At 41.7% G+C, this 66803-nt stretch overlaps 1 protein-coding gene across 1 annotated transcript; it reads right to left on the reverse strand.

The window, feature by feature from the left end:
* Positions 1–43082: 43082 nt before the first annotated feature.
* Positions 43083–55400, reverse strand: Stc1 (stanniocalcin 1). The gene is made up of 4 exons (XM_046447892.2): positions 55029–55400; positions 52949–53091; positions 52040–52251; positions 43083–46228 (listed from the first exon to the last, which is right to left on the reverse strand). The coding sequence occupies exons 1-4, from the start codon at positions 55144–55146 to the stop codon at positions 45958–45960; spliced, it is 744 nt and encodes a 247-aa protein (XP_046303848.1). The 5' UTR covers positions 55147–55400; the 3' UTR covers positions 43083–45957.
* Positions 55401–66803: the final 11403 nt, after the last annotated feature.

The following is a 66803-nucleotide window of genomic DNA, read 5'->3' on the forward strand; positions in this document are numbered from 1 at the left end:
TAACTTATTGTTCCACCAACTTCCTTTTCCATTGGACAGTGTCTCAAGGGTGGACCTGTCTCAGGGCAGGGCTTCCAGAAGCATCCTAGACAGTGCTCCAACACGTGCGCTGGGATTTTCCCAGAGCTCCTTAACTTCTGACTGATGGGCTGCCTGTGAGCCAAACCAACCCAGCCAAAGTGCAAGCTCCTTTCCACTGGGCTCTGTCCCGATTGAAGTGACCGGAGCACATCTCTTCATCCATCACCCGGAACTCAGCACTCCAAAAATGTCTTTCTCCTGGTTTCCAAGGCACGGCTGGATAGACTATATACTTCTTTAGACATCTTGACTTTGGGGGCCAATTTGTTATTTTTATATAATTTCAAGGGTCCAACAAAATTGGAACAATAGTGCATGAAATTTTAAATGCCCTTCTTTATGAGATTCTCCAACCATTGACCATTTTTTTCCATTTGTTTTTTTTTTCTGCCCTATTATTTTTTTTGGAGGTTCCAGGGGATTGAACTTAGGGATATTTCACCACTGAGCCACATCCCCAGCCCTACTTTGTATTTTATTTAGACACAGGGTCTCACTGAGTTGCTTAGAGCCTCGCTTTTGCTGAGGCTGGCTTTGAACTTGCCATCCTCCTGCCTTAGCCTCCTGAGCTGCTGGGATGACAGGTGTGCGCCCTACTTAAAAATTGTGGTAAATTGCACATAGTGTAAAATTAGCCATCTGAACCACTGAGTGAACGATTTGGTGGTATTGAATACATTCACAGTGTTGTGGGCCGTCACCACCATCCAGCTCCAGAAATCTTCATTTTGCATAAGTGAAACTTGTACCCACGGAACTCAGTATCTCCTTCTCCCTTGAGTCCCTGGTCACCACCTTCTACTTTCTGTCTCTACGACTGTGACTACTCTCTCACTCTGTCTCCCTCTCTCTGTGTCTCTCTATATACAAACACACTTTAACTCTGAACCTTTGAGAGTAAATTGGAGATATTATACCTTTTTGTTTCTAAATTCTGGAATGTGTATTTTCTGAGGACAAGAATATTCTTTTACCTACTTATAGTGCAGTTATGGGAGACTGATTTTTATATGGGGGTCTCAACAATCAGACTATATGAGGTTTAAAAAAACCAAATATGTTCTCTATGTCTTTCCTGAAGAATGTTTTACTGAAAAAAAAAACACAAAAAGAAACAAACAGAAATCCCAATATATATTAAGGGCATACTGTGTATCTAGCATGATGTTTGAATTGTGCCCACTGAAGAAAGTGTAAGAAACAGCTTTTTCCCCACTCCTGGCTGTAGAAATACAGTATAACCACATGAAAAGTTAAAAATCAGTGAAAGACATCAATGTTTATAGCAGCTCAATTCACAATAGCTAAACTATGGAACCAACCTAGGCGCCCTTCAACAGATAAATGGTAAAGAAAATGTGGTATATGGAATATTTCTCAGCCTTCAAAAAGAAAGAAATTATGGCATTTGCCAGTAAATGGATGGAGCTATGGAATATTATGCTAAATAAAATAAGCCAATCCCAGAGAACCAAAGGCTGAATGTTTTCTCTGATATGTGGATGCTAGTTCACAATGGGGGGTTCACGAGAACAATAGAGGTACTTTGGATTAGACAGAGGGGAGTGAAGGGAGGGGAGAGAGTATAGGATGGGGAAGGACGATGGAATGAATCAGACATTATTACCTTATGTACATACGTGATCACGTGACCTGATTAACTCTACATTGTGTATAACCAGGAAAATGAGAAGTTACACTCCATTTATGTATGATATGTCAAAATGCATTTTACAGTCATGTATAACTAAATAGAGCAAATTTAAAAAATCATGAAAAACTTTCAAATAATAAACTTGCAAGGACATGAAGAAAAATCAGTGAAAGATTAAAAAAAGCATTTTAATTGGTTACATATAGTTCCTTTGGGCAAAGTAATTTTAAATACCCTTGAAATAACCATCAGAAAAAACATATAAATCCAGTATTAAAATAATTGCTCAAATTTTATTTTTGGCTGAATCAATTCCCTAGATCATTGTAAAAATTTTTGCAAGATTTTGAGCAGCAAACTTGATCGGATAAACTTTTTCATTACTTTGATCAAATCAGCATATGGAGCAAAAGATTATTCTTTGTTTTAGAAGGCAATGCCTTGAGTTATGAAAGCATAGGAAGTTTGTGCTAAAAGTCATGTGTAGTCTTTAAGTGTCTCAGGAGTGAATTGAAAACTAGCCTGTGTCCTGCTTAGTTTCGTGACTCATCCCTTTCCGGCAAAGCGCCAGGCACATGCTAGATGTTAGATATTCACTGCATGATGAAAAGCAATGCACTGTCTTCTGGCTAGAAACATGGAACATGAGTACATATGTGGGGAAGGCAAGAGTTTGGGACCCTTCACTTTCATCTTTATCTCTGTCTCTATCTTCATCTCTATCTCCACCTCCATCTTTGTCTCCACCTTCATCTCCATCATCTCCACCTCCAGCTCCATCTCCGTCTCTACCTCCGTCTTCATCTCCATGTCCATGCCCATCTTTTTTCCCATCATCTCCATCTCTATCTCCATCTCCATCTCCATAACCATCATCTCCATCTTCATCTTTATCCCCAGGAGGAAAAAGTGCAGTGGACTTCTACATACCCCTGAACTGTCATTTCTAGACATTTCTCCCTAATTTGGGGAGAACGTTAAGAGACCCATATCTGGATAAGGGTGGACACTCACTCTAACTGTGACCTGTGTGCTGAGTGGCCTGACTTTCCTAAAGAACTGGGTTGGACTTTAATTTTAAGTGGTATAGATTCCTCAATATTATTTGAAGCTGAGGATGATCTAAAATAAGGGGTGGTCATAGAACACATCCCGAAAGAAGAGAACCGGCTGAAGGATGCTGAGGGATCACAGGATGGTTGCCTAGAGAGGGAGGTGAAATGGCAATAGGGTCTCAACTGTGGAGTCTGAGGACTGGAAAGCAGAGGTTGTGGAGTGAAAGAAGCCGCAATTCTAAACAAGTGTGGAGGCAGGGCACGGTACCTGGCTTGTGCGTACTCCCAGCGGGTAGCCACGGTGGATACAGGATGGCATGGACACACAGTGGAACTCCATAAGTGTCTCTCCAAAGGAACAAACACAGCAAACCAGTTTGTTTATATTTAGTCATTAAACACCACCAAAGAACTTCCCAACTGAAGGTGTTGATGTCATCACCTGCCAAGATTCCTAAGGTGTGCTCCATCCCTACTCCAGGATGTGCATAGCACTTACTGTAGACTGGGTGAGACAGCAGTTTCCATCCTGAACTGATAAACTCAGGAGCCTCAAGATTACAGACTTGAAATGTAAGGCTGGCATCCCACATCAAGGGTGTCAACAAGTGACCCATCAGGTATTTCCTCCTTATTGCTTGGGGTCACTTGATCCCTCAAATGATCCTGTCCTCACACTGCCTTGAGCTCTTCTCATTCTCCTAACTGCCACTGGTTCTCACCACTCACTCCCCTGGTTTGCACTTACCTGGGTGTCACCTGTGACCACAACACTACCAGAGCCTTAATTGCATGCCTCCCTAGTCTAGTGACACACTGTTATGGTGTGGATGTGAGGTGTCCCCAAAAGCTCACGTGTGAAAAAATGCAAGAAAGTTTAGAGGAGAACTTATTGGGTTATGAGACCTTAACCTAATCAGTGCATTAATTCTGGTAGGGTTCAACAAAAACCCTTCCCCCAACGCTCATGAGTGAGATAATGCAAGAATGTTCAGAGGTGAAATGATTAGATCATGAGAGCTGAAGCCCAGCCAGTGGATTAATCCACCTGAATGAATTAACTGGATGGTGACTGTAGGCAGGTAGTGTGTGGCTGGAGTGTTAGAGTCTGTAAACAAGTCAAAATAACACCTGGCATTTTGCCAGGGGAATGTTAGAGTTCGTAAACAAGTCTGGATGGTGCCTGGCAAAATGCCAGAGGGAGTGGTTTGAGAAGTAACAAAAGCAAGCCATTAAGTGTGGAGATTCCTGATTGGTTGACTGATGTATCTAGTTTATGCTAATTAGATAAGCTGTGTGGAATGTATAAATACTGCTCCTGTCCTGCAATAAACGGCTCCCACTCCTGCTGTACCAACGTACACAAGTTCTTCGTCACCCCCCTGATTATTCTGCTGCAGCCGGACTGCGGCACTGGAGGAGGTGGATCATTGGGGGGTGTGCCTTTGGGGTTTAAATTTTGACTCTCTGCTTCCTGATTATCGAGTCCTGAGCTGCTTTCTTCCTCCACACCATTCCACCATGATGTTCTGCTTCACCTTGGGCCCAGAACGATGGAGTAGGCTGTCTATAAACAGACATCTGAAACCATGAGGCCCAACTAAACTTTTCCTCCTTAAAATTGTACTTGCAAGGTGTTTTGGTCACAGCAGTAAAAAAGCTGACTGAAACAGCTGCCATCTTTTCATCCCATCAAGACTTCCCATCAACCGATTCAGCCCTTCCTTTCCTTATTGTCTTGATTCCTCCCTCTTCACCTATTTTAAACTTCAGGTTCGGTCATTACTGGACTTGCTCATGCCTTTGGTTATTTTATTTATTTATTTAAATTTGTTTTAATTGGTTATATATGACAGTAGAATGCATTTATGTACTTTGATATGTTATACATAGATGGGGTACAATTTCTCATTTTTCTGATTGTGTGTGTTCTAGAGTCACATTGGTCATGTAGTCATATGTATACATAAAGTAATAATGTTGGTTTCATCCTACTATCTTTTCTGTCCCCACATCCCCTTCCCTCCCCTCACTCCCCTCTACCTAAGCTAAGGTAACTCTATTCTTCCCCTAGTGCCCCCCATCCCTTGTAAGTCTTTGATGTGAAATAGCATTCATATTAAAATCTCAATGACATTCTTCATAGAAATACAAAAAGCAATTATGATATTTATTTGGAAAAATAAGAGACCCAGAATAGCCAAGGCAATCCTTAGCAAGAAAAGTGAAGCAGGAGGCATTATAATACCAGACCTTAAACTATACTACAGAGCTAAGAAACAAAAAATGGCATGTCATTGGCACCAAAACAGACATGTAGACCAAAGGTACAGAATAGAAGACACAGAGACAAACCCACATAAGTATGGTTATCTCATACTAGACAAAGGTGCCAAAAATATTCACTGGAGAAAAGAAAGCCCATTCAACAGATGGTGCTGGCAGAACTGGAAATCCATATGTAGCAAAATGAAATTAAACCCCTATCTCTCACCCTGCACAAAAATCAACTGAAAGTGGATCAAAGACTTAGGCACTGGAACAGAGACCCTGTGCCTAATAGAAGAAAACATAGGCCCAAATCTTCACCATGTCAGCCTAGGTTCTGACTTCCTTAACAAGACCCCTAAAGTGCAAGAAGTAAAATCAAGAATCAATAAATGGGATGGATTCAAACTAAAATGCCTTTGATTCTTTTTCCATTCTCTCCTTTACCATATTCACTTGGCCAGACCTTGATGACGACCAATCCTGTTTGCCTCACTCCTGTACTTATGCTTGAAGAGGTACTGGTGGGAGAAAGACCTGTGGTTATACCGGCCAATCTTTAAAATCCTGACCCAGCCTAAAGTGGACTTTTTAATTCTGAGAAGCAGTTTCAGTCTCTGTCCTTGTCAGTGCATACTCTCACTCTTCTAGAATTGCTCTACAATCTGTTGCAGTCTCATCCCACACACCCCAGACCTTGCAACTTATTTTTTAATTGAATTTTATCAAAGTCAAATATATACATGGTTTAAAAAGTCAACAAATAATATTAGGTATGTGATGAGAAAACAGTGGTTCTTTGCCAATTTCCACATTCTTGAGGTAAGACTTTCCTTTTGTTTGTTTCTTTTGTCCCCCCAACAAAGACTATGGTTATACAACTATTTACTTGTCAGTGATATGTTGCCTACACACACACACACACACACACACAACCACACTAGTCCTCCATTTTTTCAACATGGTTTTCTCCAAGCTTTGGGCAAGTCCTTCCTCAGCATTTATTACATCATTGCTATATAACCAATAATCACAGCTGAACTACATGCAGAGTATGCTAAGCCAACCTTTCTTCTTTTTTTAATTAATTTTTTTATTTGTAAAATTACAGTGGAATACATTACAATTCTTATTCCACATATAGAGCACAATTTTTCAAATCTCTGGTTGTATACAAAGTATATTCACACTAGTTTGTGTCTTCATATATGTACTTTGGATAATAACATTCATCACGTTCCACCATCATTTCTAACCCCATTCCCCCTTTCTTTCCCTCCCACCCCTCTTCCCTATCTAGAGTTCATCTATTCCTCCAATGTTCCCCCTCCCTACCCTACCATGAATCAGCCTCCTTATATCAGAGAAAATATTCAGCATTTGTTTTTTGGGGATTGGCTAACTTCACTTAGCATTATCTTCTCCAATTACATCTGTTTATCTGCAAATGCCATCATTTATTATATTTTATTGCTGAGTAATATTTCATTGTGTATATATGCTACATTTTTTTAATCCGTTCATCTACTGAAGGGCATCTAGGTTGGTTCCACAGTTTAGCTATTGTGAATTGTGCTGCTATAAACATTGATGTGGCTGTGTCCCTGTAGTATGCTGTTTTTAAGTCCTTTGGGTGTAGACTGAGGAGAGGGATAGCTGGGTCAAATGATGGTTCCGATCCCAATTTTCCAAGAAATCTCCGTATTTCTTTCCATATTGGCTGCACCAATTTGCAGTCCCACCAGCAGTGTATGAGTGCACTTTTTCCCCCACATCCTTGCCAACAATTATTGTTGTTTGTATTCATAATTTTCTTGAAATTAGATCTTGCTACTTTTTTATTTGCTAAGTTACCTTTTGCACCTATCACTAAATTTCCTGAACATTCCCCTGGAACAGATGGGAAATAGCCCTGTACATTTATACATGTCTGGTGTCCTGCCCCTTTCTTTTTCTCTTGATGAGCATCTTCAGAAGCATGTTTCATTGGTTACAGTCAAGGTGCTTTCTCTCTAAAAAGATCACCACCTCTAGAGAGAGTCCAGTCGCTCTACCTGGAGCTGCTATCCCGGGGCTTCAGTCTCACTTGTTAAATTCCACAAGTCTTCCATGTTGGAGTCTTGTGATCTAAATCTCATGTCATCCTCCTTATTGCTTAATTTGTGGTGGAGTGGGGCATCTTGGGGCTTCCTGGGAAAGGTAACCAAGAAGGTAATTTTGTAGGCATAGTGAAGGTATCAAATATCTATTTTACCCATGTACTTTGCTGATAGTTGGGTTACTACAGAATCTAAGTCTGGCATCAATTTTCTCTAATATTTTTGTGGTTTTGCTATATTGTTTTGTGGGTACCACTGTTGTTAATAAGATTTTTAAAGACGATGATAATTCTTTTGTAACTGAACATTATTATTATTTTTCTTACTTTGTTGCTTGAAATATCTATATATTGTAGAAAGGCTAAATCAAGATAATTAATGTGTACTCTATCTCACATACATATTTTTAAAGATGAGAATACTTAAATCTACTATCTGAGCAATTTTAAAAAATGTAATACATGGTTATTAATTGTATTTACCATGTTGTATCAAAAATGTTCTTATATACTAAATCTTTTCCTTGTATAGTAACTTACTCTTCCATTTCTTTTTAATTTTAGAGGATATCAAGCATAAAATATTGCTCATAAAATATGCTTCTGGGCATATCACACAAACATATAAGAAATAAACTTGTCAAAGAACACAGGGTAATCTCTGTCCCTTGAGATTTTTGTGCTCCGTGTTGGGCATGAGATGTGACCTAAACATTCCCCCAAGGAATGATTTCTCCATACCTCCTGTCTTTGGTCTCAGAATGAAAGGAATTGTTTTTAAATGCTCTTGTGGTTTCATGGGTAGTGTCACCAAGGACATTTGAGGATACTGCTTAAGTGAGTGGGAGGATATGAGTGGTAGTGGCATGTACCTAAATGTCAAAAGTTCTTTTACTTCCCTTTTCAAATCCTTAGCGTGTGGGCCATCAAGGCTTGCATCATGAAGTATTATTTTCCAATACGACTCAATATCCATTTCTTGCTTCTCTTCAGGTTTAAATTGTGGTTTTGGAGTTACTCACGGATTAGCGTAGTATTTGCAACAATTGCTCATAATGGCTGAAGAGCGTTTTGCAATTTTAAACAAAAATACTCTTGAATTTGTGCATGTGTGGGTCTAGACATAACATTGTGAAATGTGATACCAATTATTCATTGGCAACTAGATGGACATTGAATTGAGGATAGGTTTATTTTTATGCTCTATGTAGTAAAATATAATTAAATAAAATCCAGCTTTTTCTAAATAATTTTGATTTTAAGTGTTGGGCATGGTGATGCACACCTGTGAGCCCAGCTACTCGGGAGTCTGAGGAAGGAAGATGGCAAGTTTGAGACCAGCTTCGACCACTTAGTGAGACCCTGAATTCAATCCCCAGTATCAAAAAATATATATATTTTTAAAAAATTTTAAACTGTGATATGATGATTTGAATCTTTCTTTTTATTTGAATAGATCATTTTGAATACTTTGGAAGAAATAAATTTTGAAACACTTTATAAAAATAAAGTCTCTTTTTAAATTTAAAACTTTTTGTTGGAATTTTATACTTTGATAGAATTACTTTTTATTTTTAAATCTCATCACTGTCAATAGAGTCCGAAGCATATGGAAATATCCATTACTACCACTGTGATTTTGCTACAATAAAGGCAAAGAATATAAAGTTTGTGGAATAGTAATGATTATGAATCATGTATGACTTTATTACTGAAATAAAAATTGCTAGCCCAACCACAGAACACAGGATTACGGGAATAATAATCATATCCAATCATTTGACTTTCAGTTATTTAAACCCCTAGCTTTACATATGTTTTTCAAATTTGTTGTTGTGAGAGTATATTCATCAAGATAAGAGGAGAGTAAGAATAGTGTTGAAGGATATTTTGGTGAATGGTGTTTTTCTTATGGTGTCTTAGCTTGATTTATAACTTGCAAGTATTTAAACCTATTGGTTCATGGGTAGTGTCACCAAGGACATTTGAGGATCCATTTACAGTCCCACCCTAGGAGACTCCAGGTCCTGGTCAGGTTTAAGCCCAGGATGGAAATCTGCTGAGCGTCTTACCCAGACCCCTAGCTGCTTTCCCACCTTCTTCTGCTACCACTCACCCCTCCTCTAAGCTGGCATGGGAAACAAAGATTGTACAGGTGTAATGTCAAATTTGTGTTCTATAATCCACAGTTGAGGCAGAGAATAACAAGATGCTCTCTGCATGTTCTACTACTGGTGGGGAGGTGCATTGTCCCATCTTTGAGAAGGGACTAATGAAAATCACTCCTTGAGGGTAGAGCTGACATAGAATTAATTGTTCTCTTTAACAGAATGCCTTCCCATAGGGAGTGTTTTTGGAAAAAGTGAAACTTTTGCAAGACCTGAGGGATAAACAGGATTTGCCCAGAAAAAAGGGCAGGAAGAATCTGTTCTGAGAATGCTCCTGGGGTTCAGGTAGGAAGGTGCACATGTGTACCTGTGTGCATTTGTGCATGTGTGTGAGAGAGGGAGAGGAGGCGGGGGAGGGGGCGGGGGAGACTTGAGCTTGAACGAACTGGAGAGTGTGCTGGAGAAGAACGAGGAAGAAGATGGATAAAAAAGGCCCCAACTGGTGCAAGACCTTGGGAAAAAAAAACATTATTTTCAGGTTTCATTATGAGTCTGTGGAAAGGAGAGGATAGGATGCCGTTAGAAAAAAAGGTGATTTAATGTGTAATTGTGAATTTTTGTAATTACTTCCAATCAAGCAAAACAAAGAGGATGATTAAGACAGCGCCCATTTGTAAGAAATTGGAGTTTTAAGGTCTGGAAGGCTCCAGGGTAAGCAGGAAGCAGAGCACATTACCCGCCCCACAACCAGGCTCTTTTCCTAAAGACATTTTTAAGAGCCAATTTTTTGAGTGTCTTTGCTTAACTATAAAGAAAGCAAAGAGAGGCAGGAAGGGTGAGGGCCAGGAAAATTTGAGATGATTTTTCCCTTGTTATATAATGAAACTTAAAAAAAAAAAGGAGATAAGAGCATCAGTCAATCAGCTTCTTTGACTCTGGGCCAAGTCGAAACGTCCTCTGTTCTGTTTGTTCGTTTTTAAAGAGCTTAATGTTAACCAACTCTAATCCATTTAGTTCTCCTTTTGGAAGGACATTTATGCTCATAAGAAAATGCAACACCTGTCAAAGAAAATCTTGTGAAATCGAGAAGATAAGCAGTTTTTATGGAAATGAATACAAAACAGAACCCAGCAAGTTTATCTCCAGTCCTCTCTCCCAGCCCTAAGAATAGTGCTGAAGAATGTTTTGGAGAAAAGAACTGGTCCAAAGCCCACCCTCTTTTGTAAAATACAATAAACACACACCCTGGGGATCGCCCTGTAAGTGTAAAGCGTTGGAATAACAGCAAGGGGCTCCAGAGCTGGCCCTGTTATCAATTAGCTATGTGACTTTGGAAAACCCAGCACATTTTCGTGCTTCCATTTTCATGTGTGAGGACTGAAAGAGTGGAAACAGATGATCTCCCAGGTGCACTTCTGGAGTAAGAAATGGAGGGCCAGAGGGAGGTCGGGAGGATTTGTCAAGAGAAGGCTCAGGTGTTAGGTGGGTTCACTGCTGCTGGCAGATCATGGCTTCTAAGCCTCACCAGCTGATGGAGCAAGAAAATATATGTGTATAAACTAACCCACTCTATACTCATGTCCACAAATACTTCCCAATATAAATAGTTTGCAGTGGCAATTTGGGTGTCCGTCTGATTGGATTGAGTAGTACCTAGAGGGCTAGTGGAGCATGACTTCTGGGATGTCTGTGAAGGGATTTCCAGAGAAGATTGACGTGAGGGTCAGTGAACTGAGTGGGCAAGACCTGCTTTCAGTATGGGCTGCCCCATCCCATTGGGTGGGGGCCTGGGTGGAAGAAGGAAGCATCAGAAGGGAAAAGCCCCCAGCTTTTCTTTCTGGGGTGAGTGCATTTCCCCTGCTGATGTCCTTGGACATCAGACTCCAGCTTCTTCAGCCTTCAGACCCAGGGACTTGCAGCAACGGGCCTTCAGAGGCTATTGGGTCTTTGACCTCAAACGGGATGTCACAATTGGCCTCCATAATTCTAAGGCTCCCAGCTTTTTAGACTGAGGTAGGAGGTATGCTACCCGTCTGGCTTTCCAGTTTGCAGACAGCCTATTGTGTCACTTTGTAGCCTCGGCGGTCCTGTGAGCCCCTGCTGTATACGAATATTCTATTGGTCCTGCTTCTCTGCGGAACTCCGACTCACACACATCTGTATCTATAGTAAGCTAAATCTGACTTCAGACTCCTGCTCTTTTCATTTCCAGGTGGATTATTCCAGCTCACTCCTCTTGCTTATCTGTCATCTCCCACCCAGCAGTGAAAACCTACCTCCCACAATCTGAGATCTGTTTCTTTTTTCTTTTTCGGGTACTGGGGATTGAACTCAGAGGCACTCAGCCACTGAGCCACATCCCCAGCCCTATTTGGTATTTTATTTAGAGACAGGGTCTCACTGAGTTGCTTAGTGCCTCACTTGTGCTGAGGCTGACTTTGAACTCAAGATCCCCCTGCCTCAGGCTTTCAAGCTGTTGGGATTACAGGCAGGTGTGAGCCATCATACCTGGCCTGAGATCTGTTTCTTGAGTTGTTCGAGTCTAGTGTACATGCATAGTGGAGTCACAATTGCTAACCCACACCTCATGGGAAACAATTCTATCAGCTAGAGTGCAGTGCTTATGTACAATTGTTTTTACCTTTGATCTTTCAGACTCCTATTCCCGTGTTATTTTGGTTAGCATGTTCTTCTTTACGCCCTTCATTGACATTGTTTCATACTTTTATCACATTCTGTATTCCATCTTGGGGGTCCCCCAATCTCCTAAATGATTTCAAATTTTTTTTCGTGGATTGGATTTCATTCTTTGTGCTATGAAGTTCTGTGTGTTTTGACAAATAGTATAATGTACTTACCACTGTAGTAGTCTCATACAGAATAATTTTGTGACCCTAAAAAGTCACCTGTGCTTAACCATTAAGCCTCGTTTCTTCCTCTGACCCCTGCAAACACAGACATTTTTACCATCTTTATTATCTTTTGCAGGGTCATATAGATTTTGGGGGGAGGGGGGTATACTGGGTATCAAATTCAGGGGCACTCAGCCACTGAGCCACTCCTGAGCCCTATTTTGTATTTTATTTAGAAACAGGGTCTGAGTTGCTTAGCACCTTGCTTTTGCTGAGACTGGCTTGGAACTCGTGATCCTCCTGCCTCAGGCTCCCGAGATGCTGGGATTATAGGTGTGTACCACTGCACCCTGCTAGTTTTAATCACCTAGTAATATAGTGTCTTCAGACAGGCTTCTTCACTTAGAAGAATGTGTTTGAGAGTTCCATGTATTTCTTGATGGTTCTACTTCCAAAAAAAAAATATAACTAAATAATATTCCATTGTATGGATGTATCAGTTTGTGAATTCATTCAGCTATGAACCATATCTTATTTGCTTCCAATTTGGGATGCTTATGAATAAATCTACTATAAACAGTCATTTGCAGTCTTTTTGTCTGAGCGTAAGTTTTCAGATCACTTGGGTAAATACCTGGGAGTACAATTGCTCTATCTTTTTAGGGGGGAGGGGGTAATGAGGACTGAACTCAGGGGCACTCAACCACTGAGCCACATCCCCAGCCTTATTTTGTATTTTATTTAGAGACAGGGTCTCACTGAGTTGTTTAGTGTCTTGCCATTGCTGAGGCTAGCTTTGAACTCACAATTCTCCTGTCTCAGTCTCCGGAGCCATTAGGATTATAGGCATGTGCCACCATGCCTGGCTAATTGCTCTATCCTATGGTAAGAAAATGACAAAGTGTCTTCCCAACTAGTTATGTTATTTTGCATTTCCATAAAAGTAAATGAAAATATTATTTTTTTTTAATTGACTGAGAAGTTTAAAAATGAAAATCTTTGATTTTGCAGGAAAGTTGGTAGCTTCCTCTGGTGAAGGGAAGAAGGAAGAAGTATTTGGTGTAGCCATCTAACACCTGAGCGTTGGCGGAAACCACGGAGCTCTACGGGAAGGAAATGGCCTGCATGTGCAGAGAGTGATGGGGCCAGCGGCTGACCAAAGCACGTATCTGGAGGCCTCCATAATTGTGGCTGATGGTTGTCATACAGCATCTTGAGATTTGTGCTTCTCAATTTTCTAATTCTTTGCAGGAGAAGCCAGAAGTACGAATCTGTATATAAATTGCTCTGCTTTTCTGAAAAATGATGAGTGGCACCTATTAGAAGCACATAACTGATAAAGTTGAACCTATGCTTATGTCTCCCAAGCCACCAGCACAATCAAGATAGCAAGCGTAACATCACCCCAACAGCCTCCTTCTTTATTTTGGTGACCCTTGAACCCCTCTGTACCCCATGTCCCCAGGAAACCATTGATCTCCTTTTTGTCACTAGACATTAGTTTGCATTTTATAAAGTTTAATATAGATGGAATCATACACTATGGACTCCTTTTTATCTGCTTCCTTTCCTTGGCATAAATACTCTGAACTTATCTGTGTTGTGCAAACAATAGTCTATTCCTTTTTATAGCTGCAGAGTATTACATCACATGGATAGACTATCATTTATTTATCCATCTACTGCTCCCCAGTTGCTTCTAGTGTTAGGCCATGACAAAGAAAGCTAATTTGAATATTTATATACATGTTTTTGCACATTTATTTCTTTTGTGGTAATAATCTTAACAATGGCTAAGTCATGTGGTGGATGTATATTTAACTTTTTAAGAAGCTACCACATTTTTTCCCCCCAAAGTAACTGTAGCATTTTATATTCCCATCAGCAGTGAAGGAGAATTTCAGTTCTTCTAAATTCTTGCAACGCTTGGTATGGCTAGACTAATTTTAACAATTCTAATGGTTGTGGTTTTCATTTGCATTTTCCTAATTACTAGTGATATTGAGCATCTTTTCCTTTTTTCTTTTTCATATCTTCATTGGTGAAGTGTCTGTTCAAATATTTTACCCATATTCTGTTCAGCTTTTTTTTCTGGTTATTATTGATTATGGAGTTTAAAAATGAATATATTCTAAATGGATCATTTGTCAATACATGCTTTGCGAATATTCTATTCCCCTCTGTGATTATACTTTTCATTTTTTTATCAGGGTCTTTGGAAAACTGATTTGTGCCTGAATCTCACTTGATGGAGGTGACTGAATGACAGCACTGGGAGGTCATGCCGTGGAGACAAAAGTTGAGTGTTGCAGTTTCCCTGTGGATGATAAACAGCACATCCTGCAGGGACTCAGGGGCAAGAAGGCACCAGTGTCACTTCACTCTGGAAGCAGAAAGGAGTGACGGAAGGCATAGGCCAGAGCCTTTATTGGATTTTCCACGAGAAAGGCAAAGACACTGCAGGGTAAACAGCTCAGGATTGGTACCAGCAGGCTTTGGGGTATATAGGTTGTCCCTGATGACCTGGAACCTGGCCTTGGGTTGATTTAGGGTAGGGGAAAGAGTGACTGCTGGGGGAGAATGAGGACGTGCTTGGGGATCAGTTTACATGTGAAAGGGGGACTCACTCACTGACTGGCTGTTTTTTTTTTTTTCTGGGAATAGCTTTCCCTGAAAGAGCAGTCTCTCTCCCAAACCACCAAGGCCCTTTCAAAGATGTCAAAATATAGAAAATAAAAATTATGATTAACATGCAAGTTTAAACAATTTAGATGAAGTCCAATTTATCGATTTTATGTAGTTTTTTTTTTTTTACTTTTATATATTAATTTGAATGCTTGCAACTTCTGGGGGACATCCTGGGTGGCAAACTGTAGCTGGCTTTGGTCAGGTTTAGCTATCAGGGCAGTGTGGCTATCTGTTTCCCCCAACCATGTGGCAGGCGGCTGGGTCAATGGCAGCCTGTGTTTTTAATGCTGCTTGCTGTAGCCAGGGTGGGCAACGAGGACCTTGAACCCCAGCTTTGGGGTTCTGCATCCTGGCTGTGGGTTGCTGCTCTAAATGGTGAGGCAAGTGTGTGAAGCTGGATGCTGTTGTTGCCACCCCTGAGGCATGATGTGGTTTCCATAGATGACAGTCTTCAGTCTGCACTGAATGTTCCTTAACAGCTGTCTATAGGAGAACCTTCACAAAGCCACTACTGTGTCCAGGAAAAGACACAGGCTCAGAGCAGACCTGAGAAAAACTTGAACTTTCATTTCAAGCTGATCCTGGCATAGAAACATCAAAAATTAAAATAAAAAAACCCAAAAAGTTAAAAAAACCCCGAAAAACTGGTAGAGGAGGAGAATCTTATTTCCACAGTGATCCCATTATAGATTCCATCAACAATAAAAATTCACAAAGCATACAGAGTAGCAGGAACGTACTGTCCATTCAAAGGAACAAACAAGTTGACATAAAATATACTTGAGGAAGTCCAGATATAAGCCCATGGTGGACAAAGACTTTAACACAACTGTCTTAAATATGCTTATTTATTTATTTTTTCTTTTTTTAAAAAATTTTAATTAATTTTTTTAAAATAAATGACAGTGGAATGCATTACAATTCTTATTCCACATATACAGTACGATTTTTCATATCTCTGGTTGTATATAAAGTATGTTCACACCAATTCATGTCTTCATACATGTACTTTGGATAATGATGTCCATCACATTCCACAGTCCTTGCTAAATGAGAGTTAAAAGAGATTGTGGACAAAAAAAGGGAAGGAATTTATGAACAAAACGAGAGTATCAATGTCGAGTTAGAGATATACAAAGTATCCACAAAAATGAAATAAAAAGTACCCCACAAGAACTCAAAAGCTGATGTGAACAAGCAAAAGAAAGGGTATATGAACTTAAAGATAGGAAAATTGAAATGATAAAATCTGAAGAACAAAAAGAATAAATGAAAATAAGTAAATGGAGTCTAAGGAAGTGTAGGAGGCCATCAAGTGACCTAAGCATTCATTTTGGGAATTCCAGGAAAAAAGGAGAAACTGGTAGAGAGAATATTTGAAGAAATAATGTCTGAATATCCCCCGTCCACTAATTTGATACAAGACATAAATCAATAAATTAAAAAAAAATCAATGAACTCCAAGTAGAATAAACATAAAGAGATGCATACCAAGACATATTATAATTAAACTGTCAAAAGACAAAGCCAAAGAAAGAATCTTGAAACCAGCAAGAGGGAGAAATGATTCCTCAAATACAAGAATCTTCAATAAGATCATCAGGTGAATTCTCAATAGATATCTTGGCAGTTAGAGGCAGTGGGTTTATACAGTCAAAGGGCTGAGAGAAAAACTCAACCAAGAACTCTACATTTGGAAAAACTGTTCAACAAAAGTGAAGAAGAAATTCCCAGGTGAAGATATTATCAATAAACAAATTTGTTATTACTGGACTTGTCTTGCAAGAAATGCTAAATGGAATTCTTAAGATTGGCATTGAGAGAAAAACCAGACAGTAACTTCAAAGTATGGGTATCTCCAATAGAAGTAAATTCATGGCCAATTATAAAAACTAATATTGTTGTAATTTTGTTATGTAAATTAACTTTCCATTTTCCACATGATTTCAAAGACAACTGCATAAAATATTTTTGATCTATGTAATTGGGCACACAATGTATAAAAATATAACCTGTGACATCAATGACAGAAAGGGAGGGGTGAATAAGGTTGTATAGGAGCAGAGTTTGTATGTTATTAAAGTTAAATTGTTACAAATTTCAATTATATTGTTATAACTTTAGAATATTGAATATATTCCTCATGATAAACACAAAATATCAGGAACTGAAATATCTTACTACCAAAAATCAAAACAAGGCAGTAATGGAGGAAATAAGGGACAAAAAGCTAAAAGCTGAATAGCAAACACATAGAAAAATGACAGAAGTCTCTCCTTATCAGTAATTACTCTAAATGTAAATGGTTTAACTTTTCAATCAATAGACAGAGAATGTAGAATGGATTTTGAAAAACCATGACCCAACTATATGCTGTCTACAAAAACCTCACTTTAGATCCAAATGCAGAAATAAATTGAAAATGGAAGGACAAAGAAAGATAATCTATGCAAGGAATAACAAGAAGAGAGCTGGAGTGGCTCTACTAGTATCAGACAAATAGGTCTAAATTCAAAATTCAAAATTTGTGTCTTTTATATCTAAAAGGACAAAGAAAGATACTACATATTATTAAGAGATTCAATATAGCAATCTGATATACTGTTTATATACCTAATAATAGAATTTCAGATGATATGAAAACAAAACAAAACAAAACACTGTTGCCTATGCTTTTGGTAAAATATCCATCGCTGTTGCCAAACTCAAAGTCAGGAAGTTTTTCTTGTGTGTTTTTTTTTTCCCTGAGAATCTTATAGTTTTAGCTCCTATGTTTAAATCTTTCATTTACTCTGGGTTAATTTTTGTATATAATGTAAGATAAGCGTCCACTTTTATTCCTTTACCCATGAATATTTTGTTGCTCAGCACAATTTGTTTTGAAAAGATCATCCTTTCCCCAATTAAGAGTCATGGTGTCCTTGCCAAAAATCAATTGCCTACATATGTGAGGGTTTATTTTTAGACCCTCTATTCTACTACATTAGTCTATGGGTCTATTTTTATGCTAGTACTATACAATTTCATTATAGTTTTGTTGGTAATGTCACTCAAATTTCCTATATACCATCTGGTTTGTATACCTGTTTTCCATCAGTCATTGATAGAGGGATACTCAAATCTGTACTTTATGTCTTCTATCAGTTTTTGCCTCATGATTTTTGAAGCTGTGCATAAATTTGAAGATGTGCATACATGTTTAGGATTTTTCATTCTCTTGATGAATTGACTACTTTACCCTTGTGAAACAACTTTCTTTATTCTGGTAATATTTTTTTTTGCCCTGAAATCTACTTTGATATTAATATAGTCCTCCCTCTTTCTTTTAATTGATGTTCATAGAATATGACATTTTCCATTTTAAAATTTTAATCTATTTGTGTCTTTTATATCTAAATTACAGTTCTTGTAGGCAGCATATGGTTAATCAGTTTAAAACAATTCAACCAGACTCTTATTTGCTTCTAACTGTTCTTTGTTCTCTGTTCCTTTTTCTTCAGCCTTTTTCTTGGGTTGAGTATGTTTTGTGATTCATTTTTATTTCTTTTGTTAATTTTTGGCCACATTTTATTGTTGTTAAAATTTTATTGTTTACTATTGGATTTACAGTAAGCATCTTTAGTGTATCAGTGTACCTTCAAGTCATATTATATCACTTCAAGTTTTGAACAAGAACCTCACATAGTATCATTTAATTCTCTTCTTTTAACCATTATGCTATTGCCATACATTTCAATTATGCTTGTTCCTTTTAATTTTGTTTAAATTTTTTTAAATTGACAAATAAAAATTATATATATTTATGGTGTACATTGTGAAGATTAATTATGTGTTTACTTTAAGCTCACAGTCCATTGGCATAGTTTAAAAGTCATAGATATATTTAGATAGTTATCTTCAAATTTATTTAAGTGACAGAAAAAATTACATATTTACATATACAATTGACATATCTGATGCTCTTTGTTCTGTGTAGGTCCATATTTCTACCTGCTTTAATTTTCTTCTGCTTGAAAATTAAAGCATGGGTCTCCTAGTGATGAATTATCTTGGAGTGTTTGATGAGGACAATTCACAAAAGTGAATTTATTTTTGTTTTTGAGAGATATTTTTGCTGGGTGTTGAATTTTTGATGAGTGATATTTTCATGCCAGTTTTTTAATAAAGTTACCAGTCTGAAATTTTGCCTGTATTTTTTTCCCAAAGTGAAATATACTGTAATCTTTTCATTTTAGGATAGTTATAGATTTACAAAAAATTACAAAGTAGTACAGTGAGTTAAAATACCCCACACTTAGTTTTTCCTATTATTTAAATTTTTTTTAAAAAATGAATTTGTTCTAATTTGTTATACATGAGAGCAGAATGTATTTCGATTCATAGTACACAAAAGGAGCACAATTTTTCATTTCTCTGGTTGTACATAGAGTAGAATCACACCATTTGTGACTTCATACATGTACCATCTCATTCTATCTTTCCTACTCTCATGACCCCTCCCCTTTGCCCTAACCAAATTTCCTCCATTCATCCTGTGCCCCCCCCCCCATTATGGATCAGCATCCACATATCAGAGAAAACATTCGGCCTTTGGATTTTTGGGTTTGGCTTGTTTCACTTAGCATTATATTCTCTAATTCCATCCATCTACCTGCAAATGCCATTATTTTATTCTCTTTTAATGCTGAGTAATATACCATTGTGGATATATACCACAGTTTCTTTATCCATTCATCTACTGAAGGGCATCTAGGTTGGTTCCACAATTTAGCTATTGTGAATTGTGTTGCTATAAACATTGATATGGCTGTGTCCCTGTAGTAGGCTGTTTTTAAGTCCTTTGGGTATAAACTGAGGAGTGGGATAGCTGGGTCAAATGGTGGTTCCATTCCAAGTTTTCTAAGGAATCTCCACACTGCTTTCCAGAGTGGTTGCACCGATTTGCAGTCCCACCAGCAATGTAAGAGTGCCTTTCCCCCCACATCCTCAAGTTTTTCCTATTATTTTGTTTGTTTATTTTTATGTGGTGCTGAGGATCGAACCCAGTGCCTCACACATGCTAGCGAGTGCTCTACCACTGAGCTACAGTCCCAGCCCCAGCCCCAATTTTTCCTATTATTAATATCTAATGTTGACATAGTACATTTGATACCATTAATGATTGATATTGATATTTATGAACTGAAACCAATATTTTAGTCATGTTTTCTTGGTTTTTACCTAATGTTGTTTTTATGTTCTAGGATTTTATCATATTATGTCATATTGTTCTATTTTTTATGTTTATTTAGGCTCCTTTTGAATTTAATAATTTTTCATATTTTGCTTGTTTTTGATGACCTTCTTAGCTTTGAGAAGTACTCCCCCCAAATTTGTAGAATGCTCCTCAATAGGATCAATACGTTTTCCCCATAGTTAGACTGGAGTTATGTGTTTTTAGGAGGAAGACTGTAAGGTCAAAGTGCCTTTTTGTCACATCAGGTCAAAAACACATACAGGCTACATATTCCTCACCTACAGTGCTTGTGACCAGAAGTATTTCATATCCCAGACTTTTTCAGATTTTGAAGTATTTGCATATACATAATGAGATACCTTGGTGATGGGACTCAAGTCTAAACAAGAAATTCACTTGTGTTTCATATGTACCTAATACACATAGTCTGAAGATAATCTTATACAATATTTTAAATAATTTTGTGCATGAAACAGTTTCATGGTGTTTTCTGCTTGCGGTATCATATTGACACTCAAAAAGGTTTGGATTTGAGTCTATGAGATGTGTGGATAAAGAAAATGTGATGCGCGTGCAGGCTCGCGCTTGCGCACACATACGTTTTACTCAGTCACAAAGAATGAGATTATGTCATTTGCTGGTAAACAGATGGAATTGTAGAACCTCATTCTAACTGAAATAAGCCAGATCCAGAAAGTCAGTGGTTGAATTTTTTTCTCATATCTGGAAGCTGGGAGTTGTGGGGAAGGAATAAAAAAATGGGGAATTTATGAAAATAGAAGGAAGAACAATAGTGTAAAGGAAGGGGATTGAAAGGAGGGAGAAAGGGAGGACCTGGGAAAGTGAGAGGAACAAAATCTACCAAATTATGCTATGCCCATGTAAGATTATACCTCAAGGAATCACACTTACACATACAACTACACTGCACCAATTGAAACAATAATTATACTGATAGAAGGGATATCAGTAGAATAGAGCAAGTGGTTTGGGGGAGGAAGGAGGGGAAAAGGAAGTTACTGGGGAATGAGGTTGATCAAATTATGTGCAAGTACGGATACGACATTAATGAATCCCACTACTATGTGTAATTATGATGCACCAATAAAAAGATGAAGCTCTGAAAGCATTAAAAAAGTTTGGATTTTGTGACACTTTGGATTTCATACTTTTGGATGCTCAGCCTGAGCTATCAATATGACTTCTCATTATTCTTGTTAACCTTCATCACTTGGTTGAGGAAGCCTTTGCCAGGTCTCTCTTCTGTGGAGGTAGGCTTTCTCCTAACAACTTTTACAGTATCTTTTAAAATTCTACATACGTTTACAGAATGGGGATTTATGTTCCATCCCCTGTAGAGCAGAGTAACTCCCAAATTTGGTTTTTATTTGATTTTTTTATTTGTCTGCTATCTTTGTTTATTTATTTGATTATTTATGAGTATAGATTCTTGAATTTTTATTTTATAATGTAGGTTATTATTAATGATATTAAATTTAAAAAACAGCTTTGCTGGCCAAGATTTGAAAACAAGTTTGTCTCCCTCCTTTATTTAGGAGACTTCTGTAATATCCATATTAATTCAATTTAAATGTATTCAACTGATGCTCTTTCCTTTCTGGGTTTATTTTGTGTATATTTTCTATTGTTATGCCTTCAAGTTCTCTTCTCTATTCTTCTGCAATGTCTGATATAACGTCTTTAATCCCATACTAACTTACAAACCCTGACATTGTAGCTTTAATCTTAGATCGTTGCACATATGTCTCTTTTAGCTTCCGCATCTCTACAAACTTTAAAATTTTTCTGTTTATTAATAAATTTTAACTCATATTAATTGTACAAGTTAATGGGCTTCAACGTGACATTTCCATACATGCATGGTCATGTTTTGATTGTTTTGACACTTCCTACTACCCTCTCCCGCCCTTCTGCTCTCCCCATGGCCCTGGGTCCTCTTTCCTAGTTTTTTTTTTAACTTTTTGAACATTCATGCTGGTGAACAGATAATACTGTTATATATTTTTTTGTTTATTTTAACATCCCTGTATGCTAGTATTAACATCTCTGTCAGTTCTTTTTTAGGGTTTTATTGATTGGATTTTCTGCTCATAGGTCATCGGATTTTGGCTTTTTTGCGTGCCTGGTGATTTTTTATTGGATTCCAGGAATTATAAAATGTACCTTTTTGAATACTAGATATTTTTGTATTTTTTTTGATTTTGGTATTTACACTTTATTTTTCATTTTTTTATTGATGCATTATAGCTGTACATAATGGGGTGTGATTCATTGTTATATATTTGTACAGGCACATAACACAATATGTATTCTTATAAATATTCCTAACTTTTGCTCAGGGACACAGCTGAAATACTTGAAAATATTTTGATTCTTTGGGGTCCTGCTTTTAAGATTTGTTAGGTGGTAGAAGTGTGGTGTCTGGTTTAGGGCTAATCATTTCCCATTACCGAGGCAACATTTCTGAGTACCCTACCCAATTCTCTGTGATTTATGAGGTTTTTCTAGTCTGGCTGTTGGAAATAGGCAATATTCCTGGCTTTAGTGAATGCTGGGCCCTTTTCCATAATTCCTTGGATGGTTCTTTCTCTGGCCTTGTGTTCTGATCCACATCCTGCTGAATACTCCAAAGGGCCGGCTGCAGATATCAGAGCGTCTCTCCCTGTGTGACTCTCTTCATTCTGATATTCTGTCCTGTGAATTCTAACCTCCTTGGGCTTTCAACTCCTTTTCCCCCATCCAGGGACTCCTTTGTCCTTCTCTGAGGTCCTTCTTCCTGCTGTGCCATGGCCTGGATAGTCTCGCAAGGCAATATATGGGGACAATGGTAAGGCCGACCTCCTCTGTTCACCATCTTTCAGGGATCACTCTTCTTCATTACCTGTTTTCCAGTTTCTTGAAAACTTTTGCTGCGTAAGTTTCTTGTTTTTGTTTTATTTTGTTTTTGTTTCATCCAGGAGGGTGTATCTGGTCCCTGTTACTATTATTTCTTTGTTACTATAGCTTGGCAAAAATTGAACACCGTTTAGTGAATGTTGGCAGATAACACAGGATTTTAAAACGTAGGCTGCCAGCAAACAAAACCCATCTGGAGATGTGTTCAGCCCTGAGGTCATCAGTTTGTGATCTGTGAGGGAGTAGATCACGTGGACAGGATATTTCTTACACAGGTTAGTAGGATCCATGATAGAAGTTGCTATGAGAGCTCCGAAGTGAGGCTTTTAGTCCACACTGGGTTTTGAGGCTTTTTGGACACTTGAGTAAGCCCTGAGGATTGGGTAGATGTTATCTAAAGAGGATGTGGTGAGAGGAGAGAATAGTCAGGGCAGAGGTCCACCAGGAGTAGAGATGGTTAGTGTGGAACCTCAGGGAACAAGGTGGTAACAATAAGTAGTTTGATTTTACCCAGGCATGACTGGCAAGGTAGAGGGGTAGGTGGTGTGGGCAAAGTAGGCAGCCAGCTCATGGAAACTTCGTGGGTCATGCTCAAACAGCCTTCATCTTGCAAGTGAAGGAGAAGTAACAGAGAACTTGTTGAGGTTTGCTTCTGAAACGTGGGCGTGATATCAGAGAGACCATTCTGGTGGTAATGTGGAGAAGCCGGTGAGGAGCAAAGGCTGACTTTAGGGAGACAAGTTGGGAGGTCATTATGTTAGCCCACAGAACTGGGGCTGAGCCATGGTGGGGGGAAAAGTGGACAACCGGGAAGCATCCTGGTGGTTTAAGATGGAAAATGTCAGGCTGTTGTGACTTACTGTGTGTGAGGGAGTGAAGGAGAGGGTGTGGATACTGAATAAGTCCCAGGCCTTTGGCTACAACTGCTACGTGAAAAATGCTGGAATGAACTGTTATGAGCTGTTATGGGGGAGGAACAGTTCTGGAGCAGGGAGAGGTCAGGAAACGCCGAACTTGAGGTCGACATGAGAGGGTACTTTTCGGGGTCCCATTTTTTGACTCTTACTCTATCCCAATCATGCTTTTTGCAGTTAAGCCTGTCCTAGTTGGTTTGGGTTTGGGAGCAAGAAACATGAGAATTTACTGAGTTAGGGAGACTTTGTATCAAAATCAAGACTCCTTTTCACAGAACTCTGCTCGTTGACATTTTATTAATGATGTCTGATAATTTGGGAGAGCTGTTTAGGTCTGTGTCTTAGATTGTGCAGATTGTCTATGGCTCTGCTCTCAAGTCACCACATATACAGTGGGGGATGCTCCCTGGGACTGGACAGCACATGTCCTAAGCAGCTGAATGTGGTTGTGCATTGTCATCTGAGAAGCAGCTGATGTTGACTTGGATGGACTACTTTCACATTGGGTGACCTTGGCCAAATCACTTAAATGTTATGACCCTCATTTTTCTAGTTTGCCCAAAGTTGCTTGTAAGGATAAAACATGTTACAGATTCTAAAACGTGAGTCAGTTATTATTTTTATCCCATTTAAAATGGATTTCCTAATATTGAGGAAGTTTCATGATAAGCTTTGGATAATATATTTGCATATGTGGCAAAGGTGGCTATGACTGAAATATAACTGAAAAAAATCCCACCAAATCCAAATTCAGAACTTGAGCACAGCAAAGGTCCTGCCATATCTCATTGCTTTCCATTGTTTTCCTCCCTTTCCTCAGCCCTGTGGGTCCTGTATCTTCCTAAACTTCTTAAGGGGATTGGGCTGGGTATAAAAATGAGATGAAAAAGCTACAGCTATGGTTTTCAACCTTGGATGCACAGCAGAATCACAGCAAGGAGCTTTTAAAAAGTACTGATGTCTGAGCAACACCCCAAGTGATTAAGATATAGTTGGCCTGGGGTGTCACCTGAGCCTTTGAAGTCTGAATGCTCTGGGGATTCAAATGTGCATCTGGGATTGAAGAAACACTACTTGACCTCTGCATGTTGCTGATTTAAGAGGTTTAAAGTTGGAGGTTGGTCAGAGGCAAGAGAGGATTCTTGTCTTCTTTATGTTTTAATATTTGTATTATTTGGGGAGGTGGGGCTGGAACATAGGTATGAAGATAAGAAGGGTGCTGGAAATGCGCTTTCTAATCTCCAGGCTTTTTGTTGTTTTAAGAGACTGATTATGACAAAACTGTTGAAATGTATTTATGGAATAAATACATAAATAAAAAAAATTCTCTGTTTTTGGGATGAATAATATTGGCAGGATAATGAATAATATTATCATTTTCTGTTGTAAGGCTGACTAATAGCATTACTATATTAAAAACTGTTGGGTTAAGGAGGAGACAAGAGGTCAGTACATGGAAAAACTAAGGTTGCCAGATGCAGCAAATAAAAATACATAATACACTTAAATTGGAATTTAAGATAAACAAGAAAAACATTTTTAGTACAATTATGTCCCATGAATGATTTGGAACACACATATACTAAAAAACAATTTGTGGTTTGCTTGCCTTAGATTTTAACCTAACTGAAAGCTGCATTTCTTTTTCTCCTCCTCCTCCTCCTCCTCCTCCTCCTTCTTTTTTTTTTTTTTTTTGGCAACCTTAGGGTAAGACTACTCAGTGAAGCTGGAGAACCTGAAGTAGGGCAGGGTGAGCTGCTCTAGGAATCGAAAGTCCTGTTTCGAGTGTGATTGTAAATGGGCCGCCATTGGCTTGGATTCTTGGGATTAGTTTGGCTTTGAAAGAAAGAGCTAAAAAACAAGTTGCCCACAAAGCTGTTTGAATAATATGATCTCTTACATCGATATCACGCATATGCTTTTCCAAAGTGCTTTCCCAATGCATTCTCTCACCTCATCTTCCAAACCACTGGAAGGTTAGCCCATGTTGGCTACAGTTTGACAGTGGAAAAACAAGGGCTAAAGATACTACTCTGAAGTCCCCAAGTGAGTTGGTATTAAACCAAGACATAGGATCTGTTTTTTCTCTACTTTTAATCCCCAGTCAATGAGGAGCTACCAAGTTTTTAAAATAGAGGTGCCAAGGTGTTGAGACTGTGTGTGTGTATATATGTACATGGACTCTCAGCAGTGGGGACAAGAAGCTGTGAATGTGTTAACTTTCTGAAAAAAGGAGGAAGAGGTCGATCTGCTTAATTAATAAGCACCATGGCTGTGAGTCTGACCCAGGCCATGCTCCCCACCCCCACTGCCTGGCTGAAACAGAATGGAGGGTCCGTGGCCACCACATCTCTGTAGAAGACAATTCTTTCGATCATGCTCATTGTATACTTCCTGGCTGAGATGAGGGATGGAGACTGCAGGTGGCTTGGAGGAGGCCCAGTGGTCTCCCCTATTCCTTTGCTTCTCCCCTGTTGCGGCCTCTCTTTGCCCCTTAGCTCTTGGTTTTAGTTCCCATACCTGGGTCCACAAATATTCTAGGGACTCAGGCTTCAGGACTGTCATCTAGATGCAACTTGACCTGCTCTGCCCTCCAGTTCTTCCTGTTTCTGCCCTCCCTACTGAGCTCCAGCCCCTGGCTGCTAAGCCTGCTGCTGACTTGGTGACCTGATGTCCTATCCTGGCCAAGGTTTTAGAAAACAATAACAGCAATGACAACTACCACAACAACACGTTGAACAGTCATCTTGAGCAGTGGCAAAGGTCTCCTGCAAAGTGGCCTGGAGTCTATTTCTGACAGACATGTGGTCTGGATGTTATCTCCACACACCTGGCCTGGATGTTATCTCCAACCTTCCAGGTCTTTTAGCCTGGAATGCTATACCATGGTCTTCACCTTGAACACAGGAGTCTCCATGGGTGGCTGGCTCCGAGTGTTGACCCAACGTGTTCATGACTCAGGTTCATGAATGTAGGACCCCTGAATTTCTTTATATGGTAAGTTGTCTGTAAATGTTCACTTAACACTTCAGTGTCATCTTCCTCTATCTCAATGCCCCACCACTCTCACCCTATTCTCTTTCTTCCCTTTCTCTTTCAAATCTTGAGCCATTTGAAAGAGAAAGGGAAGAAATAAGGAACAACAGGAGAGGCTCAGTTCTATCCCCTAAAATTTTAATCTTTTTCAGTTCAAGTTGATTGTGTCACAATGGAGTATCCAGCCACACCTGGAGACATCCCTAGTAGGAAGGCATTCTCAACCGATTCAAGTTAAGGATGAAATAAAATGGCTGCTTGAATTAGAAATTTTTATTGACCCTGATACTAAGAAAAAAAATAAAGCAAATGAGGTTCAGGAGATGACCATTTGCATACTATAAAGAAGTCCTCCTTGTGTTGAATTTCTGGGTCTCCAGCCTGGGGAGGACCTTGAAGCTAAGGATGATGCACTTGGTCCCATGACGATCAACCCTCTTCATAAATGGGATGAAGAGCTAGATTTTCAGTTGGATATTTCCACCAATCCAACCACATTATTCCCTAAATTCTAAGATCTTGAAAAATTTTAGAAGAAAATGATTCTTCAAAACACAAATTTTCTTTGTAACAAATAACTCTGGAATTAAGCAGACCCCTGGGGTCTCTGGAATGTTAAATGAGGAAGTCTGGACAAAACCCAATGTCCCTGGGTTTTTGATGGTCTTCGGTTACAATATGCTTTCTCTTATTTTCTGAATTTTCATTTCACTCTGTAAGGTTGGGATGTTTTAGAACTTCCCACAGGAGTAGACAAAATGGGAAGAGAGGGCATCCTGGGATTTAGGCATTAGTGAGTTCATGGAGAAAGCAGTCTTTTTTCACAAATCATGGTTGTTGGGGGTAAGAGTGATTCTTGGTGTTCCTAAAATCCTGCCACTAGGTGGGTAGCTGCCTACTTCCTATAGACTTGAGAGTGGCCCTGTGTAAGACTGAATAGGTTTGCCCCACATATGCTCACTTTCGGTTTTTTGACTTCCTGTACATTTCCTTTCTAGGGAGAGTGACAGGACCTGTTCTCCCCTTCCAGCATTGTATACTTCCTGGCTGAGATGAGGGATGGAGACTGCAGGTGGCTTGGAGGAGGCCCAGTGGTCTCAGGCTCAGCTCTCCAGGTTGCAAAGGGAGGATTCAGCTCTACCCAAGTGGCCGACTAAACCCAGCTCCACTCCAGGGCCCTGGGTGGAGGATCCAGTTCTCCTCTGCTTCTGGGCTTTAGGCAGTGTCTTGAGAACTGCAAGTCTGAGAAAGAGGAAACAGGTGGATAACACGTGCGCTGGAGGAAGCCCAGGGTCAGCAACCCACCCTGGGGCCAGGGGGTGATTGCTCCCTCTGGAGCATGGTGTGTTAATCATCAGATCGCTGAGATGTCAGGCAGCAGAGAGTGGAAAGTTAGAGTCAGGGCTCATTAGATTTGCAGCGAGGAAACCACTTGAACACGTTAGAGCTCCTTGCTTAGTCCTTCTCCTCCCCAGCAATAAGTTAGGTGTGGGAAAGAACTGAACATGGTAATTGATGCCAGGAGAATTATATTGTGCTCTTATTTCCAATGTGCTTTCCTGGAGCCGTGGGACTTGTAGCTTGAAGGGATCATCTGGTCCTTGCCTGGTGACTAATTGGCTTTCCATCATGTTTATTCAACCCTATTAGATTTTATGAAAAAGCCAAGAGACCTGTCCAGGGTTGTGGAGCATGTTAAGGTCAGAGGGGACCCTTACCCAGGTAGCAGATGCCCATCTCCACGGGGCTCCCTCGAAATCCCAGCTCCTAGAAACCTCCTTGATGACAATGATGACCAAAATGAACTTGGGGCAGGGCAAATATAAATAAGAATTTCGACCATTACCTGGTGTTTTCCTATGGATTTGTTAATTTCAGAGATGAGTTTTCTTAGATATATTGTCTTTAGAATTAACGGGCACTTAGATTTCTAAGCCTTTCCCTTTTGCTGCTCTGCCAAGTTTTATTTTATTGTTTTCCATTTAATACTCTACAGACATTGGATATTCTACAGGGTCTACATGTTTGTTGGAGAAGGCAGTGTACTTTAATGGAAACGGACATGGGCGGGGTTGAATGTGGTCCCGAGGCTCAATGCTTGTACTGTCTTCACTGTTAAGCACATCTGCAACTGCAGGTGAACTAATTACTTTCTCAGATTTTGTTTTCTTATCTGTGAAATGGGCATTTGCAAGAAGCCCCGCCATGGGTGTCTCTGAGGATTGGTATAATACCTATTTAGCATGGCACCTAGCACATCATAGGCCCTCAATAAAAATTATCGAAAGTTAAATCTTAAATTGAGTACTTAACATAATTTTCTTCCACCTACAGGATGTACTGTTTTCAGCATAGAACCTTTTTTTAAAAAAAAAATAACCAAATAGGCGTTACTTTGTAAAGCTGAATGTTCTTGTGTGTTGCCTCGTATATTGAATAAATGGAAACACACATCTGTATTTTCAATTAAGTCACCTGGTGTTTATAGCATCTCTAGGGTATACAGAGGACTTTTACATCAGTTTTGGTTAATTTTATATGATCATTAATTTTCACAGCACTCTTATGAGACAAGGATTAGACATATTGTTCATGAATTAATCAAAGTACAGAGAGGTTTAGGCACTTGTCCAACATCACAGAGAAAAAGCAGTCACAGCCAGGAATAGTATCAACATCTCCAGGCTGCAGACTCGCTGCAGGCTTGCTCTCAGCTGACCGTGAGCTTGGTGTATGTGTTTTTTCTCCCTCTTGCTAGAAGAAGGGAGAGGGTGGCACAGGCGGATGACTCAGAGAGTTTCCTAGAGGAGGTGAGAAGGGAACTGGGTCTTGACGTTTGGGGACATCCCAGCCAGTGGAGTGAGGTGGGGAGGGAACCCGCAGCAGAGACAGGCATGTGGAACACAGTGTGGTGTCATAGAAAAAGTGAGGTTTTGGAGTCAGAGGGAATTGGGTTCAAAGTGTGAGCAAACTTTGGTCTTGCAAAGTCTCAGAGCTTAAGCAGGTCTCTTGCCTTACCTGGACCTCGGTTTCCTTAGCTGGAAAGTGGGACAGTGCAACTCCTCTGTGTTCTTGGGACCACTAGGCAGCACAGGTGGATGCTGCTACCAAAGGTGCCGCTGGCACATTCTCAGTCAGTGTTGATTTTATGTCACTTCCTGCTTTCCCAGGTAGTAGGGAGAGAGGCAGAGAGAGGAAAAAGCTCCTGTGGCTGCTCTAACCTCTTGCCTGGCCAGTTGCTCAATGCTGAGCAAGAGGAATGCTTCCTCCAAAGATGTGCATGTTCCCTCAGGGCAGGGGCTTGCACTGGGCTAATGACCAGTTATCTTGTGTTAGAGTCTGTAAACAATGTTAGAGTCTGTAAACAAGTCAAGATGGTGCCTGGCATTTTGCAGAGGGAGTGGTTTGTGAAGTAGCTCCAGCGAGCCATTGAGTGTGGAGATTCCTTATTGGTTGACTGCTGTATCTAGTTTATGTTAATTAAGATAAGCTGTGTGTAATGTATATATACCCCTCCGGTCCTACAACAAACGGCTCCCACTCCTGCTGTATCAATGTACACAAGTTGTTCGTCACCCCCCGGTTATTTTGCTGCAGCCAGACTGCGGCAGATGGTGGCCCGTACAGGGAGCCCCAGGACACTTGGGGGTAAGTGACAAAAAAAAAAAAAGCTGCCCGTCCCTAGAAAGATAGGATGGGAGCAAATCTGCTCGTCCCTAGGCAGATAGGGCGAGAGGAAAAATGTCCATTTTGAGAAAATGGAGAGGATTGATACAGTATGTTTGTGTCTTGTTTTGTCTTGAAATGTTGTATTGTCTTTGCGACGAAAATATGGAAGGGGTGTTAAGTAAATTACTAAGGGAAGAAGACACCCCAGTGGAACCAAGAATAGTTAGGGCATGTGTTGATGGAAGCCCAGGAACTTTAGTCAGAAAGAAAAAGAAAGTTCAGAAGAAGAAGGATTATCAGGAAAAAAGTTGCAGCAAAAGGCTATTACTGAATACTTTTCGTTACTGGAGGGTGTGTGAATCGGTGCAGCGGCTGCTACATGCGTGAGCCGGTCATGGTCATGGCGCAGTAAGGACTTTCCAAGCGGCGGCAGCCGGCTCTTCCCTGCCCCCCATCCTGGGAGCGGGACGCCACTGCGAGAGCTCAAATCCAGACCTGACCTGGAGGCACAGTCTCTTGGGCTCTTGCTCCCTGTGCCCGAAGCAGTTTGAGTCCGGGACTCTCCCCAGGGCCATCTGGGGCTGCCCAGGATGCTGCAGGCGGAAGACGGCCCTGCGTCCCTGAAGTTTGATCATTTTCAAGGCCAGTAACTACAATGGTTCTCCCACACCTGGAAGGTAATGAGTAATGAGCACTATTAAAGCTTATTTCAAATGTAAAAAACCTTGAGATAATGTACTAAACTGTTCAGAAGGTTATTTTCTTAGTGCCTGCTGGAATACTACAGGATTTTCTTTAGCCATCCGGAGTTCCTGCCTTCGTCCCAGTGCCTGTGAAGACGGTGGAAGAATTTCCAGTGTTGCTGAAAACCGGACAAGACTTCGGATCAAGCTAGCTGCCTGCAGAACTTACCTGGACTGTGATTTAAGCTAGTTGCCTGTGAACTTACCTGGACTGTGAGTTAATCTATTGAGACATTGCTTTACCTGGACTGAGACAACAAACTGTAATCTACAACAAATTGTAACTCGGTATCTTTGCTAACGGTGTCATTGCTGGTATAATTTTTCCAAGGGCTTCTTGCGTGGAGCCATCAATTGGCTTGGTATCGTGGCATTTTGTATCCTCCCCTTCTGCTTGTAGCAGATTATTTATGGTATTTGTGTAAAAACCACTATGGTCGTTATTTAAATTAAACAAAAGGGGGAAATGTTAGAGTCTGTAAACAAGTCAAGATGGTGCCTGGCATTTTGCAGAGGGAGTGGTTTGTGAAGTAACACGAGCAAGCCATTGAGTGTGGAGATTCCTTATTGGTTGACTGCTGTATCTAGTTTATGTTAATTAAGATAAGCTGTGTGTAATGTATATATACCCCTCCGGTCCTACAATAAACGGCTCCCACTCCTGCTGTATCAACGTACACAAGTTGTTCGTCACCCCCGGCTATTTTGCTGCAGCCAGACTGCGGCAATCTTGCACTTGTTAAAACCCAGCCTGGGGATATAAAGTGATGTCAGCCCCTCCTCCTCTCCATGTCGGAGGCCCTCATCTTCCCTCATTCGGTGGTGACTGATCCAGCCTTCGGTGGCTTTGCCCATTTCACATGAGACCTTGTGGAAACCTCTGGACTGCACTAAGCTCAGGGGTCCTGATGTGGGGGCAGCAAGGACTTGACAGTCATTTGTTCCCATTAATCAGATTCATTGTGTGAACATGTCTGAGCTCAAGGACAAAGGGGCCTTGTCTCACCCCAAGCTCCTTCCTCAGAAGACTTTGAACCTCCATCCTGTCCACCCTGCTGCTAACTACAGTTCTTTCTATATTTGTTGGTCAGTTGCTTTGCCTCTAGATTCTGATTTGTGCTGCAGGAATTTTGTCTGGTAACAAGACAGAGTCATTGTTCCCCATCTTTAATTCCCAACTTTGGTCCTTATATGTGGTCCTGAAGTCTCACTGGACTCCATGATTTCTCTTTAGTCACTTAAAGTGGTCTTGACTCAGGTACCAACATTTGGGTGTTTGGTGCTGGATGTTCAGGATTCCTTTATCGATTTTTAGCTGAGTTCCTGGATCCAGACCTTTTAGAAATCAAACTCTACCTGACCACCTATCTCTACCCAGCTGGACAGAAATCCCTTGTTGAAATTGCTTCTAGACTCCAACTCATGAACTCCATCAGGGATTCTGGTTTAGAAGGTCAGTTAGGGAAGGCGTCCAAGTGGTGGATATCTAAGGGGCAGCAGAGTCTTCAACCTGCCTGGAACCACAGGTGCTTCTGATGCAGGTGGCTCAAGAATCACACACTCTGAGCAACACTGGCCCACACTGAAGGTTCTGGAAGTCTGATTTTCATGTAAAAAGAGACAACCTGTCATGTTGGCTTAAGACCAGTAAGAATGACCTGTTTTAAATCAGAGCTTCTTTGGAGACAGAAAACAATGTAATTTCTTAAGTAGTCTAAATGTTCTCCTCCCTAAGTTTTTCTATCCTAGGTATTTTGCTTGGTTCGATGACTACAGAGGAAACTTGGAGGTGAACTTCAGGCCATGCCTGTTCACATTACTTTAAAATTTAAATTTGCTCAAGTCTCTTTTTATGACTTGTGCCGGGGCTTCCAAAATATAAAGTGTCTTCTCATCAGGTACTATTGTCTGTCCCCTGTAAGCCTTGCCCTTAATCTCCCCATACTCCCGCCGGCTCCCACCAAACGTTAATAATGTCCTTCTGATAAGTACTTCATGGGCGATCTTTCTCTGAGCTATATTTTTAGAGGGAGAGATGAAAGGAGACTGAAAAATTAAAATCAAGATAAGCTGTCTCTCCCTGGAATGTTCTTAAGAGGATGTGGTCATTTAAAAGCATTCTCCCTCTTCTCTTCAGTGTTTGACATCTGAAGTCATAGCAGATGCTATCACACCTTGCTTTATTAGCATGGCTACAGTCACCTGTTTCAGAAAGCCCAGGAGCATTAACCTGAAATGAAAAGAAAAGTGGCACGAAAGAAAAGATAAAGGGAAACTGGATTTTGGCAGTAGGAGACGCGGGCTCCCCGCCAGGCCCCTGCAGTGACTCTGTTAAGTGGCCCAGTGAATTTATTTTGCAGGGAGATCATTTCCACTATCTGAGTGTGCTGAGGCCGTGGCTGTTCAGGCAGGCTTCAGAAACCCAGTTACATTATATAACTTGAGGCTCTTCCATGAGACCATGGGAAGGCGGTGGGCACCTGGGGGAGGGTGGGCCGAGAAGATGATAAGAACTGGCCATCTTTGGCATTCAGCGGGGTTGGCAGAGGAGAGTCAGAGGGTTCAAGAAGGTTGGATTGAGGATGGCGCACATGAATGCCACAGCCGTGGAGCCCGAGGCCACAGGTGTGTGCCGGCAGAGCAGGCTCTCGCGGGTGAGACCAGGTGAAGCAGGGCTGGGAGCAGATGGTGGCTCTTCTGTGGCTGGTAGAAGCCTCACAACATGGCACCAGCCTGGCACTTACCCTTTTATTTTTTGTTAGCGATGAAACATTCTAAAAGATGGATGGGGTGGGGCGAGGTAGGGGAAGTCCTTTTAGGTGGGATGACCTTACAGCCCAGTGTGGAAGAGTGCAGATCCCCAGTGTCCTTCTTCACTGATCCCATGACCCACTTGTCCTGGCTTGGGGGTTGGAGACTCATGCTCTGTGTCTCTGCTGGTTGTCACATGGGGGCTTTGGGTTCTGTGAATCTTTATTTCCAGGTGGGCCACTTCCCCTTGGGAGTCTGATAAGGCAAGTGGTCTCAGTTCATCAGGGGGTTACCATAGAACAAGGAGAACCGAGGAGTGGGTTTCAGCCACAGTGGGACAGCTGGTCATTCTGGCTTCTGAGCACCGGCAAAACTTCACTGGCAGCCAGTGACCTGGCAAATGATCGCTTTGGTCATAAAGCCCAAGAGGGAGTGGGGGAGGAACAAGGTCAGGTGTGAATGGATTGACCCATCCAGGAAACCCGCTCAAAATATCACTCTGGCTTCATCATCATATAGAAGGGGCAGCAAATTAGCAACCTGGCACTAAAAATATAAGAAAAGATTGTGAACTCTTATCATTCTGTAAGGGTGAAGGTGGTTACTAATCCTGGACTGTGATTAGCTTGGCACTTTGAAAGAGCTGGATAATTCATGTTGTATGAGTTGCCTTGACCTTGAATGTGTGATTTAGTAGGGTTATTGGAATAGGCACATAATCTCTTAAATATTAAAATTGGATGTATATATGAATAGCTAGTAATCAAATATGATGGGAGTTTGCTGCTTTGAAAAGAGCTTTTATATTAATACGTATGGTGAGAGCAAGGCATCGCTATTTTTGTATCCTTTAAGGTCAAACTATAATACTTTCATAATAAATAGTTGCTGATGAATTGAAATCCTCCTTCTTGATGATGATTCTTTAAAATTTTATTTTTGTCTTACTACAAAATATAGTGCTTTATAAAAATACCAGAAAAAAACAAAAACACAACCAAAATCCAAAAGCAAACCCAAACTTAAAATGGCAAGTTACCCTATGAGACAAAGACGATTATTACCAAGATTTTAATATATATATTTCTAGTCTTTTGTATATGCATATGTGTGGGTATATGAATACATACCTGCATATTTTCACAAAAAGGAGATCATATCAAACATTTTACGGTATTCTTTTTTTTCAGTTATATGTATATGTATATAAACCTACTTTTATCCTTTTAAGGATTAAATATTACTTAATAAAATATCATAGTTTCTTTAATCAATATATGGTTGCAAGTATAGATTATTTTGATTTGTTTGGTAACAGGTTTTAGTAATAACTATCTCTGCAGTAAACTTGTATATGTATGTTGTCTTCTACTACATTTCTAGAAGTGAAAATTCTCAAAGAATTTGAAAAGGTTTAAAACAGTGCAGTCTTCAGCACAATACTCCTCCAAAGGTACTCTGTTGTACATCCACATCAGCAGTTTAAGGCTTTGTTCAAACACTATACAACTCTGAAAATTATTATTTAAAAGGAAACCTTTTCCAATTAGTGTGGTAAAATAGTATGTATTTTAAGCTGCTTACATCTGCAATTGCCAGTTGTATTTGTTATTTTATAACTTGCTCTTATTTCCTTGACTGATTTACCTACCAGAATGTTTATGCTCAGAGATGATAAGGGCTCTTTTTATGTCTTTTGTGGATCTTATTATTGTCCCACAACAAAATCTTCTGAAAAGAGAATGACTACCTAAAATTTAGGACATACTGCCATTCAATTAAATTAAATAGATATTTACAGAGTATCCAGTAGGTAACATGCACTGTTAGACTACAGACATATAATTTTGAAATAACCGACTTGGCTTTAAAAAGCAAACAGTCTAGTTGAGGGAAGAAAAGGCAGTCTAAACTCTAATAGATGCTTGGAAGCATGTAGAATGGGCATCGAATCCTGTCTTAGGTAGTCATGGGAGGCTTCTTGGATGAAGAAGTGAGTTTGCTGAATCCCAAAGGACAAATAGTCATTAGCCAGACATGGAAATAGTTGTGTGTATGTGTGCATATGTGTAGGCAAAGAAATATTTTTGGAAATAAAGGAGGTTTGGAGAGAGGGATTTTGGCTATGTGAAGATTTTGGTGGCTGTCGTACACTGGAGCTGTTATCCTCCAGTTCAATAGGTGGGTCTGAATTTTTATAGAATTTTCAGGGGAAATACCAGAGTTTTTAATACATACACAGCAATTGCAGTATAGTAGACAGTCCTACCAAAGAAAAGTATATGAAGAAAAAGAAAAGGGCTAGGGCAGGAAGCTGAGGGACCCTGATGTTTAAGAAATGGAAAGAGGAGGTGAAGATGATGTGGAACATTTAGAGAAAGAAAAAGCGTTGATGTGGAAAACCTTTAAGGGAGGTCAGCATGTTTACAAGATGGCGCAGATTAACTAACAAGACAAGAGATACGAAGTCACTTTCGGAAGTGAAGGGTTTGGTTTTGATTGTTGTTTCTGTTTTTGTTTTTAACCTGGTGATAGGCATTTCAGTGTAGGTGGGTGTCAGAGTGTAAAGGGTTAGAGATCAGATGGGAGTTGAGAAAAGGAAGAAAGTGAATGCAGACCTCTCGCTCTCACTCTCACTCTCTCTCTTTCTCTCCCCCTCTCTCCTGGGCTAGAGAGCAAACCCAGGACCTCATGTTGCCTAGGCATCTCTCTAAAGAGGACGGTTGTGAAAAGATGAGGCAGGTAGGGTGGTAGCTGCATGCTGATGTAGGGAGAGGTTGCTGCTGAGAAGCACTAAGGCTTGAGGCCCTGCTGAGGGTGGGCACAATTGGGATCTAGAACTCAGGCACTCCCGTTAGTTCCAGACCAGATTCTACACCTATTGCACAGAGAACAAGGATGAGGATGGTGTGGGTAGGTATGGCAATGAGGAACTGGGGCATCTTTCTTGTGATAGTTTCTGGTTTGTCTTCTTGGTAGAATGCAAGATTTTATGCAGGGCGTTAGAAGGGAGGTGGCTGGGAGGGAGGTTTGAGTTGATTGGAGGTTTTAATAGTTGCTATGGAGAGTGGAAAAGGGAGTTAGACAGGGATGGAATAGAAGATTCCCAGGCAGTGTGAAGGGTCCTTTTGTGCTCGAAGCTGACAAATTTTAAGTGACACCAAATATGTTCGTGGCTTTCTGATTTCTTTTCTCTAGCTGAGAAGGCAGACTCCAGGGATGAGATTTTTCTAGCTCCGTGTGACGGAAGATGGATGAAGCCAGCTATCTGAGGGCAGAGCAATAGTGTGGTGGGCTTGATTAGCCATGGGTTCAGGGCTGAGCAGCGGGGATATGGTGAGAAAAGGGAGTGGAAGGATCAGGAGAATGCGAGGGTCAAGGGATTGGAGGTCAGTGTGAGCTTAACTGATGTAGTGCAAATTAATGTGTAGGAGAGCTGGAAAGAAAAGAGTCGTGGTCAGAAGGGAAGATTTCACATTTAAGATATCAGAATTGTGTCAGTTTCAGAAAAGAGCAGTAGTTAACACATGTAACTGGTATGACATGATCAATGACCAATCTGAGTAACTAGCCAATGTAACCATCTTGGGGTAACCCTCCTGATTGCAGAGTGCGGCTCTGCAGTACGTATTGTCATCCTTGTGGTTGAGGAGGGATGAGGAGTTTGAGCCCTGGATGAGTCACTCCTAGGAATACTAAATTTTCCCAGACTTATGGTGTGATTTGGGAATGAAAGGGAAAATTGTGAATTTGAATACTGTCATCATTGATAAACGAGATGTAACTCCTGTTACCATTCCAAGGCTGGTATGAAACAACAGTGATAAAGAAGAAGGGAAAGGGGTATAGTAAGATGGCCTAGGCCTCAGGGGATCAGAAGTTTTACAGGACAGAGGCAGAACCACAGTGAGGACTAGCCCTGGGAGAAACAGGTACTCGGGACTCACTCACCAACCTTGCGCTTTGGAAGGACCAGTGACCATTTGGGAGAACGGCAAAGAACATTGTTCTTTGGAGAACCAGGTTTCAGTTTAGGACAAGAAACTGGGGGAATCTTAAGAGACATCAAAGATTGTGTTAGTCAGTTTTCATCACTGTGACCAAAATACCTGACAAGAACAACTTGGAGGAGGAACAGTTTATATTAGGCTCACAGTTTCAGAGGTGTCTGTACATAGATGGCCATCTTCAATGCTCTGGGCCTGAGGGGAGCATCATGGCAGAAGGTTGTGGTGGAGGAGAGCTACTCCGCTCACAACAGGCAGGAAGAGAGGGTGCAGAGGGCTAGGGACTAAACATATAATCCCCAAGGTACATCCCCAGTGATCTACTTCCTCCAGTCCCACCCCACCTGTCTACAGTTACCACCCCCAAATTCATTCAATTATTAATCCAGTTGGTTACAGCTCTTGTGATCTAATCACGTCACCTCCTGCATTAACACAGGAGCTTCTGGGGGACCCCTCATTTCCAAACCCTAACAAATATACACAGCTGACCCTTCATGTCCTTGGCTTACTCATCTGCAGAGTCAACCAACTAAAAGTTGAAAATATTAATAAAAGAAAAGTTTGCATTTGTACTGAAGAGGTACAGACTTTTTTTGGTCATTATTCCCTTAACAATACAGCGTAACAACGGTTTACATAGCATTTTTCTGGTATTGGGTGTTATAAGTATTCTAGACATGATTTATAGCATATGGGAGGATGTACACATGTTTCATACAAATAATACCTTATTATGTGCAAGAGGTTTGTGCATCCACAGATTTTGGTATCTGGGGAAGGGGGGGGGGGTCCTGGAAGCAATCAATTGAAGTAGAATGAACATATTTTGAAGGAAAAGAACAGTGGAGATGGGGTGGACATGAGGCAGTATGGAAAGGTGCCGAGGGCAGAGGGCTAGATGACAGGAGACGCCTGCATTTTAAATGGAGACTTGGATGACAGGGATACAAGGCATGATAGGATTAGCAAGATGCAAGGTTTCCAAAGTCTGAGTCCTTGCAGGCTCGTGATGGATAGGGAATGGGGAGAAGAGGAGCCCAGGCCAGTGTGGAGTGAGCTATGGCCTGGAGAGATTGTGCTTCCAAGAAATCCCAGGACAAGTTAGCAGGCTGATATTGGAATTGATTCCAGGACTTTGACCACATGTTGGAAACAACTCCAGTCTCTTGTGGGACATATACAGTATCTGGTTTTCCTGAAGCAGAAAGTACACCTGCACTTAATTGTGCTAGAGTTGAGAACAGCATTCTATCCTCAACTGGAAGCCGCAAATCCCTTAGTACGGAGGGGGAGCAGGGATGCATTTAATTGGCAGGTCAAGATCTGAACCAGCGAGTTCTCAGTGCAGCATGCTCCTGTCAGCCATCAGGCAGTGTCGAGAAGCACATCGATGCTCAGGTGACTCTTACTCAGTAAATGGGCTTCGGTGCATTGCAAAATACAGTGATGTGCATTGCTCTTCGGATTTTGCAGTACTCAGGGTGAGCTTAGGTAATATCTCTCCATGGACTTCAAGTTCCTCCTTTTTGGGGAAAAATAACCAAGGGTCCCTGAGGAATGCAGTTCATAGCAGAACTGAAGCACAAAGAATAACTAGTGAACTGAGGAGTATTATACCTACATGACAAAATAAAGAAGTGTAGAAGGAAATGTGATGTAGTCTGATGCACTGATGGTCACATTTTCTCTGTGCTACAGCTCTCTGGTCTGATGCCTTGTGTAGATTTAGCAAATATCTAAACATGTTTGTTGATGAGTCTTTTGTTGCTCAGATTAGCAGGAGAAAGTAAGGGCAACTGCATACCTTTAACAGGGCTAATGCCAGCAGGAAGTGTAGTTATAGAGTGTTGTTACAAGCTGGCAGATTTAAGGATACCTGAAATTAGTTTCAAGGAACTATATCCAGGATTAATTTCTTTATCCACCGTGGCAACATGCCTTCCATATCCTGGCATACTCTGCTATTGCTGCTAGGGCCTCAGATCCTATGGAAGGAAAGGTCATGGATTAAAGGTTGGGGTGGAAATAGTTCATTTCTTCCCTCCCTTCTTCCCTCCCTCCCTCCTTTCCTTCTTCCCTTCCTTCCTCTGCTCATAAATGCTAAGTGCATGTGAGTTGAGCATCAAACATGGATGACTAGGGCTTCCCATTTTGAGAGCAGACTGAGGTGCAATTTGCTGCACGCTGGGCTATACTGGGGAAGGCTTCCAGAGGGTGATGTGGGCTTTGGTGAGTGTGAAAAGGAGTTTGGGGAGAAGATTGTTCATTAGAAGGAATGATACGTGTAAAGAGTACGTGAACGTGATGAGGCAGAAAAAGTCGTGGTGTCTTTGGAGGAATAATAAGATGTTAGCTCCAACAGAATCCAGAGTACATTCTGGAATACATCTATATCTATATCTATATCTATATCTGTATCTGTATCTCTATCTCTATCTCTATATCTATATCTATCTATATCTCTCCAGGGATTGAACTCAGGGGCACTTGACCACTAAGCCACATCCCTAGCCTTATTTTGTATTTTATTAGAGTCAAGGTCTCACTGAGTTGCTTAGTGCCTCACTAAATTGCTGAGGCTGGCTTTGAACTCACAATCCTCCTGCCTCCGCCTCCTGAGCATTACAGGCGAGCACCACCACGCCTGGCAAAGAGCACATATTTTGAGTGGCTTACACTTAAAGTCAGGAAGCCTGATTTTTGTCTTTGAAGCAATCAGGAGCTTACTTAGGCAAGGAAGTGAAATAATCAAACTTGCACTTTAGCAAGACCCCTGTAGTGGTTTGTAGAGGGCTCTAGAGTTGAGGAACTGATTCAGAGACATTGCTACATTTGGGACCTTGCTACTCAAAGCATCCTGCTTGAACAACAGCCTTAGCACCATCTAGGAGCACATTAGAAATTCAGGCTCTCGGGCATAACAGTCATGTTACCATCATCTCTAGGTGATGTGCACAGCCATTCTGAGAAGTGGTGATTTAAGAGTGCTTCTTTAATCATCCACATCTGATGCTAATCATACAGATGGTTTTTCATGATGTTCATTTGGACACACCAGGAGGAATGACTTGACCTTTTTCTTCTCATACCACAGACTTATAGGCTGTTTGTTCCATGATCTTTGTAACCTCTTTTCAGAAAGGCAGACAGAAAATTCTACTAAAAAATTAACATTTCAATGCTATGAGAAATTCTACCATTTTGGGCCAAAGCTTTTCAAAATGCCTCTCAGTCATGGGTTGTTAGTATATGAATGTGTTCAGGGAGGCACATGCCAAGAGACTGGCATCTGCATTTTTTTATTTCTTAAGCTTGGTGATGGGATGCAGGTGTTCATCATGGTTTCATTTGCTACTTTTTGTAGAATGTGATATTTTATCATTAAATTTATGATTCAATATGTAGTGAGCTGCAAAGAGAAAAAGAGCAAGAAAAAAAAAGTCCAGGCAAAAGACTGCCTCAGAACTCACATGGAGGGTGGGAGTGGAATCTACATGTGGTGACAGCCCTCTGTTCCTGCTAATGGTAATGTTTGTTCAGTGCTCAGTCAATACTGTTCTGGGGACACCTACTATATGCTAGGCGCTGTTTAAATGTGTTATATGCCACACATTTAATTCTTGGGGCACTTTTGGAGGTGAGACCTATTATTTGTCCCTACCTCATAGAGATAGTTTTGCAAATGCAAAATCTAAGGTGTGAAGAGGTCATGCTCTTAGCCCAAAGCAACAGAGTTGCAGGACTAGCATTGAACCCAGGCCACAGAAGTTCCAGGTTTAAGTTTTCTAACACTACCCTATAGCCTCATGTATTGCTTCTCTATAAGGAAATAATGATAGAAGGATAGGATGAAGGATAGTAATGAAATGAATGTTCTTTTTTTTTTTCTTTTCTTGGCCAGGCCAGAGTCAAGCAAATATAATACGTTTTTAGCCTTAAAGTGACAATTGTTCTACTGGGAAATGCTGTTTAGAGCTTGAAATGGAAGATATTGAGAGAAATAAATGTCCCCATTTGAATTTAAACCTTAGGAAGAATCTACTAATTAGAAAAAATGATAGAATTCTCTCTTGAAAAAATATTGCATCCTAGAAACTCTCCCTTTTCTGTGACTGAGCTTGTAACCACCCTTGGAGGCCCAGCTGAAGTTCTGGTGTGAATTCTTCTCCCAGTTTCTGAGATGCCGAGGGTCTATTCTCCAATCTGTGGTGATGAGGCTGCACTGATGCCTCTGGAGCTAATTATGCATTGGGAATGCAGTAAGCCACTCAAGGATTGCCTTATGACAGCTCTACAGGGTCATTAGCACTCTTCCCATTTTACAGAGGAAGAAAGTGATGTATTTTGAGATTAAGGAATTCATCTGACATCAAGCAGTTAATAAGTGGCAGAGCCAGAATTTCAACCCCAGATGTCTGACTGCGTGGTGGCTGTGTTATGGAAACCACAGAGCTGTCTGCTTTCCCTGTCACATGGGGATTCAATTGTCTTTTCCCACTTCCTATGCTTTCTAAATAATTTAAAGTATCAAAGGTGCTGATTTTGTGCTAAGGACGCACTGGTGAACTAATATACTTCCCTGCCCCCCAGATGCTTCCAATCTAGGCAGAGGGTAAAGGGGAAGATCTTCCAGAGAGCAAGAACAGCATAAATAAGACCTGGGAGGGAGAGACAGCACCATTCTTCCCAGCGCTGCCTGTGTGGCTGGGAAGTTGAGATCCTTGAACAGAGAAGGTGGAGCTGTGAGGCTTGATTGCTGCGTAGCTTGTAGACCATAAAGCCTCTTCCAACCACGTAAGGGGTAGGGGTTTCCTTTGTATCAAGAGGGTAAACGGGAGCCAGTGAATAGTTTTAAAGAAATTTGGAAAATGTTGATTTAAACTGCATTCATTAACCTATGGACACTCAGTGACTTTAAAGAAAACGAATCAGCCAGTGACTTCATGCTAGCAACTCTCATTCAAGAAGTTTTTAAAGAATAACAATGAAAGACGTAGGGGGGGAACCAATAAAACGTAACATTTTATTATTATTTTTATCTTAGAAGGAATTCACCAAAGGCTTCATATTATGCTATGGCATCTTTAATTATAAAAATAAGCAAATAAAATAACTTGCATCTGTCATTACCATGATATGTTTCATAACCTTTATATGCACATGGAGCTTAAAAATGTAATTTAACAATAAATAATGACATATACCAGATATGCTCACTGTTTATTCCAGTACTCAGCCAAAAACCTAAATATCATTTAAATTATAAATACATAATGCAAATATAATGGCACAAAAATGTCTAAAGTGCAACCAAATCACAATAGAGGGATCATGCAAACTGGTCTAGGTCAGCCCCCAGTCACTCTGTGTAGCGAACACAAGACGAAGCTTCGGAAGTACAGAGGCAGAGGAGGTGGGGTGCGGAGTGAGGAGCAAAAAACTAGCAACGTTGTGAGAACTGCTTCTTTCTGTATGTGTAGATATATGTATTGTGGATACATATATAAATATCAGTGTGGGGAGAAAAGGGGGGTACCACGGTTTGAAGAGATCACAGGAGAAAAAAAAAAGCGAGAGAGAGACAGAGAGAGGAAAAATAATAAAGGGAAAAGAAAAAGAGAGAATCTACCGGACTGAAATAAAAGAGAATTTTGCTAGGAATCCTCATGAACTACTTGTCACTTTGGGGTCCTGGCTTAGTGGGTTTGCAAAATGGACACAACACACACACTTTATTAGCTTTTCTGGTTCTGCGAAGTCAGCCTTGCCTGGGGTGGGCGGTGGGGGGGGGAGGGGGAGAATCTAACTTAGAATATGCTCTACCTGATTTCCAAGAGGCTAAGGCAGTGTCCATTTGTTTGGGGACCTGGGGATGGGACAGTTCTGAGTATAAAAACGCCCTTTACAATCTGACGTCAGCACGCTTGGAGGCTGTGTGGGGACAATTGCAGCAGCGTGGGTGCTGCTGCTGCTGCTGCTGCTGGGTCTGCTACCTTGTTCTTGGTCCTTGAGCAGCACATGACTGGTTTTAAAGGCTTTATGGTAAAGTTGTATTGCTTTTCATTTTTCTGGAGAGGTACCCTCCCTCCTCCCACCAGGGTCCCTATCACTCGGTTTGGTCAAATCTTGAGTTTGGCCTAGTGAGAGTCAAGCACCAAGAGTTTCTACACAAGCGAGATTGGAGCGGCCCCTGCAGAACTGCCTCTCCTCCCTCTTCCTCTCTCAACATTGACCTTTGGTGGGCAGTGACGCTCATAAGGGACTGTTGGGTTCAAGGACAGTGACCCTGAGAAACTACTGTTGTTCATAGATAGGCGAATCATTTGGCTTTGGTGGTCGCCATCTTGTAAACATCACGGCAGAAACGATCAAACCACCAACTCTATTTCCCTCTTTCTATCTATATTTTTTTCTTTTCTTTTTTTTTTCTTTTTTTTAACGATCCTACAGAGATGGTTTAGCTGCCAGGACTACTTTGGCAGGCAGCGTGCTACAGGACAAAAATGTAAGAGGAGTCTATTAAGGCTGGACAGCCCAGGGTTATTTACACCCCCTCAGCCCCAAGTTCCCCGGACTAAAGACCCAAAGGCTGGTTGACTCATCCCTGATTGCTTCAGTGGGAGATCTCCCACCCCAGCATCTTTGCCAGAATGCTAGGCACTGATGAAAGGTGGGGAGTCAAGAACTGCCCCTTCCCAAGGTACAGTTGGCTTTATCACACCAAGTGGTCCAAGCCCGAAGGGATGCTCTTTTTGGTTCCTGAAATTACCAGTTGGATGTGACAGAGCTGTTTCAGGTTATATCTAAGTCAAGTGTAGCCTCTGGGTTGAGGTGGGCTGGGAGATTAACATCTGACCTGGGGTCCTTCAGATAAACCTGTTGGCTTTTCCTATCTCATATAGGCCCATCTTAAGTTTCGATGTTGAGTTAAAACTACTTCTACCCCCTTAGTTATAAAAAAGGCCACAAGGAGCATTTATGTGGATATCTGGAAGTGAGATAGTTATTCCATTCCCAGGAAAAGAAAAATAAAGCTAAGTTACAAAACTAAATCTATATGCAATAAAGTTATTATATACTGCTTTGTTTAAGCAGAGTCCTCTGGAATTTATGTACAGTACATTAGTTTTCAGCTATTTATATTCCACAGTTAGACCTTAAGATTCTCTGGTTTTAAGACAATTGTTAAAGATACTTTTAAAGCTCTGAGCAGTTACAGTACATAAAGATGTTAGCTTTTTGTTTTTCATTAGATGCAAGAAGATGCAGGCTCAAAGCCTGGTTGGAGAGCCAGGCTCAAGCAATTTGGTAAATGTATCGGAAAGGAAATTAGACATTGGAGGATCGAGACCATAAGACACTAGCTCATTAGAGATCAAGAATTCAAACATGACATTCATATTCGTCCATGGCCAGCACAGATTCATAACACGAATTCCATTTAACATCTTTATGAGCATTTAAGACATGCATTTAAATAAAGTTGTTTCGTATCAGCTAACTCTACTGGGGCAACCATTCTAAAGGGCTCCACATCTCCCAATTACAATGACGGGGCAGTTACATGAACGTTTTGTGTTGGAGTCAGTTGGAGGGGAGCTGGGAAGAGACATGGATGGAGGAAGGTGATGGGAGAGGGTATGTTCTGCGGAGAGGCGGGATGGTGGTGTGGATTTGGTGTGTGGGGATGCTCTCATGGCAGAATGTTGGGATATTGATTACAGAAGCCTAGTTTCATGCAATTTTCTTTAAGGGGGGATAGAAAATAGGAACTACTTAAAAATAAAAAGTCAAACCAGGCACAGTACACTCAAAGTTGGTGTGTCAACACCCCTAAAATGATACTAGTTTGGTGAGGTTGTGAACACTTCTCCCTGGTTACGCACTCTCATGGGAAGTGCGTTTGATGTGGGAGGGAGAGTCCCCCTCACCTCGGAGGTTCCTGAGGAGGACTTTCAGCTTCTGCGGCTCACTGGTGCGCCTCCTGTTGAAGTCAGCTCTGGGGTGTGTTTGGGCACAGTGGTCCGTCTGCAGGATGTGGAAGAGGCTGGCCATGTTGGGCCCAATTTTCTCCATCAGGCTATCTCTGATTGAGCTAACGGTGTCTTCATCACATTCCAGTAGGCTTCGGACAAGTCGGTTATAATATCTGCATTGAGAAAGAGAGTGCGTGGGACAGTCATTCATGAGAGTTCAGGTGAGACCCACCCAGGTTATCATCTGGGCTCCTGCTAACATCAGTCCTGATTGGTTAAACCAGGCCAACATAAATAGTTCATCACCCAACCTGGGTTTTTGCTTCCAGATTTATGCAGTGTCTAGTTTGACTTCATGAGCTCCATGGGTTTGCCATGCCATGTGAGAGGAATTCGTTTTTATGTTTAGAATTCAGGAGATTTAGATCACATTTTGAATAGCAGGCTGACTGTGCTCTTTGAAATTTTTAGAAACAGAATTTTAATGCTAAATGGGACCACAGAGACCATTTAGTGGTCAGTTCAACTCTTTCATTTTGTAGAGGTGAAACTAAGATGAGAGAGTCCAAGAGATTTGCCCAAGGACATAGTGAGTTAATGGCAGAACTGGGACTCAGTTAAACAAAATGAATGTAATAAGGTGAACTGAACACTCTATGCTTATATTAATAGTTATGGCAAGTGGATTTGTAGTTATTTTGATGCAATGTTCCTTTTTCTTAGTGGTGCATGTGCTCAGGCATATGTGCGTTTGAGATCATCTTCTAACTAAACTTCCTAAGGCCCCTGTAATCCTGTGTCTTATGTTTTTTTTTTTTTTTTCCTATGACATCTCAGCCAGTCTTGATAAGGGCTTCTATTGACTGATCCCATTTTCAGGTTTCCTTCAAAGGTATCTTGCAGTTGGAAAAACAAACACTAAGCCATGAGGATTTTTAAGAGGAAAGATTAATGGTCCTTAAGATTCTTGCCTCTGTAATTCCATGAAACCTCTCACTGGTCTGGCTCTTGCTGACCTCTTCCTTTTTCTGATGTCCTATAGACATTTGCCCAGCCTTTGATGGTTTCATGATCAGTTCCCCCCCACCCCCCCGCCCCCGGATTAGACTGAAAACATAGAAAGTGCTGTTTGTGTCCTTATTCTTTGTCTACCTCAGGCCATATTGCCTGCTCACAGTAGATTTTTAAATTTATTTTGTGGTCATTGAGGAAATGGCATTTTAAAGACATAATTCCCTCCAATAAATCATGATTTCCTGAGGAATAAATGATCTGTCAGTATGGTAGATTTTATAAGAAATCTCATGTTTGGTACAAATTACCTTCATCTTTGGAGCCAAATTCCCCAAATGCAGCTAATTTTTATGGCTCGGAAACGATTAAATCGTGCAGTGTTTAGAGCATAGATATTACTTATGCTATTCTTTGGGGAGAACAGTGCAGGTGTATTCCAATTTAGGTTGGGATGTACCTGCTTCCTTCTGAGGTGACAGATGTTCAAACCCATTAGCTCTGTGTTCACTAACAGGAGACACTGCAGGACTATGTGGGGAGACCTTTCCTTGGAGGGGCCTGAGATCTCTGGGGCCACAGGATCTTCCATGAAAAGAAACCTGTTTATTTTTAACTTGCCTCCCAGAGCGCAGGGTTGCACATCTTTCCAGAAGGACTTAACCCCCAGAGAGGTCCTTGGAAGGATGGACAGTAAATAGAGTGGAATGTGGGTAATGAAGCCAAGAGGTCACCATTCTGTGGGTGAGAGAACCAAGTCAAGGGTGGAAAGAAAAGTGCAGGTCGAGTTAGCAGATGCAATCCTGGCTGGACCTTCCCTCCTGGGGACAATTACATCCAGCTGTGAGCAAAGCTGGGATTCTCTGGCACAGGGGAACATTTTCCAGCACTTTGGAATTATAAAGCGCATGAGTCAAGTAGCCTTTGCTTGGATGGAGAAATGGGGAGAAAACTGGTTTTGGAAAAACTGAGAACAAACAGTTTTGTGCTGATAGCTTCAGCGAGCTATATATACGTTGGTCTCTGGGCATCTCCTAACTCGTGGTCCTCTGGATTACTGTGTCTGTTTCAGAGGGTAATTAGGTTTGGGAGGATAAGGCCCTGGAAAGACTTTATTACTTGGAAGTTAACCCTTCCACTTCCAGAAAGAACTATTCATGCCAGATGAGCCCCCAAATGCGCTGGAAACAATGATCTTCCCTTAGAAAGAACAGAAAGCCCTTGTCTGCACCAAGAAGTCCAAAACCTTAATGGAAATGAAACTTCAATAGCTACCCTTGTTGTGTCAGGGCTACATGTTGCCCGTGGTCCCACCCAGTCTAAATACCTGCTGTCTTTCTCCGAGGTCTCCTACCTTCAGTGTTGCTCTCTCTGCTAGCCCAGGTATGACAGCCCAGTGACTGTCCACTCTGCCTCTCACCTTCCTGCTTCCCTGATGGAGTTTTGTTAGCTCAATAGGGCAGACTGGAGATCAGTGGCTGGTGGTGCCTTAATGTCAGCAGGGTTAGCCCTGTTTCTCTCCATTAAGTCTGAGATATGACATTTACTTTTTGGATGTGCTGGTCAATGAGACACCTCTTTCCCATTGGTCACTAAGTGAGACAGATTATTGAAGAGGTTGTGCCACCAGCAAAAGTGGACTTCACAACGGTCACATATTTAGCGAGCGCCCTCTTGCACCAAGACTTACTGTTTCCATAGCTTTTGGGAGGAAATGTCTTTTCTTTTAGGGGAGAATGTATGCAAATTTAATTGCTGACCATTCTGGTGCATATATATTCAATTATGCCTGGTTTTCTATTTTTGGATTGTGGCTATTTCTTGCAAGTTTTTCTGGCTGCCACTTTTGAAGTAGGAATCAAAATAGCTTGGCTCAAGGCCACGTGAATTCTGGGCCCAACTCTTACTCACGAGCTGTGTGACCTTCAGCAGGTCACTCCTGTCTCTGAGCCTCTGATCTTTAATCAGAAAAATAAGGCAGTTAGTCTACATAATGGTCTTTAGCTCTGACATTTTGTATTTCTAGGGATTTCTTCTCAATTGAGCAAAAATAGTGCAGCTCAGGGTTAAGCCCCTCCTTTGCAGGAGGAGCTAGGAGAACTTGAGTAGATTCCTTTCTTTCTCTCCATGGCCTTTGTGGTGGGCAAAGGGGCTGTACTGCAAAGACCTAGTGAGCCAAGTGTTCTGATCTCTCAGCCTGAAATTTCCTTTTTAAGCATGTTTCTTTCTTCCCACTTTGAAAATTCCATCCCTGACTTTTTTTTTTTTTTTTCTCTTGGTAAAGAATACGATCAGATATTCTCCATAGCTACTGTTTCAGCCATGCCTACCCAAATACACACACACTGCCTAGGAACGTTCTGTGTGAGGGTTTATAAATAGTCCTTTGTTTCCCTTGATCAATATTATTCTTCTGTTTCCTGTTCCCTATCCATGCCCCAGAGAGTTGGACGCTTTGTCAGTTTTCCCACTCTGGATCTGGGTTGGTCTAATTGGTTCCCAAGCCCCGCGACCGCCTGATTGATTCTGCCTGCTTCTCTCATCACTGAAGGCCCAGTTTGCAGATTCAGCCAGGGGACACTTCAACTACCTTTCCTTTTCTAGGTGCCTCTCTGTCATGGAAAACTCCCTTGTTCTGACTCCTGGTCCAGTCACAGGCTTTTGGATTCTCCCAGCCTCAAATCTCATGCTAGATAAGTCACAGGAAGGTAGAATGAACCTGTAACTACTTCCTTTTGCAATTCTGTGCCAATTGGCACCAACTTAGTGTGTGTCTATGGTGGGACAGAGGCTGGGAAAGCAGGATGTTTCAGGAGGGTGAGGAGCTTAAATAGAGCAGGTCGGGCCCAGCCTGTAACCGGAAATCTCTACAGCCCCAAGGAGGAATAACAGTAGCCCACTGTAGCAAAATACTTGGAGAAAGGTAAGGCCTATCATGGAGGATGGCCTTCCAGAACTGGCCATTTGTTTTCCTTACCCCCCTTTCCTTACCCTTAATAGTGAGTCCTCTAAAATGAAAAGGGGGAATCAGAAGACTTTCTTTTTAGACCATTTTCTGAAGGTGTTGAAAGATAAGGCCCCTAATAAAAGGAAGATTGTCTGGTTAAGAGCTCTTTCCATGAGCCTCTTCTTGGTTGGGTTGGGACCTCGAGTCTAGTGTATGCACCCTCCTTCCATAGCACATCTCCCTTCACATGGAAGATGCTGTGTCAGTTGAAATGGTGAGCTCGGATTGTCTCAAAATTGGCTCCATGATGTGTAAACTTGTGACAATGGCATTGCTACTCCCCTGCCCCCATCTACTGCATGTGTGCATAATTTGTCTCAAGCCACTGCCGGATGAAGAATTCTCCATTTCTTTTCCTTGTGGTGAAGGATGTCGCTAACAAATAGCCAGTTCTCATCCCTACCCATGCAACAGATATCTTCCTTAAAACCAAGATTGATATTAGGAGACAAGCCATTTGACCTAAGCAAGGTGGCGCATACCTGTCATCCCAGTGGCTCGGGAGGCTGAGGTAAGAGAATTGCAAGTTCAAAGCCAGCCTCAGCAAAAGCAAGGTGCTAAGAAACTCAGTGAGACCCTGTCTCTAAATAAAATACAAAATAGGGGTTGGGATGTGGCTCGGTGTCGAGTGCCCCTTGACTTCAATTCCCCATACAAGAAAAAAAAAAAATGAGAGGCCTGGTAGACTTGATTGTCCTGTTCTGAGACAATTGGTTAGAATCCTGGTCCTTGTTTGCTTTCAAGGACCAGACAAATGATTTCTGTAAACTAACATGTGGTTCTCAAGGGCACTGACCTGTAGCTAAGACTGAATCAGAAATTTACAGAGTTTTTATGTTAGGGACTTTAGCTTCTTCTTACGGGGGAGAAACTTCTCTGGTCTTCCACTTTCCTATGGGTACATAACTAGCTCTGTTATAAGCCCCAGAAACACTTAGCTGTTGCCATTTTCTGGAGAAGGGTGGTGGCACTTGGCTAGAAAATTAATCAGATAGGGCTGTAATAGCTCTCAGGGGACCAGAGGAACATAAGGCTGATCTTTGTGAATCTGAGCAGATTTGGCTGAAGAGTCAATGGAACTTTGGGATTCAAGTTTTAGGCTAAGAGCCATCACAGTAGGCTGACCCTGACTGGTCCGCATTGCCGTGTCTCCATTACCCGCCACCAATATGCCTCAGTTCTTGCTGGAAGCCTTTGCAGGCCAACCCACATGAAACCAGGAGGCCAGCCTTTTCATGTGTTAGGATTTCACCGCTGGCTGGTCAAGGCAGGAGCTTGGTATAGGAAGGCATGATGCTCAGACATTCTGAGCTCAGTGGCTTTGGTCATGTGAGAGCACTAAGCTGGAGATGCACTCTGGGCAACCACTAAACTGCATCCTGGGAAACCTGGGACTAGAGGGATGGGCTAGCATAAAGCCAGCAAGGGCACTCAGGCCATTTTGCTCTTCATTGAGCAAATCTAAATGCCAGGGAAGTAAGATGGCTGGTTCTGGGTTAGCCAGTGAAATGTCTGACTGGGCTTGGGACTGATTTGAAATCCATGCGGATTTAGCACAATCTGCATTATGACATTTGACCAAAGTTTTGACACTGGCCAATTATACTGCTGCATGGTTTTGGTTCCAGCCAAATGTGATGTCTCAAAAGGTGGTTTCCAGAAACGTCACCATTTCCTTCAGGGTCACGGCAAAAAAATGGACAAAGAAAATGTACCCAGGGATGCTGTAGATGAAGCTTTCTGTTATCTGCATGGGAAGACTTTTCCTATAACAGTGGGGGAAAAAACCAAGCTGCTCAAACTGTCATAACCAATCACAAACATATTTTTCCTGCAAAAGCTGGGAAGACGGTAAGCTAAAATAAGAGCGTGACTGTGGCAATTTAACCCTCCTTCCTAGTCTGGCTCTGCCAGCCACCCCCCCCTCCTCTCCCTCTGATTGCAAAGAAGTGGACCGAGTTCATACCTGTTGGAGAAGTGATTGGGCAGCTGCACAACCTCAGTGATGGCTTCGGGGTTCCGCTTGGCGACACTGCACACATTCAGCTTGCTGTAGCACTCTTCCTGCACCTCAGCAATCATCCTCTGGAAAGTGGAGCACCTCCGAATGGCCAGGAAGACCTTGGAGGTGACCCCGTTGGCAATGCACTTTAAGCTCTCTTTGACAAATGCTTTTCCCTGTCGAGGAAGGGGGATAGAAGAAAAGGCTTAGCTTGAACTGACAGAAGAGGTCGGGGGTGCAATATGAGAATCTTCAGGGGGCCTGTTTTTTTTTGCATTATATCATGACCATCTGCATATCCTTGCCATGAGGAGATTGTATGTCATAGGCAAGAATTTAAAGGGAAAAAAAAAAAACACCTTTTCCCTTAGATAATCTTGAAACTTGAGCTCCACAGAAAGGAAATAAGAGGAAAAACGAAAGGATCCATAATCAACCACCCTGCATCTTGACAACTGTCATTCTGTCATACTCCAGTTTTAGATATTCTTGGATGGAGACTTTGGTCATTTGGATGACAAGCCAGTAGGCCAGGTCATACAGCAAGAAGTTCTTTGTTAGAACATTTTCTTTTCCTTAGAAGAGGGAAGGCTTCTCTGCTCATCCCCCTCCTCTTATAAGCCAGCCTCTGTCAGCTCTTACTGGCACGCCCCAGGGTGGGGGTGGGAGTGTGTAAGACAGAGCCTATTTCCTGACCCAGGCTGTGACTGTGCGTGCATGTGTATGTGCACACACACACCCTGAGATGGCAATTTTGTATAGGGAGGCTGGGAAGCAGGGCTGGTTCCCTACAAGACTGGTTCCTCAGAACAATAGTGGACTACTCTGTTAAAGACAATCAGTCAGAGGGAGCAGGGGTCAAGGTCTTATTACCTGAGTGTCAAATTTAGCAGCGCTGTACAAGAAGGATTTACAGATGTCGTACATCCCATCTGTGTCACACGTGGAGTTTTCCAGGCATGCAAAAGCCCCACAGCCAACCTGCAGAGCACTGTTGAGGCAGCGAACCACTTCAGCTGGAAGAGACATCACATCCAGTCAAACAGAGGGATGCTGGGTGGGGTCCAGCCGGTGCAGGCAAAGTTCAAGGACAAGGGACCAGAAGAACATATCCCAGAACTCTGTCCTGAGGACCATTAAAGAGGCCCATTTGAAGAGGAGTGGGGTAAGAAGGAGGATGGACAGGCCCTGTTGGCTTCTGAGAGCCAGAGCACTCTAGGGGAATGAGTTCTTCCTTGGAGACGTGCCCACTCCGACTCACCCCCATACACATTTTGGTGACTGAAGCAGGGTTGGGGTCCCGGCAATGCACAGTGCCTTCCAGCAACTCTGTGGGATCAAAGACCATTGCCTGGCACTTGAAGTGGCTGGTGATGGGTTTAGGAGGTGGGAGGGCCTGGCTTAAAAAAAAAATGCCCTTTAGGGTAAAAAGCATGGGATTTTAGCCCAAATGGCAGAGAAGAATTTGCCAATAGGCCACTTGAGGGAGACCCTTATGATTTCAGGCTTTTAACTTACCATCATATTGGTGGAAAGGAATCTCATCTGCTCATGTTCATCCCAACCCCCACAGGTTAGTGCTTAGAGGTATGTATAATCTCTCATATTAAAACCTTTTTTTTTTTTTTTTTTGAGAAACACAGGTGTGGAATAACAAGGCCAAGGCACCCCTTGTGCAAGACTGGAAGAAAACCGCAAAGAGCTTGCATGAGGCTCTCTACATTCTGGATAAGATCTCCCATAAAAGTAATTTCTCTCCCACAGAAGGGGGGTGTTCTGGCAGGCAGCTCGGCAAGAAATGATCTGTAGCCTTCATACCGTAGGATTCTCCTCCGAGATCAAAAGCATGGTTCAGTTAGGCTTCCCCACCCCCTCCCACCACCCGCAGCCTCTGGGATGTTACAAGTCATTTCCCTAATTATATATTTCCACGGGTTCAAATTATAACTTTGCTTTAAGCAGTTTTAATATGCATTAGGGCTGCTATTGTTTTAGGCAAGCTGGAATTGTGAATCAGGCATCTCTATAGCAACTAAATACAAAAGGAAGGGAAGCAAAGCCCTCCTCTCGCTCTTCCAAGGGGAGCACGCTCTGCAGCATTTTGACACCTGCGATCCCATCTAGGCTGACAGTTGGGGGAGACAGGGCTGAGATGGAAGAGCAGAGAGTGGGGCCACAGGGGCGAAGGGGCTGAGGTCTTGATACAGGCTTCCCGACGCCCCTTTTCCTTCAGAGGCTGGGATCCTACACAATTAACTACTCTGGGAGTCAGGATGAAAGTGAGACCTTCCCCTTGGAGAAACAGCTGCTTCATTTCACGAATATTCTCTTCCGAGGGGCTTTCTGGCCACGGGCTGCAAGGGCAACTGAATGGAGCCCAAGAGACAGCGAGCTGGTAGAGAGTGAGGGAGTGGTGTTGGGGGTGGGATACGGAGGGTTTTCTCTGAATCCGCTCTGGATTTGTCAGACTGGAGGGCTATGGATCTGAAAATCAGTCTGAAAAGCGAGCTTCTCTGGGTTCTCTGAAGAGGCAGAGAAGTCAAGTTTTGGGGGTCTCAAACGGGGAGGGGAAAGGACAGCATCAGACAAGCTGTGTCTCACCTTAAGACCAGCTTCTGGAAAGTGTAGAGAGTGCTCTGAGGCATGCCAACATTCAAGCCTTTCCCCCTCCCCCTCCCCCCAAGAGGGTACGTGCCAGATTTCAGGCAATCAGGCTAGGCTTATGCAATGAAATACCCTCAGCAGAGCGCCCAGTTCCTTCGTTAGTTGCATGCAATTTATTAAACAAAGGAGCTTCACTTCCTAAGGCTATTGGATTACACTGGCAGTTTATTGCCATGGGGCATGAAGCACATTTATTATCAAGATCAGCCGCTACAGACACAGTTGCAAAAGTGAGAGGCAAATGAGGACAGCTCTTTGGGGGAGAAGCCGGTCCCGGGTTTGCGCTTACCTGAGTTCTGAGCTGCCACCCGGGATTTCCTGGGGCTCACAGAGTCATTCTGCTCCGCCTCATGGCTTGCAGCAGCACTGATCACCAGCACCAGAAGCACTGCTGAGTTTTGGAGCATTCTCTGAGAAGTTTCCGCTAAGTTGTTAGGTTTTTTTTTTTTTTTTTTTTCCTCCCCCCCTTTCCTCTCTCCCTCTCCCGGCTTGAGTGAAGATGTGGATCTGGATATACTGAAAGCTTAGGTGAGGATTTGATGAGGATTTTTTTTTTTTTTTGTTGCTGCTGATGCTGCTCCTGCGGACCCTGCTGCCAACACGGTCTTCACTGCTGCTGCTGCTGCTGCTGCTGCCTGCTGCAGTTGCTGCTTCTTGCACCTCTGGCTTTTGCAAACTGGGGGCCCAAGAGCTGCACCCAGGGATTTTATAGCCGTTCTTATCGGTCCTCAGGATCAGGGACCAATCATATGCCTCAACTGGTCAACTCAGCCAATAGGAGGGCACGCTTATTCAGCTGGAGCTTTTTGACTTCTTAGAAATATTTTCCAGCAAATTAAAAGTACCTGCTGCCAATGTTTTATATGTGTGTGTGGCTGTGTGTGCAGAGATGTGTGAAAAAGCTATTTTCACAGATTAAGGAATGACTTTATATTGATTGAACTAAAGGAAAATCTGTCCAAGTGGTTTTTGAAAGGTATTCATCTTTTTTTTTTTTTTTTTTTTTTTTTTTAAAAAGGAGTTATTGAGGGCCATGGGAGCTAGGGTATGGTGGGAAGGTGTAGCTCTTTGGATTACAACTTAATCTAAATAGAGCTCCTTTGCTCTAACAGGATGTTCTGTTTTGTAAGCTGTGTACAAAACAGTGTCTCCACATCTCTGCATGTTTGTGTTCCCACATACTATGCATTTGTGATGCGTTTCTGTGACCTGCAAGCATCCTTTATTCGGATTCACATCCGTGAGCCATCCAGGCAGGATTTGTGAGTGGAAGAGTCTTGGTGGATTGAGATAAGACAGCTCTGAGCTGCAGCCCCAGCTCCTCGATTGATTAACTCTATGACCTTGACCCAGTCCTTTCCCCTTGCTCCTCCTCTGTTTTAAAACCTATAAAATGCTGGAGTTGAAGTCTGGCTGTCCTTACACCTCCAAAGAGATGTGATTCTACAGTAACACAAATTAAAAGACTCCACCTTTTCAGTCACTAGCTGAATTGCGAACTCCCAGGGTGTTAGTGACCAGAGGCACGCCTGCACACCTCCCACAGCACACTAGACAGAGACCTCATGAATGCCTGGAAATTAATAAGCTGTGGATTCAAGCCCAGGAACTCCACAATCACGTTTGAAACCATAAGCTGGTCAAAGCAAGATGAAACCTGTTGGGTAAACCAGTTCATTTCTTGAGGGGTGGGGAGGAGGCAGGGGGCGGGACTGGGAAGAAGAGGTAGGGAAAGACCAGATTGTGGAGGAGAGAAGACTGATAAACTCCAGACTTAATGGGAAAATTACAGTGGCATCACCAATCAAGCCTACTATAGAAGCTTTCATTTTCTTATAAGTAGGTAACAGCAAGGCTTGTCTGTAACTTGTGAAGGAGGTTACCAACCTTTGAGAGGACTTCTTAGGGTAGGAAGGTGGTCATTAAGGGCTGTGGTGAAGTGAAGGGATTAAACAATAAAACCTTTAAGGATTTTCAGGAGGGCCATTGGTGATTTGTACAGACTTAGGTAGGATGATCTTACAAAGAAATAGAGCCAGTGGCTTCACTTTAAATCCCCACATCTTCACATGGAAGTTAAAGAGACCACCAGCTCTACAATCACAAACCAACCAAGAATGAGCTCTGTACACAGGGGGAGTGGGTTTGCTGGGTGACTTCCAGGCCACACTTGGTGAAAATGGGTTGTTGGAAAGTGGAGATGCTTGTACATTTCAGTTTATATCAATTGACAGTGTTGGTATTGCTCAAATACCTTTCAGGCTGAGTGCTGGGGGAGAGGGGAATAAAAGAGGTCCAGAAGAAGGCGGATGAAGGATTCTTGACCTTGAGGTGCCTGTAGGCAGGTTGGGAAGATGCCCAGCCTCCCTGACACCTAGAGATTCAAGATTCAAGATTCAGGGCCTTGCCTGGCAAAACATGTGCACTGAGAGTTCAAGCTAGAGATGTAGGGAAGGCTTTGTGGGGGAAGGAGGTGAGCTTCTGTGATTGCTTTTTAAGAATTTATGATATTTCACTTTTTAAATAAAATTCTTGTTTGCGCAAGCTGGAAGTTTTTTTTTTTTTTTTTTAAATTGCTTTAGGCAGGACAGTATGTATGTGTGGCAATGCCAAGATTACTCAGTGCAATAGGTCACCCAGCTCACAAGAAGACAGGTGCATATTCTTTCCAAGGGTCCTGACTTCTGTCCATCGGTATTCTTCACCACCATGGCCACTGACACTGTTAAAGGCACTGATGTTTGCTCCTCTTGCTGGACTTTCCCTGGTTGGCCCACTGGCTTGCCAAGGTGATGGTGAACCTCCCATCCTCCTCCTTCTTTTCCCTACTCTCCAATGCTCTCACCAGAATGCAATGTCCTACAAGTATGAGGATGTGTTCTGTATTTTTTCTGATGCTGATTTATTGTTCCTCCTTGTTTTTCTTGCTTACCATCACATGCCTGGAGATTTGTTACTCTGTGTGCCAAGCCTTTCGCAATGGCAGGTAAGCTGTCATTTGAAGAAATACAATGATGGCCAGCCACATGGGTTTGAATATAACTAGAGTGCATGTCAACATGTTGGAGGATGTTAAAACACTTGAGGGTGACAATATGTTTGAGAAGATCAAGGGAGGGGGTTGAAGTCTAAGTGGTAATGCCCGACCTAAGTTCTTTTCCCAGAAGTCCACAATTGGAGGCTATCTGATAACTGTACTTCTGTCTTGGACTTTATATGGCAATCATTAAAGTCTTAGGAGCTCTCGTGGGAATGACTGGCTCCTCTGTAACTTCTCTTGCAGATCTGAGAGAATATGCAGGAGTTTGAATGTCAGATTTCAGTCTGAATTTCTCTTGCAAGCAGTAGTGAGTCCCAAGGGCTCTTGAATGGGAATTGTTTTAAATAATGTGTTGAAATTAGCATTTGATGGTTTGGACAAAGAAAGGAATGGAAGTTTTCCCACTAGTTAGCAATATGGGTTTGTGTTGATTGATGAGGTTACAATGGTGGTTGTAGGTAAGGAAGGAGGAAAATATGAAAAAAGTTTTAAATAAAATCGACATTATCAGTTAACCTAAGCAATTCCTAAAAAAAGAATCTTTTCTCCTGATTTAATGATAAAGGAGATGATATACATCAGACTTTTCCCTCCCCATTTTTTGGTTGCCCTTAACTTGCAGGGACTACCTGGTATCCCAGTGGAGCAGGTACTCTCTGGTGTTCTGCTCAGGTTATAAAATTACCTATCAAAAGGAACTGACTGTACTTTGGGTGAGTGAGGAGCCTTCCCAAGCCAGGCCTCACGGTTGAAGGTGCGCCCGGGGTGCAGTGGGTGGCAGGGGAGCTGGGTACCCTGTGCCATTGCATCTGAGCAGAGTAAGTGCTAAGTGTGAGCGTGGAGCTGCCAGTACCTCGGGCTGGGTGACGATGCCCTGGCTGTGCCCGTGCAAGGCTGCCAGGAGTTCAGTGAGAAGATTAAGCCAAAAATCTCCAGGGCTTTGTTGGATTTGGCTAGCTTAACACGAAGCAGTGAATAGCTCTTTACCTTTTTGGTGAGAGGAGCCCAACAGCTTGGTTTCTTAGTAAATGTTCTTTTTGTTAGTGGAGAGCAAGACTCAGCAAGGTGGTCTGACATAGTGACCGGGCTTGGGCCATTTTTCTTTGGCAATTCTGGGCCTGTGTGTTTTCTGTTGATGGTTGGACTGTGATTTTCTAAACTCAAGACAAATGTGGGGGTTGGCAGCGGGGGGTGGGGGGATGAACTGAAAGCTTTTTAAAATTTCTATTTTTCTGTGAAGACACCAGGTTTTCTGTATAGATGGCCTCAAATTCTTGAATGAATCTCTGCCTCTTGCATGCCTTTGATTGCTTTAAACTCTACCAAAGAAAGCAAACAAGGAAATACATTAAGATGGCAAATTCCCTCCTCTCCCCACGTGCCCAGAGCTTGCCCTAGTTTATGGAGTGTCACTGTGTGACTGGCACTAGGTCAGGTAGTGGTGAGAAATGCAAGAGATGGTTGACCTTTTCCCATGCTTAAGGAATTCCCAAGCTAGTCCTTAAAGGATGCATGTTGAATCTTTTTTGGGATGGGGTGGGGTGAGGAGAATGTAATATGGCCAGTGAATTAGAATAGAGCTTATAGGTTTGAATCAATTAATTAACATTTATGGGTGCATGTCTATGTCAGGCATCACTGCAGATGCATCCTATGTGTAATAACAGGAGTGCTCTCTTTCCTTCCCACTGGAGAAGACCAGGACCCAATGCAAAAAATGGCTTGCTTGTGGTCATAGTGTGGACAGTGGGAAAAATCTCCTGAGATTTGCTAATTACAGAAATAGTTCTGGATTCTTGTGTGGCCACCACAGTAGCAGAGAGAGTATGATTGCTTAGAGCCTTTGTCTTGAGGGGCAAGAAACACACACACACACAGGATGACTTAACAGGCTTTAATCAGAACAGGCAAGTTGAAATTAGCCTTCTCTCTTGTGAACATCTGCTTCTCATTGCTTCAGGTGTAAGTTGTGATGCTTCTTTGTATCCAGGAGGACAAGTTCATATTCTTAGGGCAGCTTTCCTATCTCCAGAGATACAGGAGGCTACTGAAGCAAATGTGAAGAGGTTCTGTGGGTCATCTGATCTGTCCTTTAAAATAGCCCTACGAAAGACCTAAAGTGAAATTACTCCTTTGAGACACATGGGGGCGCTCGAATCAACCAACAATGTGGACACATTTCCTTTAAATTGAATAAAGGAAAAAAAAAAGCAATAAATAAATATATAAATAAACAAACAAACAAAAACACCCAGTTGTGAATCCTGGCTCTGTTTGCTCATTATTTCATGCCATCAGAATGCTTCTTAGGGGGACAACACAGGTTTGTAGTCCATACCTGTTACTTAGCTAGTGAGCTTGCAGCCTAGTATGGTTCTCTGTTCTTGGAAGTGTTGCAGTATAGACCATTTTATGTACCATTCTTGTATTATCTATTAAGGAAATACGTTGCAGGCAAGTTTAAGTGTTCTTCCCTAGTCCTATGGGAGGATATTATCTGTACTCACATTGTTCAGGGAAGCTGAGGGAATAATCAGATAATACACTTGCAGTGTTTTGAATTCCTTCGTTAAAAAGGGATTTCATTTCAAGGTTAGAGCTAGCATTGCTTCCCATTACCGAAGTAAAGATACATCTTTCATTCATTCTTTCGTTTGGCATTCTTTCTTCCAGGACTTTCTAGACAAAGGTCAAAGCCGAGTAACTTTTCACACAATTTCTGTCACTTTCTGTGGCTGTCCTACAGTTTGGAAACCTTCCAGAGCATTGTGGGAAGCACACACGAGGGAAACTCATGTAAGGGGGGCCTCCGGTTTTTTGGTCCTGCTCCAAAATGCCTTTGTGAAGAAGGGGTATGCATTCTGTTGGGTGCAGGGGCCGATTTGGGATGCCGTAGGGGTTGTGCATGTTGTCACATTACACTTATTTGAGAAGACCTCTTGTCCAGTGGTTAATGCGAATCTGAGGACTGGGGCTTTCTGCTTCCAGCCAAAGGACCCATACATTGGGTGTGTTCCATAAAATCTGTGCCTGGAGTCAACACATACTCTCTGGATGGCTCTGGTGGGAAAGTGAGTGTAGTCAAGTCATCGGGGAAGGCAGGACTGCATGAATCTTGACACAAGGCAGCATCTGCCCTATTGAACGGTGGGATCGATGGATGATGCCAATGAGTTTGTGAAATAAAAATTTAAAATGTCCACTCCAACAACCTGTTCTGATGCATCATCCTGACATATTTAGCCCAAAGCCAGCTTGTCATTTGTAACATGCTGTCCAAATAAAGAAGTGTCTTGCAGCCATTTCTGAGTGCTAGACAAAGCTATTATTACTAGCTTATTGGCCGAAAAAGGGAGGCATGGGAAGGAAGCAGCCTTTATTCAAAGTTACCTGGCACGTTGGCCAGACAAGGAGATTATAGACGTCTTTACTTGATGTTTGGAAATCTTGCCAAGAAATTTACTGTGGCAATGCAGACATATTTTTAATCAAGTTGCATTTAATATGTTTTAGGCTAAAGTGCAGTTAAGATAAACCAGTTTCTGGCTCTGGATGGGTATCATGAGAGTAACAATATATTCTGATTACTGTATCAGAGTAATAAAATATCATGCACAGGATCAGAATTCATACTGCAAGGATCTTATAATGGTAGCAAAAATGGTCACCAAGTTCCATTGTGTTTGCTTTCATGGAATGCAGTTCTTGTCAGCTGTTTGGGAAATGAACTCTCTCACTCCTTTTAAAAATTAATTGTAAGGAAATTTAGTGGAATAAATGGAAATCCTAGCGCAGAGGAAATGCACTCAGGCCTGCAGGCAGGCATTTTCTTGAACATCTCATTCTACACTCTCTGGTGACAATAATAGGGAAGAGAGAGAGAAAAAGTTACAGTTTTGGACAAAGTCACGCGATCCTTAAGGGCAAAAATGTCCTCAGGGGAGCCACTGCCACCAAGACAAGGAAATTTAGCTGAAAAAGGTGTGGGATGGTGAATATTGTTCTTTTCATACACCAAATTTTAATTATGTTTTCATGGCTGCCTCTTATATTTGTGCATATGATGATCTCTTCACATCATTGTAGTCAATAGTGTTTTCTCTTGTTAGATTAACAAAGGAAGGGCAGTTGGTTTTGTGTGTGTGTGTGTGTGTGTGTGTGTAGTTACCCTTTTTTTTTCATTTGCCATTTAAATCACTCACAACAGACTTTGGAATACGGGAAACAATGAGAAATGAGTCACGCTGTTAAAATCAAACATTAGAAGTGAGAAGAGAGTATTTCCTGACATGATATTTAACAGACCTTGAAACATAGATTGATTTGAAAGAAAGGTCAATGTTTTGGGCTTTGCTTCTCTCTCGCTTTTTTTTTTTCTTTTTCTGCAAAGAAATAGAGAGATGGGCTGATGGCTTAGACTCCTCTCGGGAGCCCAGATCTTTCCAGATCACAGGAAAAGATGCATGGACGTGGAGTCATTTCCCTCCCGGCCCCTGTGGTCGCTCTTGTAGGAGCTTTTCATCTCCAGCCAGGCTGAGGCGGAGGAGGACGTGAGGAATGGCCTCATGTCCACAGTGAGGGAGGTGCTGAGAATTTGTACCTTTTCATGACCCTGGAGTGACTCCTTTCAAACAAATGAAATGTCTTTAGAGGACCTTTAGAAGCCATGAGGTCTCCTTTCAGTCCCTCTCTGCCTCCTCCCCCACTCACTCCTGAAAATGTCGCCTGTGCCATCCATTTGGAGGCAACCCCTGGGAGCCCCAGCTCCTTTCAGACGCAGTGAATGCAAAGCCACCAGCTGTAAAATAGGTGCCCTGAATGGCTTTTCGCAAGGAGGGGCAGATGTACTGAGAAAGAGCTGTGCTTTACTGCAGGATCCTGTGGCTGTTACCAAAAGGATTTGTTCTGTGGTGAGGAATCCGAACTGCTTGAGGAAGGTGAGGGTGGAGAGCTCCCAACCCCCTACCACTATTGGGAGAGTTGACTGGGCCTAGCTGTCGCTCTCATGACAGGGCTGGGTTCATAATTTGGTTTCTTATTGGTTAGGATTTTTTCAGCTCCAAGGTTGTGTGTGTGTGTGTGTGTGTGTGTGTGTGTGACAGAGAGAGAGAGAGAGAGAGAGAGAGAGAGAGAGAGATGAATGCATACACAAAGGTTAAGGGGATGGTCCTTATCAAAGTAACAGATGTCCTTCCTAAATTCTAGGTTCTCATTCTAATGGAGTCCCTGAATCACACAGCACAGCAAATGTGTTAAAATGTACCCATATTCCATGGTATGTATATTTTAAGTAATTTTATGTAAGGTGTTGAACAGCAGTTGACTAGTTGGTATGCTGTTCCATTTTGTAGATATTTACTTAAATATCTATTGCAAGGTTTTGCAGTTTTCCTTTTGTACGTCTTCCTTTGGAATTAGCAAAATTTCTTCCCAGTTCTCAATTATCTTTAAGTCTTTGAAAAGTTCACAGATGCTGGGCACCATCTTGTAGTGCCTAATGAGTAAGATGGATCCGGTTGTTCACTTCAATAAGGGTTATCCGAGAAGAGCCAGAGGCCCATTCATTTAGACCCACATTCCCAGAGAGTGTCCCCATAGTCCTCTGAGATGCACCAAGAGCAAGAGTTCCCTATACTCAAATTCATTCTGGTGTGGGAATGTACCATGAACCTCCGCAAATGGAAGGTCACCTAGAGATCCTGCAAGAAGAAAGCTTTTAAATTATCGAACCCAGTGTTTTCCAAATGCATTTTGTTCAGATAACCTTTTTTAAAATTTTTATTTATTTTTTTATTTTTTTATGGATTACACTCATTAATGCCCCAAAGAACTAGCATTCCTTGAACTAACTTGGCAAATGCTGGTTTATAGCCAGTTAGACTCTAAGTCCACAGGATGTTCCTTGGTCCTGCTTTGGACCAACTTTTATTCCTGCAGCCTCTAGTGCCCTTTCCAAGACTCACACCCCTCAGAGATCTGAGTGCTGGGCATATCCAATTCAGGTCACTACTGCCGTCTCCTTACAACAGTGTCCTGTCACAGAACTATGCATTTTATATCCACAAAGGGAATGAGACTCGAGGCCCAGTCACTATTCAATAGTGGGCCTATCTGACTCTAATGAATGTTTTCTATTGACATAATAATTGTTTGTATTTATGAGATATGATATGATATTTCCAAACATGTTTATAATGTTTAAGGATCATATCAGTGTAATTAGCATTTCTATCACCTCAAACATGTATCATTTCTGTGTGTTGGGAACAGCTGACGTCTTCTATTTTGAAACCTGAATCATCGTTAATGATAGTCACCCTACTGTGCCGTAGAACACTAGAACTTATTCCTCCTATCTAACTATATATATATATTTTTATATTTTCCCATTATCTATCTGCTATCCATGCCGTCTCCCTGCTATCCTCCCCATCTCTGGCTACCTCTGTTTTACTCTGTCTTTCTGTGAGATCTACTTTTATAGCTTTTTCTATGAGTATGTGTATTTATCTTTCTGGGTCTGGTTTCTTTCCTTTAATATAATGTCTTTCAGTTCCATCTATGTTACAATATATGACAGGATTTCACTCATTTTTTATGGCTTAACAATATTCCATTGTGTGTGTGTGTGTGTGTGTGTGTGTGTATATATATATATATATATATATATATATATATATGTCACTTTTTCTTTCTCTATCCATCCCTTGATAGACATTTAGGTTGATTCCCTGTCCTGGATATTGGGCATAATGCTACCTAAACATGGAGTGCAGTGTCTCTTTGACATACTGAATTCCTTTCCCTTGGATATGCTCCCAGTGCCTGGATTGCTGGGTCACGTGGAACTTCTATTTTAGGCTTTTGTGAGGAAACCCCATATTTCTTGCCATAGTGGTTGAGTTCATGATTCTAACGATTGGTATGCTATAGAAGGAAATTAAAATGCGTGTATCCAGAAATAAGCTTTTTTAGAAATCTCGGATATGCCCAGGCCCCATGCAATGTTCCCTTGCAACATCTCCTATACCTGTCCTCTGCTACTCTAGGAAAGGAAATAGGAGAATAAGTTTCTCTTTGAGTCCAGGTAAACTCTAGCTTCAGCTGAACAAAACCTGTTCAAACAGCCTGGGAGTGCCGAGCAGAGAGGAGAAAAGCAAAGACACCCCTGAAAGAGTACCCCTCCTCCAGCTGGGAAAGTTCCCTCCCGGCTACCACCGACGCTGGGGCCAGGCCTGCACCCAGAGCTTCAGGGAGGAGTGCTGCTTCCTCTGGAATTTCTTTGCTGGCTGCATCTCCTCATTGTCCCCTCACCACTGACGACCCAAGCACTGCAGCTGCCCTTCCCTCTGTCCCTCATTGTTCCACTGAAATTGCTTTTGCCTCTTGCTGGCAAAAGGCCCAATCACCAGGGCAGCTCAATGGCTCTTTTGGTGAGTTCCTGAGGGTGTGTGGTTTCTCTCTCTACGTAAGGAGAGGGACGTGAGAGTTCCAGCCCCGACAGCTGCTCGTTGGAGGGGTCTCAAGTTCTCACTCCTCAGAGCTGCTGGCAAAGTTAGAAGCACAATGATGCCTTTCCTCATTCAGATGGATGCCATGGATACACACCTGGGAGAAGTTACAAAATCGAATAGTTAAGCATTTCCTTCCACAGAAGGGCAACTCTGTGCCACTCGAATAGTTGACTCTCCATCAGTCAGGTCCTTTGGTGTGTATGGCTTTGTATGATGATAACCTACCATGTCATATCTGTTTTGGTGGCGGTGATCAGAGGGGACAGAAATGTGTGCGTCAATGCTCTCCGGACATCCTAGCTATATGAAGTGATGAATAAATTTAAAAGCCAAATTATTGATATGAAAAGGATCATCCGTGTGATTTTAGTTTTTGCTTTTACACTGTTTCAAAGTCAAGGTAATCAGTATGAATAGGAAGAAAACATGTGTTGTTAAATATTACTTAGGTATTTGACCTACTATGAAGGAACAATGACCTTCTTACATACCACTATGTTCATCTCTCTATTAACATCACCAGTTTGGCTAAGTGGAAATTATGAGACAGTTGAGCAAATACTTGTGAATGTGTTAAAAATTTGGAGTCAATAATCGCATGACCCTGGGTATGTGTCAGGAAAGGCTTCCTAGAGAGGTGAAATCTAGTGATAGCTAAGGTGCAGTTAGGCAGTGTTGTTGGGTTGCCCAACTCCTAGGGGTCACCAGCTGTGGTTATTTGGGCTCTGTATCTTCTGCCCTCTGTGCCCGGAGTAGAGATAAGTGAAGTTCTAGTGGTGGGGGACAGATTTCTACTGAAGGAACCATGTGCATGACCATTCTGAAACTGACCCTTGGGAATCTTTCTCTCCCCTGTCTTGTCATATCCCTGCTTCCTGTCCAGGCCTCAGGAATTCAATCTCTGTCACTATAGATTTTCTCACATTTTTTTTTTTTTTAGAATTTTAGGTAAATGAAATAATACAAGATTTGCTTTTTTTTTTTGTTTTGGGGGGGGACTGTCCTTTTCTTTCAGCATAATTTGTTTTGAGCATGTTTATCAATAATTCATTCATCTATTCTTCTTGCATTGTATTTAAGAAATATTTGCCAAATTCAAGGTCCTTAAGATTTTTTCCTATGTTTTCTTTAGGAATTTTATGTTTAGCTCTTAAAGTCAGAAATATTATTGATTTTAAGATAGATTTTGTATATGATGTGAGGTAAGGGTCAAGAGTGATTATTTATTTACCTTTACATGTGACTATCCAATAGTTACAGCACGATTTTCAGACAAGATTATTCTTTCTCCATTGAATTTCCCTAGCATGCTTGTTGAAAAGTCAAGCATGTACATAATGTATGCATGCTTACCTTGTTACTTGCTTATGTCCTTTTATACAGTCCCCTCCTACCTTCATCCCCTAACTGATAATGTATCATAGTGTAGAAAATATTCTGTTAGATACAGTGGAGTTCAAAGTCTTGTCATTGTTCTAAAATTTAAATGGGGTTACATTGCACATATTAC

The sequence above is a fragment of the Marmota monax genome, unplaced genomic scaffold (genome assembly GCF_021218885.2).
Source record: "Marmota monax isolate L192 unplaced genomic scaffold, Marmota_monax_Labrador192_F-V1.1 WCK01_AAM20220418_F8-fsc00040, whole genome shotgun sequence".
Lineage (NCBI taxonomy): Eukaryota > Metazoa > Chordata > Mammalia > Rodentia > Sciuridae > Marmota > Marmota monax.

Bases quoted from the DNA above. Each gene is read 5' to 3' on its own strand.
- Stc1 (XM_046447892.2), bottom strand. From the start codon at position 55,146: ATGCTCCAAAACTCAGCAGTGCTTCTGGTGCTGGTGATCAGTGCTGCT. The intron at 53,092-55,028 runs GTAAGCGCAAAC...TGTCTCTTCCAG, and splicing joins GGTGGCAGCTCAGAACTCAG to CTGAAGTGGTTCGCTGCCTC. The intron at 52,252-52,948 runs GTAATAAGACCT...CTTCCTCGACAG, and splicing joins CTGCTAAATTTGACACTCAG to GGAAAAGCATTTGTCAAAGA.